The 72,089-nt window shown below is 40.8% G+C and overlaps 1 long non-coding RNA gene across 3 annotated transcripts; it reads left to right on the plus strand.

Moving 5' to 3' along the window:
• The first annotated feature begins 9,511 nt into the window (after window positions 1-9,511).
• On the plus strand, window positions 9,512-47,562 carry LOC136104182 (uncharacterized). 3 transcript variants are annotated; one of them, XR_010651733.2, is made up of 4 exons: window positions 9,512-9,563; window positions 41,956-42,046; window positions 46,958-47,006; window positions 47,097-47,562. It is a non-coding gene; the product is annotated as an uncharacterized lncRNA (long non-coding RNA). The 3 variants fall into 3 exon arrangements; XR_011740188.1 differs by lacking the exon at window positions 9,512-9,563 and adding an exon at window positions 38,718-38,882; XR_011740189.1 differs by lacking the exon at window positions 9,512-9,563 and adding an exon at window positions 41,754-41,879.
• The last annotated feature ends 24,527 nt before the right edge of the window (window positions 47,563-72,089 follow it).

The following is a 72,089-nucleotide window of genomic DNA, read 5'->3' on the forward strand; positions in this document are numbered from 1 at the left end:
CATTTTGAGCTGAAAACCCTCTAAAAGAAACAAAACCAAGCACTGGAAAATTTGTGATAGAACATCCTCAGAGTGGGTGGACTTGGACACAAAACATGATACAGTGATGAGGGAGAGTTTAAAAACTGTTTATCGCAGAACAACAGTGGATATCTATGGTGTATTTAATACAGAACCTTAATCCTCATGTGTGCCATCTATCTCTATTACACATTATTCCAGGCATTTCTGGCCCAAGAGTTCTACATTGTTTTTTGAAGAGGGAATTCCAAGAATTATGGTGGATTATTTTCAATTTCAGCAATTTGAAATAGCCTCTCAGTTCTCCCTCCTGAGCCAACGGTGCATCTGATTAAACATCAGGCTTGATATTCTGGCTGCCCTTGCAAAAGAAAATGCAAGAGAATCTCTTTGCCTATGCTGCTGATACAGTTCCATCTTCTGCTTCTCATTTCCAGTTGCGTACTTGCTAAAGAGGATCAGAGCAGTTGTGCTTACAGTGGGAAACCGTGGTAGATAATCTGGTGAATTAATTTCTCCCTGCTTTCTGTTTATGATGTAGGAAGCGTTTTGTTATTTTTTTATGAAAATGCTATCGCTTCTTTGAAATTACTTGCTGAATAATTCTTTGTTGGCAGATCTCGGGCACTGCGTTTGTTTAGAACATTATGCAGTTGTGAGGCACAGGCTGGTTTTGTACTAAAATGTAACAAATTCCTCCTTTCTGCCCAGCTGACTCTTAACTTCCAGTAGCTTTTGCAACTGTCCTGATTGCACATTTTCTGGAGACACTGTGCAAATTTTGAGACTGAACATCGTTGTCTGTTAACTTTATCTTGGCTGTAGTTATTTTTTCAATTAGTGACTTCTCCAGGAATTCACTAGGATTAAATTGATTGCAGAAATCAAATAGCTGGGCTCAAACCCACCACTGTGCGTTGGAAAGTTTTTCTCAAGCTACTGTTTTTGTCTGCTCTCTTGGCTTGAGAAGAATCCATTAACGGGAAGTATTTTGACGTAAATATTAAAAGCTAGATGAATATTCATCATGTTTCTGTCCTGAACCCAAATTTTGCATCCCCAGGCATTCATGGTTTTCTGAGGCTGGGTGAATTAGACACTGTCCTGCTCTGTGTGCTCTCTTTTACCTTTCACATTTAATCCTACAGAACATCTCAGAAGTGGGATCTCATCCTCCAGCTCTTGGGTACAGCCACCATCATCACTTCTGTGCCCATGTTCTCTCCAGCCAGATATGGGTTTATCCTTCCCTCTGCTTAGGATGCAGTTTGTGTCTCCCCTGCCTCACTCTTTGCTGGCTTTTTTACATTACAGCAATAAACAGGATCATACAACACATAACAAAGGAAATGTATCTTTAAAGAGGGGAGCGGGGGCTTGAAATCAGGCAGATGCCCATGGAATTGTCTATAGTTTTGACAGAAATTTGGTACTTTTCAACCAGAAACCCAGAGCCACTGATACACTAGAATTTTGTGCAATGTCAGACTTCAAATAAACACCAGGTACCACTAGGAGTGTTGGAAGCGTCATCTCTTTGGTTCGTTTTTAGCTGAACTTGTTTCACAGCCTTTCAACACTGTCATCCATTGTGAAGTTCAAAGAGGCCTAAATGCTGTAAAACAGTCATCAAATGCTATAATTAAACTTGCCAGTCATCCAGATTTGACCCAAACTGCCTGTGTCTCAAGATGTGAGTCAGGTGCCTGGGTTAGATTTCAGTTCAGTCTTTTAAAGACATGAAGACACCCAGCTCTCAGCAGCTTTTGCACAAATGGGAAGGCGGCAAAAAATGTTGCTCTTCTGTCAAAGCGTCCCCATCACACAAACTCCTTGAGCACTTCTAACATGAAATAGCTACGGGATACCTACAAGCACCCTGAAAGGCCGTAGACCTGACCGGATTCAGACTGTCCTCAGCAATACATAGGACAGGACCAGTCACGTGCAACTCTTCTAAAACTAAATGCTAAAGGCTAAAATCAAATTTGCCTTTAGCTCTCCTAAAACTGACTCTTAGAGAGGTACCCATTCAAAAATCATACAAACACAAACAGCAGGTCAAAACCGAAGAGTTACATTAGAAATTGAAATTGGCTACGTGACATCTGTTTTCAGACTTAAATATTCACATTCTTTTCTTGTTTTCAATATGTGTCCCATGCTTGAAGGTCACAAACAACTTTTATTATTAATGTCCATTTCCAATGCATAAAAGGAGAGTCAAGGATAACCTTGCCACCTCTGCAGAGAATGGTCTTTTTCATGCTTGACAGAACCTAAGAAACATTAGCAAAAGAAACAAACAAGTTGAAAATTATGACCTTTTTTCTGGTCTCCTAATGAACTAACTAGAAAAAACAAAGAGTTTTTTATCATTGTCTGAGTATGAGATTTCTTCAGAGGTATTTTTCCTGGGTTTAAATAACTCATGCATTTGCTCTCTTTTTATAGGTCTCTGAGGATCTCCGAGACCATTACCTCAGAAACTGTCCAAAGTTATCGGCTCTCTTAAGGAGAATCTCAGCAAATACCAAAAAATTATACCCTAAAAAAAGAAGTTCTAATAATGGAAGTTCTGAAATTTCCTGCTTCTTTTTCCTCCCTAGGACTTCAAAATGCATTATAGGACCTACACATTCAACACCAGCAGGCTGCCATATGAGGGCAGACAAAAGGGAATTATTTGTGAGAAGATTAAATTGTTATACTTCCATCATTGCTTTGTGTACTAAACTAGCAGCTGCAATAAGCTGGTAAAATATCTACCCACCTTAAAGCGTAGTGTGCTCCTTGAAAAGAGTCAAAAGTTCTCCTTGAAGTTTGGTCTTCTTAACTAAAACAACACATTTAAACTTCCTGCTCATTCTCAAGACTTTTTCCCAGGCTTAGCTGCCCCCAAAATTTCTTCCCAGGGCTTTTTCTCCTACCAGAGGACTACCCCATGTCTTTTCTCTTGTTGAAGGGTCTAATGGAATCCACCTGCAGCACTGAGTCAGCCGTGATTAATCTGCAGTTAACTGCAGGGTCTCAACACCTCCCGCATGTTGGTAACTGGAGAACCCTTCTTCCCTGATGATACAAAAGAGTAAAATAAACTAATATAGCATAAAATATTTTAGGAAGGAAGGAGCGTAGATGTATTTGTTAGACTCAGACTTAACATGTCTCCTTACAAGTGCTGCTAAACCATGACATGGCTTTTCTAAATCTTCACCCCACATTGCAGAGCTGGTATAAAGCCCAGAACAATATTTGGTTTTTTGGGAGAATTTTTTTCTCTTGCTGAGTTGATGAATAATTCAGATTTTATATCATCCTTGCCTCCTAGCAATATAAATTTCAATTTGGCTTCAGCGAGGTCTTAATATAAATATGTGATTAGAGAAGGAATCTAAATTAAATTGCTGTAGTTAAGTTTCATGTGCATTAAACGTATGTACTCCAAGCACTCTTCTCCAGTGTTGCTTACAACCCTCCTTCCTTTGAAGCTTGGTTTATTCTTAGAAAACTCAAGCTGCTCCTAAAATTCTGCTCCCAGTAAGAGACAAATTAGATAAGAACAACTTATTGAGAGGAGAGAGTTTGCGGAGCTCATGCAAGTAGACATGGAGTGCTGTTTGCAGCCTCCTATGTCTCTTCTGTAAGAATTATCCAATACCCAGCCATACAACAGATACAATTTCACTTTTCCAAAATATCTGTAGTGCATCTTCTTCCCAACACCAAAAGCTGGAAGTATTGTAAGGGCTATGGGAATACTGCAAATTTATTTTGGCATTGCTTAGTGCTTCAGGCGTCCTGGAAATCAGCACTGGATATGTTCTCATAGTCTCAATGTAAATTAGCCATATGTGCATTAGTGGCATTATTTACAGATTGAATTGTGCAACTACACTTAAGGCCTTAGATAAATTATTTCTATATTGGGTCCAATTTTTGCTGTCATCTACAGTAATATAAATCTAGGATCACTCCACTGAAGTCAGTGGGGTAATTACTTTGAATTTTCTCCAGTGCGACAGAGAGCAGAATTTAGCCTCTGATTATTATTTGCAGCTCTGCAGCCCTTTCCCCTGCACTGGAAATCTGCTGAGTCTCTTCTGTCAGCTTGTCCACTATCGCTTTAGAATTGTGCTCGGAAAACGCTCCTGCGCATGGAAGCAAAGCCATGCAGTCAGATTGAGGTCTTTTTGGAGTCTGAGTAAATAAAAATGAAAACAGTTACCTGGTGTTACAACCTTTTGTTGGATATATATAGCTTTGTGCTTCACGATCCTTTGTCTTTGCTCCTGACAGAGGAATTGCTATGGAAGTTTGACACTGCAGCTTTTTCTGGTTGAGCCTTATTAAAAAAGTCTAACAGTGTCACCCTTTGAGCTGCTTCAGCCACCACTTTGAGCGGACTTACTCTTGGCAAAAATGACTTGTTTTCTTACTTTGGTCATTACCTTGGGGTTTTCACTGCATCTTCATGGCTTAAGCCAATGGCGTTCCCTCTTTTTCCATTGATGTTTGGGAGCATTGGCTATCTAACAGTGAAAGAGCAGTGAATAACAGTAAAACCTCTCTATAACAGCTCTTTTGAAACTCCCATCTGCTAGAAAAATATGAAATCAAAGATGAAGCGTACCAGTCTCAACAGAAAAATAGAAACCATGCAAACACATCACCAATTGTTCTCTAGAAACACTCTCACTGATGTTGGAGTAAATATGACTGTCCATGTAAGAACACAGATGTCTCATCATCCAGCAACATATGATGTTAAGGCATACCGATGTTGGATGCAACTTCGTAGCTGTGGTTCAAAAGCTCATGTAAAAGGAACACACTGGGATACTGGTTATATCTTTTTCAACTCAGTATTTCTAATGAGAAGAAGATGTCTGAATGTATTTTATGTAAGTCATAATCATTTGAAAAAATGCATTAGCAGGCACAGGTCTCATAAGTGATTTTAAATCATCTCCATATTTTGTTTTCCTTCAGCTTCGCCTTTGTTTCTTTGCTGCTGCTCAATCTCATTTTTTCTCTCCCCCATACTAGTGCAGCAGCATGTCCACCTTCATTCCCAGTGACAGAAGAGGCTCTGCAATTAAATGCGCCACCTTGGCAATCAGATGTTCTGGCTGGTTATTTTATCTCAGGATCTTTTGTAGAGTGTCCTGCCACTGCCTGGGTCCTTCTGTCCCTAGAGACAATATCAAGATCACAGAAACAGATTCACTTTAGCATTTAAGTATCCAGCATATGTTCCCAAGTAAGACAGTTTCCCAGACTTTTCCCTCCAGTGGCAAACCTGAGATTCAGGAGTCAGTGAGAGAAAAGAGGGAGAGAGGTAGAAGGAAGATTAGAGCAGCTGGGTTGTGCTTGGCACCGGTGGGATTGGACAAAGCAGATTACCTGGCTCCGTTTTAGTATTTTCTGCAGAAAAGTCCAGGCACGGAGGGTATCGGGAGGTAAAGAGGGAGCTGCATACCAAGCCAAGCACAGCTGACAGGGCTTCCCAGAGCATCAGCAATCCTGTGAACAGGGGATCATTCAGGATGTAAGTTTTACCGTGGTTCATATACCAACACTGATTTTTGCCAACTAGTTCAACTGAATAAGACTGACCTGCCCCAGCATGTCCTTGGTCATAGGAATCATCACGAGTAACAAATTTGCCCTGGCCAGAATTCCTCTCCCAGGAACCCCAGTCTCCTGATGTCAGACCCATCCAGTCTTGACTGAAAAGCTTCTGGGTTGAAGAACACACAATCCTTTTGTAGAAATTTTCCTGATAACTAATGAACCTGACTGTTAATCCAATCTGCTTTACTCAAAATCAGAATTTGACCATTTTCATCTTCTCGGTCTTGATTCATTTTTATATGCTAAATTACACAGTCTTTACAAATCTTCTCCACATGCTGGTATTAATATATCACGATCGAGTCTCTTAACCTTTCTTTTGATAAAGTAAACAGATTAGGCTGCACACATCTATCCCTACAAGGCAGATATTCCAGATCTTGAGATCATTCTTTTCTGATCTATTTTCAATTTTCCATGGCTTCTTTGAAGTGTGAACACCAGGACTAGTCATGATATTCCAGTAGTTTTCCCACCAGCTCACACACAGCTGTACTTCTTGTGCCAGAATCCCTGGCCTAGTAATTCTGCTGCTAGCTTAGGTTTAGGAAATTCGATCTAGGGTATTAAAACACTTGCTATATATTTTCCCTGAATGATTGGAAAGCAGTGAGAGATCAAGCAAAGGATCAAATCTGGGGCGGGGGGGCAGAAACTTTCCAATTCTCAAGTTAATTGTCCTGAAAAGTTTGGAGAATTTTACTACAGAGATACTCTCCCATAGAGCAACCGAGTGCTGACTGTAAGTCTGTTTATGCTTTGGACACATCTGTATGGCAGCAGCATAAAGAGTGTGGCATGCTGTTTAATATCTGTCAGGCTTCTTTTTTAAACCACTTAATAAGCATGTATGTAAATTCTACGCAATAAAAAAGTTCTAACAACTAGAACAAGAATAAGCTTTTATGTGGTGGCTCCCACCCTTAATCCCAGCTTCTACATGCCAGTTCCTCCCCCCACTTTCACAGCCCCGTTTCTTGACAGGTGCCAGAAGGTTTCAGAATTTTCTTGTGGTTTCACCATGGGAACTGCCATTTCACCAGGAATGAATTTGACCCGCTGAGCAATAAAGCTGAGGCAGAACACTTACGCTCTAGCCTGAAGAGGGGAATTGCAGTTGCTTGTCTTTCTGTTGGCATGGTCTCCTCTGGCTTGTGTTTTTTTACCCAAGGAGAGCTCCATATTCATTCAACCTCCCTCAAACTTCACCTTGAGAAAGAAACGGGGCTTTGAAAGTGTCGTTTTCCCAGCAACAGCTGCTGCTTTTAGCATCCAACAGTCTTTAAATCCATAGAAAGCTAGTTTATATGGACAGGGAAGCATTAAATGCTAGGAAATGAGGGTCTTTAGGTAACTATTCCAGATCTGCTATATCTGCAGTTACAGCAATTGGTGGTGTAGGTGGTGTTCTTTTACTGGCTTTTAATGAGACACATTTATTACTGCCTTGCGATAAACCAAAGCAAAGCCATAAAAGTGACTTTCATTGAACATTTGTTTGAGTCCTGCCTGGGTCTTATAAAGCTTCATTTGTTCAAGACTTTAGTTTTTGTTTTACGTGCCTGCCACCTTTTTGGTAACAGCTGTTATCTCCTTCGATAGTTACACAAAAGCGGCTTACCTTCCACAATACCGCAGAAACGTGTTCCGTGACACATGTGAGATCGAGTTCTGTGTCACGGGAGCTGGTCCTTCGTAGTCTGCTAAATCACTTGAGTAACCCAACTGTCCTGTATGAGCGGGCAGAACTTGGGCTTGAAACTGCTTATGTTTATTTGTTAAAATTTCACAATAACTGAATAGAGTAACTGCGCACGTTGATAACAGAACTGAAATTTTAAGAACAGCATCTAATCCAGCAATATTTGTTCAGAAGAGTGAAGTCCTGGTGACCTCAGAGATTCCCTGATAGAGCTGAACCTTCAGCCATAGCATGGTGATAAATATATATATATATTTACATCCAGCAGCGAATCCACTGTTTAAGGCTTATGCATTTTCTTCATCTACCGGAGTAGTTTGCATTTCACTAAATGCGAGCTCCAATATTGCAGCTAAACTCTCTGGAAATATTCTTCAAGAAATGCTCTTAACGATTCACCTCCGTAAGTTAACACCTATTAAAACGTAAAAACGAATTAGATTTGGAATTTCCTGGATTCTTGTGTTTGTCATGCAAATTTCCAGTGCTGTTCTTTTTATGATAATATGAAATAAAGTAGTTTCTTATAGTAACATTGTAAATCATTTGCTTTCTATTACACGCAGCTGGTTTTGTTACAGTAATGATTTTGTATGGGTGCACACTGCAGTGCATATTAAAGGCAATGAGACATTCTTTTTCAGGCCTCACATGCAATTGATGTTTGAGCAAATATAACCAGATAATGACAAAACAGTAATTTATTATAATATATTAGCGAGGTTGGTTTTTCTCTCTTCTCCCAAAATGCACCTTCTCATAAGCTGCCTTACCCCCCCGAAAACCCTTATTTTTCCTGTGTACAGAAATGACTCCCACCCTTGCAGATGCCGATTACAGCTTTTCAGATCACTAGAGATCCAGAACCAAAATCTAAACCAGCTGCTGTTTTCAGGCGGGTGTCTTACTTTAGCTTACTCAAAAGAACACAAGATGAACGGTAAGAATTAAATAAACCACAAATTATTTTGGGGACCGTCTGGTTTGTATTAGATGTAAACTTTTCACTGCTGGCTGTTGTTTCAAAACTATTGCCTCTATTTTTGATATTCATCCTTGGGATCTAACACAAACTATGTCTTACTAGTTTAATCCATTGTTAGGCCATGTTTAAATATCTTTTATTATACTCATGTGCTATAAAATAGTTCTCGCTAGAGTTTGCTGGCTCAAAGCCAAAGGGTAATGCTGCTTCAAGTGGCACATCACAGTATTAAAATCACTTTTTTCCCTTTGGTGTTGGTTCTTACCAATTTCACACCTTGAAAAGAGCCCAACCACATCAAAATGTGATGGATCTACTTTGAGTGCAGGGACTGGAAATATATTATAGTGCAAAACGAGAGCAAAGAAAAGATTTCAACTGTATCAACGGTTTGTTCAGTTTCGTGCGTGATGATTAACAATTTGTGTCATTCCGTGCTGTAAAGCCTGCGAATTACATACAAATATTTTTCAAGCTTGTGCTTTCAAAATTAATTTTGTTTTTAACTTGCTGCAGCAGGACTACTTACAGGACTACAATGACCATGATTTAGCTCATAATTAACATTAAATTAAGTCATTTGTATTTAGAAAGATTATTTTCTGCACTGAGATTACAGTTGAGTGAACGATGTAACATCTCCATCACCGTGTTCATTTTTGTCACGCGTAGCCACAATCACACAAATGCTACCAATAAAATGAATAAAGAATGCTAATAATGCTTCATAATGTGGAGTTTCAATTCTGCAAGCATTTTGGCAAGTGTAGATTCCTTCCCTGGCGCATTTCAAAATGTTTCCAGGTATGGGCCAAGTTCCATTGGGATGATCAGAGATTAAGACCAAAAAAAACCACTACTATTACTTCATCACTGTCATTTGTACCAGCACCTTCATTCTAGGGTATTATGGTATTCAGTTCTGTTGTTTCTACTATTAATGGTGAAAACATGCCCAGAAAGGAAGGAAAGAGACTGTTTAGAGCAGTTAACCTCTGCAGCTTCCACAGAGAGCGCTAACATTCAATATATGCCAAACGCAGGCCCATTAGGTTGAATAATGAGTAAGTATATCTGAGACTTTGTACGAGACAAGATGAAAACAGATTGGGCAGGCGGTTGTACCACACTTTATTACCTAGTGAAATGTAATTTGATCCATTCGCCGGAGGAAGAACCAGAGATGCTTGTTTCAGAATTCAATTGTTCCAGAAAGATGTAAGTACCCTGGTGTTGTTATTTTTATATCGATTTTTATGAAACACGTGTAGTTACATTTTTACAAGGCAGTAGGTTCTCTTAACGATGGCAGCAAGACAGGCGGTGCAAATGTTAGGGCTCTGCGTACGTTCTTCTGTGAAATGACAGTTTATATAGTTTAAGTTCAGCCTTGTAGAAATAAAACCAGAACCAGACATCCAGCTCTGGACAGGTTGCATTCGGTTCAGTTCCTGGGGAGGTGATTCTGCTTTCTCTTCATTCTCCCAGTCCCAGCATCGGGGTGTTTGATAAAGTGCACCTACAGACAAAATCCTGGGCTAGATTCACCACACGGCGTCTTTAGTGGTGGAATTTCAGGTTTATATTTGAACTTGACTTGATTTCAAGGTGTGGTGCTCTCTGCCGTGATTTAAACTGGTGTTCTAGAGATTTTTATGTATTTGTTTCAGTTTTGAGAGTGAGAATAATTTGGAATTGAGATCCCGCATGCTTAAATTTGCAATAAGCATGTTGCTGAAAGATTATGCCAGTATCTTTAAGCGAGAAACACAGAATTTCATTAGCATAACTTCCACTTTTGTCCCCAAGTCCGTCTTGAGTTGAAATAAACAAGAAGAAAAAAAATAGAAAAGGGGACAAGGAGATATTGACAGAGAAAGCAAAAAAAGTCCCTGAACTTGGCTGTTATATAAATCACAGCAGAAATGCTGTTGAGGCTGGGAATTACTGTATTTGGGAAAGTAGCCATTAAGCCAATATCAAATGAGATGTGTATTTGGATACAAAACTCAGCTTGCTGCATACCTTAGGAGAGGAGAGGAAAACAATTATCCATTTTCACCAACTTGGAAATATTTAACATGAAAAATAGACTATAAATATATTAACCCAGGCAGTCAGACAGTAATCCAGACCTTTCAGACCATTGCTTCCTAGGGAAGCTGCATGTGCAGGTTTATCTTTCTGCAGATACAGTTGTAGTTAATGGTGCTTTTCTTACCTGTTTCTCTTTTGGAATCAGAAGACACTTTATTTTTTAGGCAGCAGTGACTGAGTGAGTGGGAACTATCATCACCATCACAGATCTTGAGGCTGACTCATTCATTTCTCTGTCCTGCTTTATTTTTCATTTTTTTCAATATCATTGGCTTTTTTTTCTGTGCTGTCTCCAAGTCCCGAAGTGTCTAAAATCATAAGAATTGACATTCCTCTTTTTTCTTTTGTTTCTTTTCCATCAGTGTGGTCCATGTACAGCAACTCTTTCAAACACTGCTGTATCTCAGCATCTTCCTCCTCATCGTGCAAACAGCAGCTCCTTCCGTCTTCTCACTATTTATACAATTACATAATTGGCAATCCTGGATGTAACAGGGAGGGACCTCAGCTGCAGAATTTGGGTTATGATGCACAGCCATAGACTGGAACAGAAGAGTCTAGAGTAGGGCTTTAGTTCACACCATTCCAAACACACAGCATCTATACAAAGAAAGAATCTTTAAAGCTCTTTAAGACATGTCTGAATGCAAGAAGAGATTCCAATGGTTTAACCATGTTTGCAAATCCCAAATGAAAAACAATTGTAGTTCATTATACCTCATCAGTTCCTCACTTCTTTATTTTTCCGTCTGCTTTTAAACTTAGAAGCATTTGAAATCCATAGATTGTATTTCTTTATACTCATTTAAACAGTACTGTAGATACCATTAAAATATCCATACATTGGAAATCTCAGGAAACATAGCTATATAATATGTGTAAAGATATATCATGGTGGAATACAAGATAGAGGCAGAATAGCCTGAAAAACATATTTCAGAACCTGTAGTTATAATGAAGAACCTTAGCTGTGGTGTAGCAGTAGCACATAAGTATGCAAGTTAAATATGTTAATTAAATAAATGTTGGCTTGAACCAGCAAACCTGTCCTATTTTTTTTTCCAACTTTTTATTTAGAAGAAGATACCAACTGTCTTTACACAAGAATTGGTTTTCTTTCCCTGTCCCCAGAAGCTGAGTGTTCTTGTGAACCAACCTTGCCGGAGTATTTGTGTATGTGGACTCTTCCTCACAGCTACTGAAGTCAGTCATAAAAACACTATCGACCTAAGAGGGCTCACGATTAGATCTAAGTCTGCCAGCTTCTGTTGTCTAAGGAGAAAAAATATCTGAGGGTGTCTTTTCCCCTATATTTTCTGAGTTATTATATTTCAGAGACAACAGAAAGGTAATATTACACCCCAAAGCCAGGTATGGGGACACTTGCTCAAGCTAAACTAATCAGTCCTTAGCTCACACAATCATCTCAGTTTTTTCTGTCCTGAGAGAGAAAGATTCAAAGAAATAATAATGGGATCTTTATTCTATAATCTTCTACAGTGATACCAACACAATTTGTAGGGTAAGTGATGAATAACAAGGAAACACAGCAATTATTTAGAGCTTCCGTAGTGAGCTGGTGAGGCTCCCTTGGAGCAGAGGCTGCTGGCCCCCTGGGCTGGAGCACAGCAGAAGCCTCTTGGGAACAGCGGTCGTACCCGTAGCACAGTGTCTGAGATTTATCTGAAGAGCACATGGCTTTAAAACTCACCTGCCAAAGGCATTGCTGAGGGTCAGATAAGCTCATAGTTCACAGGGGAAAAAAAAAGCAGCCTGCCCAAGCCAGCGCAAGATGAACACATCTGATAGACATATGGATGGGAAGGTGATCTGGAAGTTAGCGGTTCACAGCATGAACATAAAAACAGCTTCCACATGAAAACACAGGTGTTCCTCACATTCTTTTGAAAAACATCCTGACTTCTTAAAAACAACAGCAACAACAATACCAACAAAACACCCCAAAAAACCAAACCGAAACACACACAAAAATCCCACAACACCAAACAAACACGCACACACAAAAACACAACACAAAACAAAACCCCCCCAAACAAACAAATAAAAAAGGTAGGTTCTTAGCCCTGTCAAAATAAGGAAAAATATCTAGTGGTGTCACGACAGTGGAGCAGAGAAAGAAAAGGAACTGTGAAGTGAGCAAGACTAAGGGGTTAATTAACGATTATCCCAGCTATCTGGAGTGGAGAGCATCTCTTTACTGAAGCTGTGCTGGAGATAAATTGAATGACAACAGAGCTTAAACTGATACATCTTCAGAGACAGTGTTGGAGGCTGCCGAAAACACTGCCCTCCAGCCTCTGCTGAGACATTGTTGTACGACTGCTCTGGTTACAGACAGATTTTCCCCGACCACAAACTCTGCCTGGTTATACCAGTAGCAGCCCCTCTGCAGATTTAGTGTTACTGGTAGAGGATGTCAAGGTGCTTCAGACCAGGTTTCCCCAGCTGGGGCGAATGAAATGGATATAACGATTTGCTGGAGCAGACCTGCGTGAATGCATGAGACAGACGAGTCAGCTTTGCTGCTTTAGCTGTTATGGCACAGTTAACGTGGTCGAGCTTGCGGTTTAGATGACCCATTTTACCCATTCACATGTGGGCCTGTAAATGTTTTGAGCATATCTCCAGTTTTCCAGCCTAGCAGTAGGTTTTCCCTGCCGTCTCTGAATTAGGCAGCCTGAGGGCAATGATGCATTTCCCTGTGCCTTCTTCCAGCTTCCCGTTCAGTCCAACAAGTTGCCCCGTGCAATTGCCTCACCTAAATTTTATTTCTGAGGAGATGCTGGTAGTTTTTGTGGTGATTTACCAGTGGCAGCTCAATGATATGAGAACAGATGGTGATGTGTTCAGGTAATCGTTACCGTACAATCCCTTTCCCAACCACTATTAATTGATAACTGTGTGTAATGACTGTATCTGTTTTGCAATTCACCGTCCCATCAGCGTGCTCGTCCCTCTACAAATGGCAGAGATCCTGCTCGCTGACCCTTGCCACAGATCTTTGCAGTAGATCAAAAAGATTAATGGTGCGAGTTGGTAGTTTCAAGACCCAGTTCTCCAAATAAAGGATATTTTTTAATTACTGTCCAACCCCATTAGGAGCAGGGCTGGATAACATGTGTTTCCTTTTAGAGATGAACTGCCCCGACGGCAGTCGCGGAGCACTTTGGCGTTACTCTTTCCCCCTCCCACTTGCCCTATCTTTGTGCTGATGTGTTAATGTGCAGACATCGTGCTAATGGCCTGGATACGCCTAATCTTAAAAAGTAATTTTGGCCATTTTCTGGAGTCTGTGTTACATCCATAGGAAGCTGCTTCCCATGAGTGGGCAGGTGGTGCCAAGTGGATTTGGAATCTTAACTCCTTACTGCCAGGTATTATTTGCATTCAAAGACAAATCTCTCTTGTTTTACCCCACCAAATACCACCCCTGTTTTGACCCAAAGGTTTGGTTTCTCTTCTGGTCAGATTCTCATCAGCTTTATCCATATTTTTCTGTTTTGGTGGGGTTTAACCACACAAGAATGTTAGCAAAAGGGTTCACAGGCATCTGTGGTATGTGTGTTGTCTCATTTCAGCATTTGTCCAAAACGTTTTAGGGCAATTTCCAGCATTACCCGAGGTTATGATGTTAGGACAGTGAAATCCACTTCTTTCCCACAGTGTGTTATTTCTTGGACTCAAGCAAATGTGGATAGAAACATTTGAAAAGTTCTCAGCCGTGTGCTTCCATGCACCATCTTCAGCCATCAGTTAAACTGGGACGAATCCTGCAGCCTTCACCTGTTTGGGTAATTCAGAGCCCTACAAGTAGGCTTAGATTACCTGGATAATCACAGATTTTTCAAATGTGATTTGGTTAAGGAGCAGACCTGTCATTTTCAGTCCGACTGGAGCAGAGGTGACACACTGGTTAAGGTTTGCAGCATAAAATTTGCATTCGTACTTCTGAAATGATCCAGTTTTCTGTTCCTTTTTTGCTGTCTACCCTGCTGCTGGTTAAGCCAAAATGTTCCACTGTTCAAATACCTGGCAACAACTATTTAATTTGACAATTTGTAGATGGTATTCCTGTATTACCCTTTAGGACCCTAATAATAGGTTTTTCTTTACCGAAGCATTAAAACATTAAAGGCCATAAATTCCACAGTCACCTGTATCCATTTATTGCTAATTTATTATGGAACATATCATAAAACTTTGCCTGACATATAGGCCTCTTCATAACTATAAATCTTTTTTCAACTGTTTAGATAACTTATGCTTAAGTTCAAGGAAAGACCTCTGCGAACAAATATTTAAAACATCTATTTATTATGCAATAGTAATTTGTACAAACTATATGGTAAATACTGAGAAATATTACTCTATATTCGGATTACTTAGCGCTTCAAACTTTTGGAAGGTACATCTATTGTAAAAACAAAATAAAAACTATGTGTCAAGTATCCGCTTAATTAAAAGCTTTAAGAGGTCTAACTGAATAAAGCTGCTATTACAGTTAACATGAAAGATAAAAATGTTGCTATTCAGATTAGGTTTATTGTTTGTAACCTGGAGTTACTGAGAGGTTTGCAAGTTTGCTTTGCACTGGAGAGCTCACCAGAGCGAAAACAAAGGTTTTCAGACTTTTTATTTCTAGATCAAAACACAGTCTGTAGCACCATTGTTGCTACAGAGCCTGATCTTGCCCTCATGTAATCCATTTTAAAATCCTGGTGATGCTGGATCAGAAACAGTTACAGAAACAATGTGGGCGTTTCATTTACTTTATCTCAAAAGAGTTGTTTGGGGTTGGTGCTGTTTATATTCGTTGCTTTTAAATTACTTGCCATTGTTTCATATGAGAAAAAGTGTTTTCTTTGTCTCAGTGTATAAATTCAAACGTTTCTTGGATATATCAAACCAGCCTTCTACAGAATACGATTTTCCCCCTTTAATATTTTTGTCCTGACTGAAATTATTAGCATATGTAGTAGCTAATAATATGCATATATTATTAGCATATGTAGTAAACCAATTTTTTTTAGCAGTAATGCATGTGCATATGCCCAACCAGCTTCTTTAGCAAGAAGTTGGCTTTTTTTCTTTTAAAGAAATAAAAGGTTTGGATGGCTCACTTGAAAATTGTGTTTTATCAGTTCTTTTTGTGCAAATCAGTTTGTTTGCACATGGAAGGTAATTTTCATTTTTGAAACAAATTTCCCTCTTGGGGCTGTCTCTAGTTCAGCTTGATATGTGCTTGCATATGGTCTGTGGCCTCAGGATTTTCTTATAAATCGTTAATCTATATGACTAAAGCCATGGTGAAAGGCCAGAATAATACAGTATGCACAACTCACATATTAAAGTCAGAAAAAAGGGATGGAAATCTACAAATCTACACAAAATGCTACTTTTTAAAGTGAGCTTATTGTTTCCCTTCCCCAGTAAAATAATTCTGACTGTCCAGAACTTTGCATAGTGGAGAAAACCAAAACCCAACTTACCTCAACTCCATCACACCGTTATTAGCATCCAAACGAAAACAAAGCAACTGATTCTTCCTCAACATACACAAGTTATTCATCAGTTTTCTATTGATTTCATCATAGGTTCTTGGGACAGACAAGGGAGGATTCATACAATAAACCGGCATACCCACTCAACAGCCATGCAGGGATGAGGGTTGTTGTCCACTGATTCTTTGGCCCTGCCTCTACAATCTCACTTGCTGATTTCTGCTTTTCAAAACATCTCAGTCTTTCCCCCTTCTTAATTTTCTCCTTGCTTTCTGATTTGTCTCTTTTCCTTATCCTTTTTGCCAGTCCTTTCCCCCAACGTCCTTCCACTCTCCCCGTGCCCCTGCTCCATATACAACACACAGAGAGAGCTCTGAAAGCCACATTTGTGCTGGATATTTATGGAAGTATCACGTGGAAAGTGGCAGCAACCAATTTTGATGTGACTTTTTTGTGCCCCAGGCTCTTTTTCTGGGCTTTCTGTGTTCATAAGAGCATTCATGGTTTGGGACTGTCCTGGTTTCATCTGGGACACAGTTAATTTTCTTCCTTGTAGCTGGTATAGTGTTGTGTTTTGGACTTTCGGAGGGATGGCATTTGCTTTCCTAAGTAACCGTTACGCATGGTGGAGCCCGGCTTTCCTGGAGACGGCTGAACACCCACCTGACAATGGGAATTAGTGAATGAATCCCTTGTTTTGCTTTGCTTGTGTGCATAGTTTTTACTTTACCTATTAAACTGTGTTTATCTCAACCTACAAGTTTCCTCACTTTTACCCTTCTGATTCTCTTCCCCCGTCTCGCTGAGAGGGGGATGAGCGAGCGGCTGCGTGGGGCTCAGTTGCCACCTGGGGTTAAAGCACAACAGGGACTCAGTGGATCAACATATACCTGACCAAGAGAAGAATGCCAGCAATTTGTAAGCTTTAAAAAGCCAATTACGTTTTGATTAAACTATCTGTACCAGACATCATTTTAATATTACTTATTGAGTCTGTGTGTCTTTGCAACAGGCTCCCTGCAGATCTCTAAAGTGTGCAGTGCTACAATAAATAACTTTTTAAATTGCTTCCCAAAATTTGACCCTGATGAATTGTTTAATTAATTATATTGCTGATATCTGACAGAATAAAGCAACTTTCCCAGTTATTTATGGTCTTAGATTTCACTAAACTACATAATACAATGTCTCTTTAAATGTTGTCAGGTGCCGTGAAAATTATCAGCCTCAAGCAGCATAGCCTGGGGAATGAGACAAGGTTTAAAGCTAATACTGTGAGTTTCAGATACTGATACAATCTTACCAAAATAAAAGAATTACCTTTAATAAATATATTCCAGGACAGTCTGTGATGGGACTCAACAAGGCAATTAAGTGTTGTATTCAAATGTTTTGTTTTTCTCTGCAGAGGAACTCCTGGGCCAGGCTCCCTTCTGGCACAGGCTGCTTAAGTCAACAAATGGAGTTACACCCGAGATGAATTTGCCATGCTATGTTTTTCTAAATAGATTAGGGGTCATTTGAAAAGCTGTAAATAAACCTTTCAAATTCTTTAAGGCAAAAAGAAACAAATCTCCAAGAGGAAGAGAAAGAGGAGGGGGGGAAGAAAGATTTATTCTGCTTTCCCAGAACTGCAAGTTTCCAGGTGTTCACCTTTTGATCTGGCTACAGGCAATGATTTTCTGAAGTGGTTTCTGATGGTGCCTGACATCATTTATGGCACTCTTGAACAATCTTGTAATGTGCTAAACTACACAAAATTAAGTGAGTTAGTGGCTAGCTAAGAGCAGCAAAAGGGCCGTGGGTATCACAAGCACTTTGCTACTTGCAGCAGCACGTGTAGCTTCGAAGCAGCGTTATTTCTTTGATTTGATAATGAGGATAAAATAATGACTCTTCTTAATTATTAATAGTACAGTATGGTGAGAGGCCCTTGGAGTCTCACTGTGCTTGGTGCTGTACAAACACAGAGGGGAAAAAAAAGCTTTGCCTAATAACTTATGGCCTAACTGAAGGCAAAAGAGCAATGGAGGCAGCAAACCATAGGAAGGAAAAGGACAAGCAGTGAGAACGTACATTGAGCCAGCACAGCTGTGTGCATGGTTGGACAGCCCATGTTACTTGTGTTTGATTAAGTTTTTTTTTAATATCTTATTCATGGCTTGTAAATAAAAGATAGAATGGTCTTTCCCATGAGCTAAAGGCCCAGCAAAGCTGGACTTGGCTGGTCAGTGCTGCACTGCTGAGCCAGGCGGAACTTCGTCACTTAATTGCATGGGTGAAAGCACTAATGATGTTGTCTCTGCAGTACTTCTGAACAAAATCAAACTCAAAGAGTCAAAACTGGCAACTCAACAGCATTAACCAAGTTTCACTTCTTATATGAGCTGCACTTCATTAGTTTTTTCTGCAACAAACCACTGTCAGAGAATAACTTTTCCCTTGTGCCCAAGGAAGGAAACTGTTGGTGACCATCTGCATCTCAATATTTCATTAATGGTTTTAGCCGTGCCAGGTTCCACTTAGGGAGCTCTTCAGAGAAGGGAACTGAACACCTGAATGGTGGTTTGTGGTGGAAGCAAAGGGAAGATCTGATATGGAAAACCTGAGGATATGACCTAGAACTTCTATTACCTAGAATTTCCTTAAACTTAAAGGCTTCTTGTGCAGATTTGTTGTTGTTTAGGCACACTGGGATAAAGAAATGTGATTATCTCGTTGTCTTCCAGTGTGGTCGCCAACACATGGAAGTTGTTCCTTGCGAATGCTTCTGTGAGATGCAGAAATCTGTGCAATGCTTCAATACCCAGCATAGAAATGAGAGCGAAATGCTGCAGTTTTGTCCTTTGCAAAATATTTAATCTATAAATAACTAACTAGGAGCCTTGCAGAATTTGTCAATACCAACGTTGATTCTAAAGGTTGAATTTGTTAATGACATTTTAAATTCTTATTTTATACCAACAAAGACTGTGAGTGCTTAGCCAAATTAATAGAATTTGCATTGTCAATGAAATCTCTTCTGCCACTAAAAAAAATTCTTAGAAGAGAAATATATCTTTGAGATCCTAATGTGATTTTGGTAAGTCTTTTCCAAGTGCTTATTCTGCAAATCACTAGATTAATACCATTTAGAAAGATCAGGCAAATGAAGCTGCAATTAAGAGAATTAGTTAAATCCATTATAGGCTGCTGGCCTTACTCTCCATCTCAGGAAGGATTAAGCACCACACCCAAAGTCAGTTTGATCCTATCTTCAGGGCACTATTTATTAATTGCACTTAATTATTCATGGCAAACCCCAAAATGAAGCACTTGAACATTAATCCAGCTGTTACCTTTCCCTCAATTTAGGGGCTTCTTTGGGATGCTTTTCTTGTCTTCTTGTCTTTTCCACCCTTAGTTTTATGGAACATTTGCCTCAGAGTCCCTTGTTGCAGGAGCAGGCTCATTTCTATAAGGTGACAGGTCACTCTTTGTCTCTTGTCAGTGCTAAATCCAGAAAGCAACTTACAGACGAAGTCAAGCATTATAGAAAGAGAATATTGGTGCTGACTAATGGGCTCAGTGCCCTGTGCCGCTCCTGGGCTTTGTGAAGAGGCAGCGTCTTGACAAGAGGATTCACAGCAGCCAAACCAGCTAAAACAGACATTCAGAAACACAACTGGTAGGAAAGCCAGTTCCACATGATTAATTTCTAACCCAAATCTGTGTTTCAAAGAGCGACTCTTCCCCTAGTCCCTCTCTTCTGCAGTCTAATGGCTGGAACATGGGTAGACCATGACTGAAATCTCATTTGCAGCAGGACTATTAAACCACTGACACTTCCAAGAAGTAAATCCAGGGTGCCCTGAAGGTGATCTCTCACCTTTTCCTCCGCAAGGTTTGTACTGCTCCATGTCAAAGCAAAGCACAGGGTAGGTGACCAAAGGCAGCCTGGCCCTTCAGGAGACACAACATCCCATTGCAACCCTTAACTAGTTACCAATAATTGATTTACTGGAGTTATAGAGTAACTGTAGTTAGACTCCATAACTAGAGTTATAGATTATATGTTATTACTGATGTAAAGTTACACCTCAGATCCTATTCATGGCTTTAAGGGCAAGGAGGTCATTTAATAATATGAACCACCCAGGTTTTTGTAGCTTGTCAAAAACAACAGCAGTTTTCTGGCTGTTTTTTGCACTGAGGGTCCTTCTGTATGAAGAAGTGAACCAAGATGGTCAAAACATTTTATGTAGAAAGTGTAAACAAAAAAAATCACCAGACAATGACTTTGAATTTCAGTCTTCCTGGTCTGAGGCAAAAACAATAAAGGCAAACACAACATACTTGTCTGCTTCCTATTTCCACTACATGATCAAAGCTTTTAACTTTAGTTTGTTTGATTCTTCATGCTTTTCAAGCTCTTTTTTTACTGTGGAATACCAATAGAGAAGTGGTAGAAAGTATCTGAAATGCAGGTCCTTCCCATGTTGTTGAAAACCAAATCTCTCTTTTGAAATCAAGCTCTTCTGCAATCACATTTAGAGCTGATTTAGAAACAAGATTCATAATGTTCCTCCACCTAAAACCATAATAATCTCTATTCCTGCCTCTGGATTTGCTGATGTACCATGGCTTTTAAGTATTTACCTTCTAGATGTGAAGCTCATTAGGACTGCGTAATACTTTATTATCATTATTACCAGTGCCTGAAGTCATAATGAACTCTGGATTATAGCATATTCTGTATTTTAAGGTTCCAGGACCAACAATTATCATATGTTGCTTGTTCTGAAATTAAAAAAAAAAAAAAGAAAGAAAAGAAAAAAGAAGTCACATAATTAGTTCTTTTCTGCTTACTAGACAACCAGAGTTGATTAGCAAGCTCATTAGTGCAAATGCTTGGGAAAGCCCCCCCCCCCCCCCCCCCCCTTTTTTAATTTATTTTCTTGGTGGTGGGAAGATATTTCACAATTTTGGTATTTTGATTTGCTAATCCAGAGAGCTGGCACAAGCTCCAGCTCTTCAATGATGCAATCATGACTTTTAGAATGAGGATGTGTTACTACTTAGGAAAAATAATGAAAAAAAAAAGGACTAATACCCACCTAGGTTTCCTACAACACAATATGTTGGAAATGTTATCTGAATAGAAAGACATTGGTCATTTGTCTGGGATTCTGGGTCAGTGGTGTGTGGTTGGACAAAATACGCCAGCCCGATTCAGAATTGCCTAAACAGGAGCTTGATGGCTTTGGTTTTACCCCAAGATCTCAAGAAAGGAACCTCTGAGGCTGGCTGCTGTAAGAATAAAGCTGATTTATGACAGAGGGTGATTTGTTCTTTCCTTCGTGCACACAGACTCCTGCTCTGAGTGCCTCTGTTTTGCCTAAGAAGTCACGCTGACTCAACTAGGCCAAGACTGGAAAGAGACCTATCTTATATACTTAAGTTGGCATTACTGCATTAGGCCAGAGATGCTGAAATTACCTTTCACACAGAGTTTTGATTCATTCTTGATAGGAATTTGCTCGCAGACATTTTCTTTATGGTCTCATAGAGCCTGTGTATCAAGCCTGGTCAGCTCCCAAAGCTTTAACGATGTGAATGGCTTATGCTCGTTTTGCTGTTATGGGCACCTAGAAAAATATGTATGATAATAACTAAAACAGGGTATTTTTTACTTATGAGCTGTTTCATAAGAAACAAATTCACATTATATCTTTGTATGCACCTGTGCAGTCCCAGTGATATGAAAAAGTTCTGAGCTGATGAATCAGATTTTGGAATCAGATGATGTGATATTTGGTAACAATTTTTAATTAGCTTTCAAACTAGAAGGTTTTCCTTTAGATAAATAACATCTATGGGCTGTATTGTCCTATGTCTCACTGACATTGCTTTTGCTAATCTCCCTTTTTCTATTTCCTGACTTCTTAAGCTGCATTCTTCTAGAGACTGAATCTTCCCTAGTACACCTTTTCTTAATAATACAGTAGATTTATGTAAGAATACGAGGCTTTTGGCCAAGTTGTTCAATTAATATTTGGGTGGGTGGAGGTTGTTGGTATTTTCTTTTAAATATTCAACAAGTTTCCCGTTAAGTTTCTGCAGCACAACTTATTTTACTGGCAGGCAGTAACACTTGTTCACCAGTCCTTTGTCTTTCAGGAGCTCTGCATTTAGCACATCATGTGAAGGCTGGCAATTATAAATGGCCATAAGAAGACATTTAGCTTGAAAGTTGTAGTTCTAGCATAAATAAATGCTATGGAGGGAGGAAGGAACTAAGCATGCGCGATATATGCAAGTATAAGACGTGATTTTTCTCTCGAAAACAAGAAATGAGAATATGCTTGTGTGTATATATTTAAGAGCAGCTATCTTGCCATGATAACTTCTAGTAGGGTTTAAATCTACCCAACAGGAGCTAGAGTAAATGAAGACCTCGTCTGTCAAATGCAGTGGAATATCTGAGGAATGTGCAAGGAATTGAAATCCGTATCTCCCGTCCTCCTATTTTCTTGCTCATTTTCACAAAGACCCATGGGTTTGCGCAATACAAAGCACAGTACATCATATTTTCCCCTCTCACCTGTGGAGCTGGGATCCTGCCACTCTGCTGATGTCAAACCCAAGAACCTTCTTCCACTTGCTAAACCAAATTCAGATCAGGGAGTGGAGCACAGACACCAGTCTGGTCCGTGGAAAGTGATTCCCTGGCACTAGGGTGTACAAAAGATGGGGGGAAGGGGTGTTCGGAGTAAGGATGCTGGAGCTTGGCTGCTGTGCAGCACCGTTCTGTCTGCAAGCACCGTGTGGGTGTTCACATAATAGCGTTCAGTCATCAGATCTGAACTACACACCTACACCAAGGGCTGTGTGATAGAACAGATTATGTGGGGGTGGATTAGAGGATTGAGTATATAAAGAATTCAGAGCCAGGTTTTTTAGACTTGCTTTGTGTTACAGCTAATCATTGTCCAAAACCCCATAATGGAACCACAAAGAAACTCAGCCTGAAATCACCTCATCAAGGTTTGCTGGATTTTAGATGTTGAAAGCCAGGATCTGGGATGTAATTGTGTAACATTACATGACATGTCAGGTGTCCTAAATCCCCCTGAATTATAGGCACATAATTCAGGAGGTGCCTCAGGTGTCCTGGAAAAAAACAGATAGGTAGGTCTAGAGCGCAGATCAGATCTCATTGAGGAGGCTGTGGGAAAAGGCATTGCAGCCAAGTGCCTGAAAATGGGAGGAAACTGGCCCTGAGGTGTTCCAAACCAACAGAAGGTGTGAACCAAGTAATTGATCCGCATCAGAAACAAACACTTTTTACAGGGCTCACACTTAGAACTTGTGTCCATGAGAGCTTGTCCATTTTTTTCCAGTGATATCAGTTTTCCTCATAAATCACATTACCTTTCCCTACAAACCTTGCCTCCCTTGCTCATTTGAGCTCTCAAATAGGTGAGTAATCCTATTGACTTCCAAGCCCTTGACTTGGAAATACTCACGAGCTTTGTCTGGTCAGGGTCCAAATGTCCTTCTAACCTGCAAGCAATTATGGAAAAAAAAAACCAACAGTGCTGTCTGAATAGGAAAAATTATGGTGCTAAAATAGATGTAAACCCTCCCCTCTCCAAACCTCAACTGGCAAATGCAGTGAGGCAAATGGTCTATTCTGAATCACAGCTGTTTAGTCTCCCTGGTTTATAGCCCTCATTATATGCCAGTTCTGAAGAAGGTAGGCGATCACTCGTTTGCCACAGAGCAAAGCTGTACTCCTGTGCTAACAATGCTCTGGAAATCAGGCGGCTCTGAAGAAGAAAACAGTACCTTTTTATATGCGGCTGTGGTTTAGTTGGATTATGGCAGGTCATACTTGTCATCTCTGTCTGATATTCTCTTGTTCTAATAAGCTCTGCCTTCAAAGAAATGGATTCTCTGACCCCTATTCAGGTAATTACTTTTTAATTTTGGTTTTCAACGATTTGTATTCAGAGTTCTTGGGCATAGGCAGAGTCTGGCCTGTCTGTATTCCCTGGAGTACATGTGCTTTGTCCCTGCCAGGTATATTCAGGGCCACTAATTCTACCTCTGGGAAGTCTTCATTTCACTGTGGCAGGTTAAATCACTTTAGGTGCTTCTCAATAAACAAGTACATACAATATCTCTGTTTCATAGACAGCAAAGCACTTTTTTTAGCAAATAAACAGCCTTTGGGAATCCAAAGACCTTGACCTATTATAGTACATGCTCATTTCTTTTTCCTTCCCTGCTTTCATTGTATGTTCTAGACCGCACCTAAGTAACGTTCCCTATTTCAAAGTTTCCCTTCACAAAGGTAGGAGAGATATTGCTTTATTTTTCAGCTACAGTACTTTGTACCTCCATCAGAAGAAAGGTTCTTGTTTTCACGTGGTCCCCTGGAGTTACCACTTAGTGTTATTATGGTCTTTGCTCAGGGTAACACCAGTTTGACAGCTTCCCGTTTATTAATGTTATTAAATATGTTAATAAACATGACATTTATTATTAACATAACATTCTTCAATTACATTGGTACAGTCTTATCCAGCAAAAGCAAACCTGGGCCAAATATATCTTTAAAACATCTGCACACATGCCGATGCCAGCTAAGGGTGTGACATTTTTCTGGTTTTGTATTTTTACAGTTTTTAAGAACACTTCACACTGGCAAAGGCTTTCAGGGAGACACGGCTTATACTGGCATTGAATGATTTTTGCTCATACAGCTTGCCGTGTTTGCAGAACTGTTTCAGGCTAGACCAGAAAAGTGCTCTTTGGCCTGCAGAAGCTGAGCGTGTGCCAGGGCACAGGCAGCCCAGCCCCGCTGGGCAGCTGCAGCTGCATCGCATCAACCCACAAACAAGGACTTGGTCAGGCAGTGCTAATGAGGAGCTATAGCTCCTTTACATGACCCTTATTTAACTCTAGTAAACCCCTTCTTGCTCCTCATTAGCAAGGTTCACCATCGTAGCTAGGTGTTGGCACACCTTTCCTGCCTTCGCTTTTTAAAACTTTTCTTAAAGTTCAGGTTCTTAGCGCTCAGGTCCTCAAAATATGGGGCTAGTATATGTTCTCTCCTTATAGAGGGCATGCTGCATAAAACTAAATAATTGCTTCTATGCCTGTTTGGCTTGCATGATCTGATTCTAACTGCAAAAATAAGGAATCACAGAATCACAGAGAATCACAGAATCGACTGGGTTAGAAAAGACCTCAGAGATCATCCAGTCCAACCCTTGGTCCAACTCCATTCCACTGACCAGATCATGGCACTAAGTGCCATGTCCAATCTCAGTTTCAAAACCTCCAGGGCCGGTGAGTCCAGCACCTCCCTGGGCAGCCATTCCAGTGCTGACCACTCTCTCTGCACAGAATTGCTTTCTAATCTCCAGCCTCAATTTCCCCTGGCAGAGTTGAAGCCCATGGCCCCTTGTCCTATTGCTAACTGCAATTCCCAGCTGGTTTTTCTTGGTATCCCCTTGGTACCATCTGAGAAGCAAAGGAAACAGAGAGGACCAAAGGCTTTAGATCAAAAGAAATGTCTGGTCTAGGAGGAGAGCAAAACGTCAGAAAGAAGAGTTTCCATTTCACATGGAACATTGCATAAATCCTTTGCTCTGGAGGTGTAGGGAGACTTTGTGTAATAGCAATACCTGTTGTGCTCGAGAAGGATAACTGTATTCTCTGTCTTTTGTGTAGCTGCAAATACTATTTCCCATTTTCTGCGCTGTTCTGGGGTGAGAGTGGACTGTCCCTCCTCTGAGGTCAGATGCGAAGAACAGAAGAATCCTTCTCCTGAAAGGCTTTTGAAATGGGTTAGTCTTCTAAGTGCACAAATACCTTGCACTGAAGTATGCCTGGGACTTTTTTATCTCTGAGAATATTGGTTTAAGTCCCCAAGCAGCTACTGGACTATGAGGTTGTGAGATCTTGCCAAGGGTAAGAACTGCATCTCTCAAAAATTACACAAATCTGTAACTCTGTGCTGGGGAAGGCTTCTACAATACTCACCACACATTTCTATGGGAACGTACAAACCTCATGTAACAGACCCCACAGATTTTTCAACTTTGAGAACAGCAAGAATTCGCATAAACTTCCTTACACTGTGAGATGCTCAATCGTGACATCAAAGAGTTAATGTGGACAGAAGTGTTTGATCTCATTCTACTTGAACTGATTACATTTTGAATTCTGATACTGTTACAGTGAAGCTGTAAATTTATCTTGAGGTAAGCCAAAAGAAAGGCACTGTTTTCCAGTTACTAGCAGCCATTCTGTTCCTTAAAAGAAATTTGGGACAGATGTGTCTGTCTTTTTATTTCAATGAATGCAGGGAGAAAATGTATTTTATTTCTTATTAAATAAATTTGCCTGTTCATCTCAGTATGTGGGACTGTCAAAGTTTATAAATTTGGCAGTATTTTAACATGATCATTCTGTTTTTCTTTAAACCAAGTTATTAAATTGATATATTTTTATAAAAAACAGAGGCTGATGGATTTCTTTTTTTCATCTTTTGACATTTAGTTGACTGTTAGGGGGTTTTAAGTAACACTATATCTTAAATCAGAGTGGCAAAGACTTCTGAAGTTTTCCATAGACTGCAGAAAACCAACCGAAGGACAGAAATGCACTGGGTAGTTTGATGCAATATTGGTAAAGCAGTGTTTGTTTGCGGTTTGCTATTGGTTTTTAGATCCTAATGCATCTTTAACTGGCTCTTGCTTTTCTCTGAGCTTCTCTCACCTGGCCGCAGGGCAACCAGAGATGAGCTGTTCTGCTTAGAGACTCACAAAACCCACTCTTGCTTCTGCTAAGGTGGCTTTAAATTTACAGTCACCATAGAGACCCTTTACACCTGATGTAAATGCAAATCTAGTGTAGTCCTGACTTGGGAAAGTTCCCCTTTCTACAAAACAAACCCCAGTTCCTCTCTGAGCTGCTGAGTCAGAGCTCACGTGCTGGAGCGGACGTGCTCAGGCACAAAGTTGCACAATTTCAACCTGAAGCTTGAAGAAAACAATGGGTTTGAGCTATATAGCGACAAGCTGCTATGACTGGTTGAGGAGTATTAAACAAATCTGCAAAGCAAAGGGCTTAAGAAGAGGTAGACTTTTTTTTTCCCCTAGACTTTGCAATTACTATGAGAACCATTTAATTTTCTAACAAAAAACCTGTGTGGAGGTGGGGGAAATGACAGCAAAAAAGTTACTGATTTGTGGAAAGGAAGATGCAGACATGGAAATGATGAAATCAGTTTGCAGTGAGTAGCAGGCCAACCCTTCTGCAAGGAAAAGTGATAGCTGCTTACTGCCCAGTGCAGGACTCCTCAGATCTTTTGAAGAGGAAGGAACAACACTAAACCAATGCCTCTAGATTTCCATCTGTTCCATTGCTTCTGACAGACAAATCTGTCTAGTTATATCTTTAACTGCTTGGTGTGCTCAATTCTCTTCTGGGCTATCATGGTTCTACCCATAGGAAAGACCATTCCTATGGAGGGAATTACTTAATGCCTCCATCTGCATGACTGGGAGCAGAGTCAGACCCATAATCTGAACATTTTTTTTAATCACATGTTGCTAAGAGTTTGCCCAAAAGAGGTCTCTCTTCCCATTTCTCAGGGCTAAATAAATTTGAGCTTAGATAAAATTTTAAAAGGTATTTCAATCTGGTGGGCAAAATAAATATTTCGGCATTTGCTGTAATCCCAAAACAGGACAATGGTTGCAAATGCTGACATTTTCCACAGCCAAAACATGTTAAATATCATTGATCCAGGGATTTGGAGATGTTTCTTTGGACATTTCAATAAGTTGTTTCACATGGAGAGAAAGAAGATCTTCAGTGCATCATAGGAAATGTAGTCTGGGCAAAGAACAGGTGCCTTAACTACAGGTGGGCATATGGGGGCTGAAAGCATTGCTTCCCACTCTGAATCCACCACTGGTTTGTTGTGTGGCTGGATGCAGCTTTGGACCAAGCACAAATTGCAGTAGTTGGGAAGAATGGCAAGATAATAGTAGGGATGAATTCTGTGGCCATGGTAAATCACTGCTGCCTGCAAAACTCAGTGTGTGTGTTCAGGGGCAAACCTCTGATCATGTTTTATCCTGACTGGTTGTCTGTACGCTGCCATTAAATGCCCTCTCCTCTGCTTCCTTGTGATAGAGCAACATCTTCCAGTGGCCACTGGACAAAGTTTATCCCAGCACAAGCACTGCTTAAAAACTTTTTAATGTTTATCTCATATCAGTCCTCTGTAAAATGGGACTAATGTCGTTTGCCCACCTTTGTGATGTTTATTGACATCCTAAGGCAAAAGATGTTGGGGAAAGTGCTCCTTTTTTTTCTTTTTCCTAGTAAATGAGATTTCTTATCTGTTTTCTCCCTCTCACGTGAGGACCTGCTGCAGGATAGGAAGCAAACTACCCAAAGGAGATACATACATCTTCAGCTGGTGGCCTGTGACTTCCCATGCCAGTGAAGGTGAACCTAGAGTATCAGGCCTATAAAACATGAAAAGGAGCCATTACAAACTTCATGCCACATTCAGTAATGAAGGCTAACTGCTCTTCTGAGTGGGAAAACGGTGAAAAAGCATAGTCTAGGCAGGGTTGGATGTGTCATAGCACTCTGTGGAGTAGAAGGGTCATGCAGGGAGGTGGGACAGTGTGGCTGGGGCTCCCTGTCCGTGATAACTTCATGCCACACATATCTACAACCAGAATTTGTTTAGTCAACAAAAGCAAATAGCATTTCTGTGAAGAAGACACCCAACTGCTATAGATGCACTTCATTTTTAAGTGGCTGGCCATGCCATGCTGGCAAATTAAATAGAGAAAGTATGATAATAGTTTAGTGGTGAGAGCAACAGTTTTTTCTCCTCTTATCTGAAGATAATGGTGGAATATTGCCGGGCTTTTCTACACCCTCTTCCCAGCACCTGTCCTTATTTGTTGAACAATTTATAGCTCCATCTGAAGTATTATCCTGCTAACAGTAGGAGGTATTTGCAGTGCAGCACAACATAATCCTCCCCTTGGAGATTAAGACTATTACCTCATTGATGCTCCTAGTCTCTGCCAGCCTTGGCATACCAATGTACAGCGTGAATGCAGGTTTGCAGCATAATAGCTCACTATGCTACCAGCTAAGCCACTGAATGCTTCTACAGTCATTCCTTTTATTAGGAGAATGACATGACAGTAATAATGGATAATGAATTCTGTTAATGAGATGACTTATTTCAAAAGTAAATAAAGCTCAGGTGTCACGTGAATGAAAAATTTGAAATATCTGCAAATGTGATTTAGTCAAATGTTCCAGGGAAGGAAAAAAAACCCCAAACAACACACTAACCCTCCTTTGAGGCAGCGGTGATTGTGCGGGTAAGACTCCAGAAGCAAGAAAGGAGAACAGTAAAGTTGTACATGCAGCTTAACTTCGTCCCCGGTGTGGGTGATTGATTGCACCATCACTCACACTGCAGTACAGATGAATATGGCCACGTTAAGGGTATGTATTAATAAAACCTTGCACAGCCAGGCTGTGTCCCAGTCCCATGGGCAGCAGGGAGGGAGCAACTCCCAGAGCGGGGGCTCATCCAGCAATGGCTTTCGCTACATTTATCACAAGATGCTCTTAGCTTGGTTGAACCAATGCCAAGGGGAAAAAAATATCCACTGACATTTCTACTAAATAGTTACTTCTCTATCAAGTTACAATGTTCTTCCCTCAATCACTTCCTATGAAGAAAAAATTTCTGCATCTCTTCATTTAACATAGAAATGTTGGTGTCATCTTCCTCTCCTCACGTTCTAAGATGACTGAACTGTGTTTTGCTTCATTTTTTCAAACCATTTCACTGTCAGGCACAAACCAGGTTTGTAGTCTGGGTTATCGTATGTGAAGATGTTATCAACAACATCAGCACCACACAGAGATGTAAACAGACATTGCCAATGAGAAATAGCTGGTGTGAGGATGCTAATATTAGAACTGCTAGACAGCCTTTGTAAAGCTCAAGGTTTCTTTATTGACCATAAAAGCATTAAAGCATCAAAGAAAGAGACTACTTGGTGTCTACAGGCGTATTTATCTTCCCTTTTTTTACCCTGATGTGGACTCTTGACTACCGCACATCTTTAATACATTTATCCTCACAGTATGCCTGTGAGACACAGAAGAGCTACTATTTGCATTTTACAAACAGAAAACTGAAACACCAAGGGAGAAAGCAGGCAGGCCGATCTTCTCTGCAAGCCCAGCTGCCCAGGGAGCTGCGACCTGGTCCTGCCTTGGCCTTCTCCTGCAGCTTGTGCCAGCACCACGGCGTAAAGCACAAGCCTCTGTGAGATGTGGTTTCATGTACCACACACCAACAGTGCCAGTGGGCTTCTTTGCCAACCTGGCATGTTTTGTGGATGGAGGAAATGTTTTAAAAACAAAGGGATGGATGAAGAGTCCAATGACAGGTCCCGTGGCTTTGGGACTTCTTCAGTTGTCTTAGGGAATGATGTGGATTTTCACCACCTGACAGCTCATTGATGGTCTGATGGTTGAAGCAAAACCATTTTTGAGGATCCTGGAGAAAACAACAGTCTGTGACAGACCCTGTGGCCAGTAGAGACAAGACAACCATGACATCCTGAAGGATATCGTCCACCACACCGGGTAAGTGTCCGTGCAGCAGCTGGCCCGCAGCAGCTGGCCCACACCAGCCTTCCACCCAGCACAGCTGCTCTGCCTTCGGTACCCAAGGCAGATGCTTTGATCAGGTTTGGGATGGATCTGTGGGGACTGAGGGGCACTGTGGGCTCTCACCCCACGAGAAACAGAAGCAGGGTAAAGGCCGATGCTGATATGGGAGAGAGGGAAGGTGCAAGAGAGATCCGGAGATGGAGGAATATAATAGAATCATAGGATAGTTTGGGATGGAAGGGACTTTCAGAGCTCCCCCAGTGCCACCCCTGCCATGAGCAGGGACATCTTCACCAGCTCAGGTTGCTCAGAGCCCCGTCCAGCCTGGCCTGGGATGTCTCCAGGGATGGTTCATCCACCACCTCTCTGGGCAACCTGGGTCAGGCTCTCACCACCCTCATTGCAAAAAATTTCTTCCTCATGTCTACTCTGAATTTCCCCTCTTTTAGTTTAAAGCCATCACACCTTGTCCTATTGCAACAGGCCCTTCTAAAAAGTCTGTCCTCATCTTTCTTATAGGTCTGTTTTAAGTATGGAAAGGCCACAATAAGGTGTCCCTGGAGCCCTCTCTTTTCCAGAAGATTTGAGTGCACCACCTAATACATTTCTCAACCAAGCTCTATGGAGCTGCTAAACTGGAGTAAGAGTTTGACCCAAAACAACCACAAAATCTGGGCTAACTTCAACATTTAGCACCGCTCCTTTTTAAACCAAGGAAGGAAAGGTCCCAAGAAAATAGTAACAGGGAATTTGCCTCCTGGGGAGGCCTTGTGGGCCCCCTAACCTGGAGGGGGTGATGTGAGACAGCTCCATCAGGGCAAATCTCTGGGTCCCTCCTGGTAGCGCCGGCACACACTGCCCGGCACCAGCCTTCCCAGAGCTCTCGGCTTGGATTCGGGCTGCTGAGATGCTGCCCCGCTGTTTGGTTGTTTAAGCTGTGGCTGCAGAAGAAAAGAAAAGCAAAACCATGGGGTTGATTTATATCTCTTGGTTATTGTAAGTCGTTCCCAAAAGAAACAAACAAACAACCCCAGACGTTTTTAAACTTAACCGTTTTAAAAATGGCAAAGGGCTTCTATCGTTTTCGGTAATTAAAGCATGAACAAAAATTAAAAACTCTGCTGGCTCTTTTCATTTCATGATTTTCAAGCCTATTTCCACCCCCCCTCGCATACTCCTTGCATATTTCATTCCTCGCAATCCTGTCCCCATTAGTGGTGATGACAAAGCTCCCATTGCTCCCCATGTGTGGGAGAATCACACTGTAAGTATGGATTTAATCACCAACCTTCAAAGTGACTAAAAAGGCAGATAGATGGGATTCCTGGGGAGATTTTCAAAAGTGAAGTTTTGACATCCTGCCTCTTTTGATAACGTTGCTGCTCTTTTCTAAAACGTTTTGGAATGCCCTTATGGGGCTGATTTCAGGTAACCCGAGGTACAGCTACATAACTGGTTCCAGTGCCGAGCTGGCAGAGCTCCATGCTGGTGTACTGGGGAGCCTGGGCACGACGATGCTGCTGCCAAGCTCTGGCACTGGTTTCCAGGCTGCTGCCTTCCCAGGCATTGCACAGGGCAGGCGGGAAAATTTTACCCTTCTGCTATTTCCCACGTACGCAGAAATTGCGTGAACAGCCCTCTGGAAATGCTGACTTGTGATTTCTACGGGGGAGAAAAAAGTAAGACCCCTTTGGATGCTGCTGGGTTTTAGAAAGAGCAGATCAAAACTCAGACATAATTCTCTTAAGCATCTCTAATTAAAACCAGTAATGGGGTTAATTAAAACACATGAAAGCAGGACGTTCAGCACTGAGCCATCTCAGGCTGTGCTTGGTATGTGCAGGTGAGTCCCTTCATTAGCCCGTGGCTGAGACCTTCCAGACAACCCACCATGTACACTTCTCAAGGCGAATTGCTCTGTCCTCATAGCAACAAAATTAGCACCACAGCTATTACCTTTCTTGATATTGGGCTGTTTCTTTAAAACAATGGCAGGTATTTTCAATCTTTTATTTCTATGCATAGGAAGGGTAAGTTGTGAATACTATCAGCACAAAAGAAGAGAATACAGCTCCCTTACACTCATAAAAAATTTACTTTTACTTTAATTTACACATTTAAGAAGTTTATCTCTGAATACCAAATGAACCCACCTACTTTATTTTGCTCATTAACTATAATTTTATATGCATGAAGTAGTACTTTTGAGGCAATATTAGTACTGGCAGTCAGGTTCTGGATCCATATCTTTTCCTACGGAAGACAATGGGGAAATGCTCATTTATTTCAGCAAAGTTGGACCTTAGTGAATAGCTATGTATCTGTACGTGAAAATAGAGCAACTCCTATAAGGAGATGTACAGATAGAGGTCTGCTCACACTTCCAGGCGATCTGAAGCAGCACAGTATACTTCCAACCAAAACATAGGAACAGCTTACACTACACCGAATAACTTTCCAGAACAAATACGATAAAAATATTAAGGCATGAATGTATCTACTTATTGAGCAAAATAGTGTTGCATTAAAACAATCATTGCACGTTGAGAGGTAAATTTTGTTGCACAGACCATATGCAGCCTTAGGGTCTGAAAAGTAAGGACTTGTGCTGGTTTCTGTGTTGCTGAGGCTGGAAGAAGGAGAGATTCTTGTTACAGCTCAGCGGTGCTGGCAGAAGGCCTGACCACTGATGCAAGTTTAGTGGTCAGGCTGTGCTTTTATCAGCATACCTTTTATTCCACTTGGTGGTAGCTTTACCCTGTTGGTCAAAAGTAAACTAGGGCCTTTGTGTATATTAGCAGGGCTAATTATCAGGGCTAGACTGAAGGAAGTACCAGAAAGTTAATATCCAAATACAGAAGGGATTATGTATTTCTTGTACAGATTCCAAGGCACCAGCTCAGCCTGTACCAGCGGAAGATGGGAGCTGCACACAGACTCCCAGTACATCAGGCAGTGGCTCCCAGTACAAATTCAGCCGGAGTTCACTTTGCAGCATTCACACTCCTAATAAACCCATGAATTACAGATAACTGCAAATTCCTTTGTTATTATGCATTACCTTAATTTATTAGCTGCTTACACGTGTCATGGTAGTAACTGTATATGCAAAGGAACTGAGGCTGCATTTGTGAAGACAAGTGCACATCCCTTTCGTTGACAGGGTAGTGTTTTTCATAAACAGTTTGGAAGTTGCTTTTTTTTTTTTGTAATGGCTCAACGTTGATTGTATCAGCAAAGCTATTATGCTGAGCCCCTGCAGTAATTTGTCAAATAATCATCTCTTGGCACATATTTTTTTTTCTACAAAGGCGCTAATGATTACAAGTATGATTAATAACTGAACTAAACTGTTATTGCTGGGAAGTTCTTAGTACATTCAAGGAATCGTGACCTGTGTAAAAAGCAATGTTAAGAACAACAGAAGTTGGTCATACTTCACGGAAGGAATGTACGACCTGTAGTCATGTTTCCTTTTACCCTGCCATGCTTTTTTATTAGATCTCTTGATAGTAACCTTACATGGGTCATTTATCGGTCAACTGCTCATCTCTCCTGTTGTTCCAAGCAAGCTTCCTGAGCCACTACAGGAAGGACCGGATGATTTCTTTAAGGAATAGCGCTCTTTATAAAATAAATATAAAATCGGATCTCTACTTTGCACAAGCGACAAGTCATGAGAACTCCAGCAGCTGTATATTTGTTGAACACCCGCCTCCTGCGAGTATAAATTGCACCTTACTGCGTAGAAATAAAATACAGTCCACCAGAGACTTTGCTGCAAGGTGTAGCTGCTTGTCTATAGGCAAGTAATGACTTGCGTTTTCAGCTGCTCCTTAGTAAGAGCCTTAATAATTGGAATCAGTTATTCAAAACATCTCTAAATGTGATTTAAATGGCAAGGATTTAATAACGTAGAAAGAAGTCATTACAGAGGTTCAAGCAGGGGAGAAGGGAATTCCGTTTTTCAGAGCAGAGGGAGAAAAATAAAGCAATTACTTGATGTAAAGGCCAGAAACAGGACTCCTGCTGTCACAGAGAAATCAAATCTGTCAGCAATTAGTGGGATCTTAGGAGGCAAAGAACCCTTCAGTGTTGAACAGTGAATAAGGGGTTAGCAATTATATGAACTGATAAAAGTGTTCTGGTTTCCAAACAGCAGGTTAACAAGGCTTACTTTTTTCATAACTTCATGCAGATGTGATGAGTCACACTTTGTGACATTTTTCAGGAGGACTGTACAGAAAGGTAAGAAAATAATAAAGTGCATTGCAGTGCTGTTGCATCTAAGATGCTGCTGACTTATTGCAAAAAGACCCACAGCACAATGATGGGACCAGCCCACTGAGACCAGGCAATATCTTCCTTAACTCTGTAAAGGCTCTGTCTTTTCAAAGTACTGTTTGTCTTCCATATGTGAGCACTTGTGTGACCAAAAGAAAACAATTATAATCAGTTCTCATTCTGTTTGACATCAGAAATACTCAGAAATCCCAGCAGAAGGTACTTATACCCTACAAGATTGATTCTTGAATAGAGGAGTTCATACAGGGAAACGGAAACGGGCGTGATTATGCCTTTTTAGTCTTGACTCTGGATAATGCTTTATGCACTGTATAGACATTACATGAATAATTTGCACAATAAAAAGAATATTTGTAGGAAACTGAAAGATGAGGGGGCTTTCTCAGCATGTCAGAGCAGCTGAGGTGGAACTAGAACTCTGGATTGCAGGCTTTTATTGACTTTAATAAGGAACTTAAAGAAACAAGAAGCAGAAAGAGACTAGGAACTCCATATTTACAGCCTGTACCTTGAAAACCATAGAGGGAAACAGTGAGCTTTGAAGACTTCACCTTCATCCTAGCCTATCCTATTTTGTTCGCAGGCACCAAAGCCCTTCAGAGCAGGAAAACAAAGGAGCTGTGGCAGTTTCAAAAGGCTTTCTCTCTCAAAACAGAGGGGTGAAGTGTGTCTAGACTGAGACACAAAATCCTTCTGGAATGTCTGAAGAAATTAGGGCTATTGAGATTAGCAGAGAATGCTTTTCAGTGGGATCAACATACACAGAGAGCGTTGCTTTACAATCATTTTTCTCTAAGTGCTGAGTCCATCCGCTGAAGGAAAAACCTCATTGGCTTTACGTTGGCTGCTTGGTATATGGTATGCCAGACTCCTGCAGGCAAAGACAGTGGGTTTTTGAGCCTGGAGAAGACACAAGAGTAGTCTGTGCTTGGTCAGTGAGTCATACTGGGGCTTTTCCCAGTCTAAACCAGAAAGTGAGCTGAGTGCTGGCCAAAGAAAAGCCACGGTCTGAAGCTCCGAGGTGGAAAGGTGCAGCAGGGTCTGTGACTGTCTCAAGTATCACCTCATTCCTTACACCGCAGAGTAAGGCAACGTGCCCACTTCCTCATGGTTTTTAAAAAACTGAGGTAGAGCTATGCTAGCGTTGCATTGGGTATTAGCGTATTGTTGGGTGTTGTTGTGAAGGTAAATCAGAAGTAGTTAAAGAAAACAAACAAACCCAAAGCTCCAGTCCAGACCAAGGTTTCTCTCACCTAAAAATATTACAAAGGCATCCTCTGCAGAATGAGTAATGGGGGTGATAACAGAAAATACAGCATTTCAATTGAGATTATAATAGCTGCCAAACGCCATGCAAATCATGTATCAAATCTACATGGGAGGAATGTCTGAAGGAAGCATTAGATCACTCTTGCAGCCTAGGCACCTTGGAAAAGCGACATTTTAATGTAAATTCAGATATATACCCTGAGAATGACTAAAAATTCCTTGAACTTCATTCATTTCCCAAGTGATTTTAAATGTAGATTTTTTTCATTAATATGTATTTTAGGTCCTAGGAAGATTTGAAAACCACCTAATACTAAAAAAAAAGTCAAAATAAAACCACAAAAATGTGTGTATTGGAGGTTGAACCTGCGTCATCTTGTGAATACATATTTATTTTGAAAAATCGTTCCAAATCTTTTAAAGAAAATACAATTTTCAGGAGTTTGTGTCCTGTGCATTGTTCTAAAAAACCCCTCTTCCTCAAATTGCATTGTGGATGAATTTATATGAGAATGTTTGTGTGTGTGGACACATGGTGGATGCACAGGGGATATTATTTCCTAACCCTTAGTCCATCAACCTATTCTTTCTCTCCTGTACCATTAAAACATTGCTTGAGCTGAGTATCATACTACTTGTGGAGAACGCCTTTTCTGATCCCTCCTGCTTTCCCTAGGATGAAGGAAAGCTTCCAAGGAGATTCCCTTTCAAGTGAATTCATCAGGTTGTTCTGATCTGGGTAAATCCTTTGGATGTCATATCGAAACACTTGAGATAGCTTTCCATTCTATCACCTTTTGAACCCCATCCTGAATTGCTTTCTGGTCCACGCGTTCCTGGTTCGTAATGCATGTGTTAACACACAATCACCGCTGATCTCAATAGCCATTCACGCTATCCTGCCAGATCAGGGCTTGATTTACATAACTCACAATCTCACATTAAGGAAGCACTAAATAGTGAGTACCTAATGAAAATCAGAAGCATAAAAACCATGGACGTGATTTTTACACAGTTTTTTTTACTGCAAAAACATTGAGATGTGAGGAAAGAGTGAATATCAAAAAGAGAGAGAGAAAAGAAAGGCCTTTGTGATGAACCCAGATGGGTATAGTGATGAAGGTTACAAGTTTGACACCTCCTGTATTGCTTCCAGGAGCTGGCAGTGAAATGTCTTTTCAAAATCCAAGTGTGTAGCAATTGCCCACTCTCAAAAGTAGTTCACGTGGTGCTGAGAGCTGCTCTCCGGTCTGTGGGTGGAAGGAGGGTTGTCCACAGGCCATTGCCATAGGGCAGGAGCTGATGGCCAAAGATTTGGCAGAATTCCCTCAGTTGCTGGTCCACATTTTAGAATTTCTAGGAGGCCTCCTGTCTTATTTTGGGAGTGATGTACCCAAATCCAAATGCCAAAATAACAAGTTTCCAGTTTTAGTTTGAAGTTTTGCTTCTCTCAGAGTGGAGATCCACAGGATTTATTCAAGAAGAAGGTGCCAGAAGCAAGTGATCTTCCTGGCAATCCAGCTGTCTCTGCTTTCTTGTCTGGGGAAAACTAGTAGATTTTAGGAAACCAGCATGACTTCACATTTCTTTGAACTTCTTTAGTTTGGCTTCAGGACTGAACGTGGCACAAAGACCACACTTGTTACATTGCTTGCTGGTTGTGGGCATGATTTTTATGGTGAAATAACAGTAACTTCTCTATAGGGGATGTAATGCCCCTTCCATGGTTCAGAGAGTGCCCATGGAACAGCTGAGACATTCCTAGAGCACTTCACCCAAATTCCTTTCCAAAAACAGCTCCCTGAAAATGCAGCTCACTGATTTTTACAGCACAAGGCAGTGCCCGTCTGTTGTTTCCAATGAAAATTCATGTAGGTCGAGGGAGAAGAGTATCTATTTGGGAAGATATTCTCTTCCTCTGCTTCTTGAAAGAGCAGTGAAATGAATGTACTTACACCACAAGGTTTTATGCCAGGTTCCACAGCTGCAATTTAGGATGAATAAACTAAAGTCAGTGTGTTGGGACTTGAAAGGAGAAGACTTGGGGGCTGCCATCGAAGCAGGGCTGTGCTGGCAATGGGCTGTTGGATAAATAGTTTCCTGGGGGTCGTGGTGGTGCTGAACATCTGCAGGAGATGCCTGGGCTTCCTCCAGGAAACCTGCCCCAACATCCTCGTGGGGCCATTTTCCCAATCGCTCTCCAGATTTCAGTGATTAAGATTTTTATCTTTGGCAACTTTCATCCTAGAATATCCGCAAACACTTTGCAAAGCAGCGCAGGAGATATCCATAGCTATTTACCACTTGGTAAACTGATTGCATCAGACCAGAGGAGGAAATTTATTTCCTCGTGAAATATGATCTCATAAAAAATCCCTTGGACAGCAGGCATTGCAATGAACTGTGCGTGGCATTGCTACCTCCAACAGAGGCTGGAGATTTAGCTCAATTATACTGCAGTTTGCCTTTAATAAAAAGGATTTTTCACAGATGAAAGCTGAAGTGTAGGAAACTGGGGGAGCGCCACGTTGTCCTCCCTGGCTCGCTGTGCTGCGTGGGGAATTTGAAGGGGTGAGTTCCTTATCAGGAACCGGGGGAGAGGAATTCTTTTCAGGTAAGTCAGAAGCAAAGTTGCAAAATAACCTGTGCCGTACAGATAGAGGCCTCTACGTCTCCAGAATTCCTGTTTGCTTTGTTGCAAACCTTAACCAGATTGCAGATTTGCGCGATGATTTTTATAAAAAAATAACCTTCCCCTGCACTTTCCGAAAATACAGTTTGTTAAATTTTACTGTCCTTGCCAGCGCCCACCCCTTGACTGTACTGAAGTTGCCAACAAAGAGCATTGCGGTCCTACTGACCCCAACATATTTGGCCGGTTTGCATCCCAAAGGGCCGGCAGAAGCAGCGGCTTTTGTGCCTTTCTCAGCGTTATTGTTGGGTGAAAGAGTCACCGGGAGGCTGGAGCTGGGAGCAGCGGTGTTCAGCATCCAGCCGGTTCGGGCTCTTGAGACGTGAAAGGCGGCCACTTGGCGTTCATTACCCGGCGCAGCGCGGCACTGGCGCCCGGCATTGTGCGGCGCGGGAATCCCGGCCGGCTCCTGGCTCTGCTACAAGGACGGGTTTTCTGCCTGGATGCTCAGGGCTCGCTTTCTTTCCATTGTGTCGCCCGGTGTCCAGAAATAAAGGATAATCGGCTCGTAGGGAGAGGAATGGGAGGAAGAAAAGGGTGTAGTTTGTAAAGGAAATATTTTCACCAGCTAATGTTTAACTTGACTGAATTGGTATTGAGTCAGCTGCTTCACTTTAGGAATTGTATTTATTATCTTATAAAATATTTTAAATAATGCTAGTTCCTTCCTTCCTCAGCTTTTTACGTATTTTGATCATTTATTGTTGAAATGACTGCCTTATTAAAAAAAGAGGTTACAATTTTCTACATAAATATGATCAAAACTAGAAACATATTGCTTTTCAAAAATGAAAGGAAAGGTGTTGTCATAATAATTTTTAGCTTGCTAGGTTTAAAAGGGTCAACTGTTTTTGTGTTTAAATGAGTGATGAACAATGGTTTTAATCTAAAAAGTGATACTGAGAAAGCCCTCGTTCATACGAAAAACAAGACCAAAATAGTTTCTAAAAGTATTGCAGAAATATGTTGTTGTTTTTTTTTAGTGCAGAGGAATAACAAGGGTATTTTTAATTAATATTAACTTGTTGAAGAGTATGGATACCTACTAAAATTTCAGCAGCCATGCTCGAGTCACAATGATCTTTGCTTCCAGAAGAGATTCCAGCCGAGGCAGCGAGTGCATCGATCCTGGTGCAGCCGCGGGGGGAAGGACCCACATACCGGACAGGGACAGACACACAAACACCTGCAAAGCAAAGGCAGGAAGTCCTTACAGAAGGAACTTTTATAATGTATACTGCTCATTAACAAGTCAAGTATTTTTAATTAATACTTTGCCAGCTCATTTGTTTTCATTCGGGAAGAAAACCTTCTATGGCTGTATCCACGTAAATCACCTTTTGTTGATGGGCTTCTGATGCCATAGGGCTTGTTCCAGTGCAAAAGAATCCCCCTTGGCTCCAGTGATCTCTGGTCAGGTGTCTGTTTTTTGGTGGGTTTTTTTCTTTAGTTAAAAAACCAGAGCCTATCCATCATAATAAGACTTTGTTCTGAGGCTGAGGGTACATGCTGTGGACACATCAGCAGCCACAACTGAGATAATAGCTAAGCAGGCAGTAATTATTGTGATTAACTGCTCTTGCTTACCTTCCAATTTCAGGTAGTTTCTGTATTTTAGCACACCTCTTTATTACTGCAGTGCCTTCCCTGGGCATGCAGTGCGAACCCATCCATTTGTTAGGGGGGTCTTTGCAGTTTGTAAACTCTCTCTATGCATCGGATGCTATTACTTGTGTATTTATACAGCACCTGGTATAACCTGGTTGAAGCCCTGTCATATATCTGCTAAATAACACCAGCCACAACAGTTATAATTTGGTGTTCAGTTATAATTTGGTGTTTTTCTAAGCTGTATCCGCAGTTACATTTTTTAGCAGTTCAGTCACTTGTTGCACAGATAGAAGGAAAATTAACCACAACCGCTGATCTTTCTCTCTATTAACCTCAGGGCTTCCAGCTTCACTCCTCCCTCCTTCTAAATCACTGTTTATTGCTATTTTTACAACAGAAGATTAATGGACTTAAATGGGCACAGGTAATTCTGCATTGTTCGAAGTCTCTTCAAATAGCACCTGCTGTAAATTCTTTAGTGGTCGTTATCTCAGCGGCACATCTGGGTCTTTACACAGTTTGTTCAGGGGAGGAGGGGTGTGAAGGGTCACAGCGCCCCGGGAGTGTTGCAAAAGCATCTCCTTGGCTTTATGGATGCTGTGCGCTTGGTTGGGAGGGTTTTGCTTTGGCAGGTTCTCAGCCAGACTGGACTATGAACATCTCTCTGAGCCAGTGTGCCTCTCAGAGTGAACTTAGGTTACCGCTCCAGGGTTCACGAAGGCTGTGGGAGAAGTGCCCACACTAATGGTTTTAGACATTAACTTTTCCTTTGTAATTTCCTCTCGTTTGGTACGTTCAGCTCTCAGCTGAGCTTTGTTCCAATAGCCTGGGGGGGATGTGACTTCACCCAGATATAAAACACACACGCACAAAAAGAAAATGCTTGAAAAATCACAATGACATGGTTGTGTTGGTAGCTTGTGATTTTGTGAAATGAAATGTTCCTACACAATGAAAATTGAGCCAAGATACTATATTTTCCAAGCAACCTTTTTAGCCTTCAAAGAGGCTCCTTGGAAAAGCCGCATACCAGTAAGCTACTTCCCTGATGCAATCAGGCTTTGCAGTCCTAAGAGGAAAATTGCACAATATAACGGGTAACGTTGCATGAAGTCGATGGGCTCACACTACAAGAACATGCAGTAAGTCGAGACAGAGGGATGGCAAGAAACAGCAGGTGGAAAAGTCAAGTGGCAGAAGGTACAGCCGTCCAGGGCAGAGGGGGTGCTGCCTCTCCAGCATCCTCCAGCACAGCACACATTGGGGGTCTGGCGGGGAACCCTGACCCACGCCGGCACTAACGCCTCTGTGAGTCAGCCGGCTATTTGGGGATGCAAATTAGCTGTGCCAGTGCAGAAAATACATGACTTCTGTGTCTAACTAGTTGCAGGTGGGAAACCATGGGCAACGTTTCAACAAGTGGCTTTGAAAGTTGGCCCATTGCGACCATAAACAAGAAACTAAAGAGCTTTACGGTATGTACTTACAGCTTTTAATTTTCTCTCCCTGTTCACAGATATCCGAGTATCTCGCACACTTGCAGACAAGCATTTTGATTGTTCAGCCCTGGTTTTACATTTAATAGCCTTGCTACCTTCTCCCCACAGTGGTCGCGTTCTGCTCCCACATGTGGAACAGCTTACGTTTCTCTTTTGCATCGAGGTGGAAGGCGGCTGGGCTTGGTTTTCATGGGGAGCAAAACGGGCTCACCAGCTTTGAAGCCCATCAGGAGCCCAGTCTCACCACCACCAGTATTGCACAAATGGGGAGGCAGCGCAGGGAAAGGGCTGGGATCCAGTTGTCCTGCCCAAAACCAAGATATTTTCCTCTTCCACAGCCATTCTCCAGCTGGTGCAATTTTAGAGCGACTTGTATTTACACATAAGGACAAGGACTCATTATCGTCGTCATCTACATATTGTTGTTTTACATAACAGCTGCAGTAGAGCAAGTGCACTTTGGTCAATAGTTTCATTTATAGTAAAGTAATAAATTAGGAATATTTTTCCCTTGACAATAAGTTTTATGCCAAGATTTTATGTAGCTTAAAGCAAGTTGTCAATTAGGCTACTTAAATTAATTTTTGGCAGCAGTTAATTGGAGCCTAGAGTCTTTTGTCTTTAAACAGCTAATCCTAAACAAGAAAATACAATGATTAAATGTTTCTTAAACAATATTATTCACAGAATTTAAAACACAGCATTTAATTAAGATTTGGACTTGTTAATCTTGTATAATTTTTTTTTATTTTAATTTTTTTTTTTTTTAGAGAGAGATTAATTTAAATTTCTTCAAATAAAATTGCTACCATGACTCTGATTCAACTGGCTCACTGCAGGGCTGAGACCTTCCAACAATCCTACAGCTCTTATACCCAAAGGCAAACTATTTTGGATTCCTTTCCAAAGAGACATATTTTGTCCTTTCAGAGATGAAGGACATTCCCTGTTGGAGCTCCAGAAGTTTAAGAGTTGTGTTCACAGGGTAAAAATGCTGTATTATTACATTCAGGTACTGGTAAATATGCTAAATAAACAAAAGCCTTCAGTGAACCCTCCCAGCATGGCCGGCTTCTGGGCAGGAAACCAAGACTTCAGCAAACCAGAAAACACAGAGCTTGACTTCAAAAAGGTCAGTCACCAAAAATTCAGTCCAAGGTCATATTAGACTAATGTGCTTCATGACAATGGGAGCAGAGCAGCTAGAAAGAGATCTACCAGTCTTGATCTAATATTTTTCCAATTCTGGAAATCTGCTGTATTCCTGGTTAAGTGTACCATACGGTATAATGATTTGCAGAGAAACAAGCTCTCATAGAGTGAGATTCCTGAGTGAATCTCTTCTTTGTATCCACCATCAGTCACGGAAAGGAGAGTGAATTAAGGCATAGTTCTTTGGTACGTTACACAGGAGTTGAGATTAGATCATTATAAAGCTTCCTATTATGAAACCCTTGAAGCTAATTTGTAATTAATGAATTAATTAAAGAGAAAAAAAAATGCATTTTAAATGCTAAGTCTATCTAGTCACCTCCTTTCTAATACTTCTGGTCTTCAGTACCTCCTTCTTTACCTCCTTCTATACTTCTAATATTTAAGAACCAGAGTGAGAACCTGTTAGTTTATGTAGCCTGTGCATATATAATCACAGAAAATCAGCTGTTTACAACGAAGAAGGCATGGACACGTAGAGGAAGCGGCCCCAGCTTGGGGGTGACAGGACACTTCACACCATATCACTTTGTCTTCGCTAGAGAAGGAGCAATTTGGGCTCCAGACACAAAACGCACTGTTTGAACTGACTTTCCACCCATCTCTCATTACCACTGGCACCAACCATGTGAAGGGAAAGCCCATTGCTACTGGTTTGTGGTGGGACAGCCCATTGCTACAGAACTCATGGACAACAGCAACAGGTGACAGCAGCTAGGAGTCATCCCAGATGAACTACTTTAGTTTGAAACCAAGGAACTGCTATTAGGGAACGATCTGAGTGACTCCTTTCACAAGAGGTCTGCAGTACTGCCAGTCCCACGTGCTCAGAAAGTTCCTCCACATTTACGGAGTTTTCAGACAAAGAAATGTTGGGTCCCTTAATTAATGTCTTCGTGGGTATGAGCCTTTGAGCTTTGCATTCTTGACCACTTCTTTGCAGCCAAGTAGCTAGAAAACTCTTCACTTTAAAATAAAATGAAATTCAAATGCGTTTGTAGGACTGTAGCAACTGGGTCTTCAAGAAAACCATCAAAATTCATGAGTCATCCTAAAACCACAAAGGAAGCTAAGAATGCTGCTCAAGGCCATGTGTCTCACAAAGGAAGAGCATTGCTTTTTAACTGGAAGCACTGAGCCTGGTTGTTATTTGAAAATTAAGAGGAGGGCTTCTCTGTTACAGTGGTGTTTTCTTATGTCTCAATATCATCCAGCACAGCAGCACTGAATCAGTCTACAAAAAAATACAAAGGTGAGAATGACCAAAATCAAACGTGAAATGTACAGCACTGTATTATTTGTCCAAGATGATTGAAATGCAAAACAGTCTTTTCAGTTATTTAAAAACAATTTCACTTCACTTACGAAAAGCTGATTTTTGGTTTGAGACAAAATGATTTAACTTTTAATGAAAACCCATACATTGGAAAGATGGTCATCAAATATAGACTCAAAATATAGTATTAAGATCAAATGCTTACTCATGGGCAACTGCTGAAAATACCTTGAACTACATAAATTTAAAACAGATGCTTTAAATTAAAACACATAAATTACCGATGCTGATATTACTATAAATTTCAGTGATGAAAATACATCACTCAAGACTTTAAGGGAGATTCTAAAGGTTACACATAGGAGTATTTTGCATTATTAAACAGTGTCACCTGAAGAAGTTCCCTGGAAGAATATAGGAGGTAAAGTATCTCAGATTATTGTGACATGATTCAACCACATTACTGCTGCTATTCTGAGCCAATGTCGTATATCTTAGGCATTTCTTTGTTTAGATTCTGGTGTGTATTTAAGGTCTGAACATAGAGCCCAGTGTTGTGCATTCTATTTCCAGCTGGACATACACTTTCTCCCTATCCCCTATGCAGAGGACACAGCTGGAATCAGTAACGTCTCTGCAAATGAAATGAACTTTCAAGTTCAACCATTATATCATGCTTCAGGCTGCTTAGTGTCTTTCAAATCCTAGTGTAATTTGGTATTATTTCCACTAAATAATGGTCACATCTTGTATATATATATATGGAAGGCTTCCATGTCCTCAGGACAGCACACTAGTTAAAAATATCATTTATCTGGAGTAAACAGTGAAAACAAAAGCTATATTTACAGCTCATTATTTTAGAACGCTGACATTAACATCCAGCTGGAGTATCAGAATTTTGCATTAAGCAGTTTTGGTTTTGAACAGTTTGAAACAACACAACAGTGTTGAAAACCATATATCAGTATAATAAACAGATGTTATAAATATATAAAATATGTGTATACTTGTATAGCTGAACAAATATATATATTCTCACACATGCATGCGAATATAGATATTTTCTTAACTACACACATATGAAGTACATTTTATTGAGAGAATCCAAATTTTCATACATTTATTCTAACTGTTTATATCAAAGCTTCCTTGGTTTCCTTTAAAACCATTTTCAGACTTTTCTATTATGACCACCCAATATTTATATTTAATATTCCATATCTAGTAAACTGGTTCTCATCTGTGACTTCGCTAGACACAGATGAAGCATTGCTTAAAGAGAAGAAAAATCAACTCATAAAAAATGCACCTTGTAAATACCATAAAGTATTTGTTCATGAGTTTCTTTGAATTCTCTGTTTGTATTATTATTTTAAATGATGATTCAAACAGTGGGAATGGAGTATCAACAACTGGTGTAACCAGAGGTGGAAGAAGGAAAAATGTCTGACAGAGATCCCCTGATATCTTTCGGTGCTGTAATATTTGAAGAACATTGGAGGTGCTCACAGTCCTTGATTTATAAACTGACTGTACAATATTTTTCTGACTCCCCCCTCCCACACACACACCCCAATTTCTATTTCTGTATGAAGGAAGATATTTTTTAATGTAAATTGACATTATCTTCTTGATGACTGAACTGCCTGAAGAAAATTTGTTGGTTTTGGACATCCAGCTACCATCAATTTATCACAGGACTGGGTGTCAAACCCTTCAGGTATCTTTGGAAGTACTGAAAAATGGTGTTACAGAAACCAGAATTCCTACTTTGTTGTTGTTGTTGTTCGTTTAAAACACTGCTTGTAAACAGGAAGATTAGTTTATTTGACAGTGAAAATAATTCATTCACTATCTGCCTCAGTTCTCTGTCAATAAAGGCAGGACTAAAGTGAGCTAGCACGGTTTGCAAAGCTCAGATGACTGCCTATGATGCTTTTCTTTATATATAAAGGGAAGCTTAAAAATAGCTTCCTCTGTCAGGAAGCTCTACCAGACTATTTCCAATAACTCAATGATAGGATTTTAGCCACCTGCCATATATTATGCCCAATGACTTCTTCTGTAATTAAATCATAGCTTCCTGAAAACAATCAGGCTAGAGAGCACCCAATTTTCCGGAAAGATTTTGCCCGTGGACAACCACAAGTGGTGTTAAAAACATGTACTTCACTTGTAACTGAAGTTCACCCAGCTGTAAAATCTTTCTTGTCATTACAACCTTTTTCAAAACATGTAGAAAAATGTTCAAGCTACAAAATTTCAAGCATTGCTCCCACCCTGCCTGCACTTCGCCCTCCTGGTGACCACCATCACCCGCCATTTCAATAGAACAACCTTTTAAAAATAAGACCATGTATTTTGCTAATCCATGTTTTGTCATTCTTCCTTTCAAGCTTATGCAGCAATTTGAAGCTGTGCTAACCTTCCTATGACCTTGAAAAGGTAAGGGAAAACCCTATGTTAACAATTCTTCTCTCTCCTTATTTGGGTAAACTAGAAGCCATGAGAGCCTTTTATTGACTTTCACTATAGTTTTCACCCTTGGCAGTACAACTGAACCTGCCCTGACCTCTTTTGACCAAGCGCCTTTGTCCAACAAACTGTTCGAAGCATCTTGCAGCCAGATGTGAGCCCCCACACCCTGCGTGTAGACGCTCAACTGTACAGATCTCCTGCTACCTCCCCTGACTCCTCGTACCGCCAGCGATCGCCTTCAGCTTGCTGCCAGCTGGCCTGATCCTCAGATAAGAACCCCTGGCCGGGTTAAGAAAATGACACCTGATCATGGGGCTGGTCTTGTTCCCATGAGCTTCACCCTCTCTAAAGGCTCGGTTGTGTCTTGAAAAAGCACTCTGTGCTGAAGGAAATAAAAGCAGCACCTTCCACCGGCCATGGGAGGAATGCACGAGGTCCCTCTTTCCTCCCCTCTTGGCAGGGCTTGCTCTGCATGTTCCTCAAAGGAGAAGAAGGCTGTATTTGTGACCACCCCAGTGACAAAGGCGAGCACTGAGGATGGGAAGAGTCTCCTGAAAGCACGGACCTGTGTAATGCAATCTGTCCATCCACTTCACACTGAATAAAATTATTTTGTCATTCTACATGGACCGTCATCTCTCAGCCTGCCTGGCAACACGTTGTGAAAATCATACCCATCATCCCATATTTCCCTATCTCAAAGCCTGTCCATACAAACTCCTAGTATCTCGTGATTTATGCAGCACCAATGTGCCTAGAGCTTGGCTGCCTGGTTGGGCAGCTAATTTTTATCTCATGGCTGTCAGGACACAGACAAACCCAGAAGAATAGAGTCAAACAGAAAGAAACAACAGTCCCCCAGACTTGTCACTGGAACACAGTTTACACTGACTTCTATAGGCTTTGGATTAGATATTATATTCTTCAGGATTGCTACCAGCTCTTATCATACCTAAGGTTATTTGGATCACACTCTTCTTGTGTTCCTTGTATTAATTTGCCCTAGATTTCTATGAGCAGGTACAGTTGGTTTTCTTTCCTGTTCACCAGCCATTTTGACCAGTTTCCAGTCTTTTGCACACTATGGACATATTCACATTCTGAGCTCTAACAAAGTACTGATTTCGGTCCTATTTTGACCCTATTTCAATCTTGTTTTGACTAATTTCTGAGTACACTTAGACATCCCTGTGTCTGTCAGTAACAAATATTTGTTTATAATCTTTTTCCATGACACACACAGTGCTGAAAACGTCAACAGTACCCACTGCAAACAGCACTTCTGACTTCTTATTTACTCCAAGCTTCTCCTTTTACTTAGCTGCCACCTCCGTCTCCCTGCTCCACTTGACTATATCCAACATCTGGAAAGCAGATCTACCCCTGAAGTCAATCTGACTCACATTATCTGGAAATAGCCTGGTTCCATTATAACAAGACCTTCACTGCCCCATTGCCTTCATGGCTGAAAGACATCTCAGCCAATGGGGGCATGGATTAATGTCCTGAAGGGAAAATGTGCAAACCTTCTAACGAGCTTTTTCTTCTCTGTATGAAAGAACCAGCAGCAACATAAACTTCCTTGTATTTCTTCAGTTGGGCATTCAAAATTAATTTCTATTCCTCCCCCAAAAAATGAGACTCAAGCAATAATGAACCCACTCTAAAAATACTTGTTCAGTAACAAATCCACTAAAAGAGAAATGGTTGTGACCAGGTTTGATCTACAAGCCAACCAAACTCCCACCAGTAAATACTGACATATTCTTACCTGGCAAAAATAAAAGTGGATATTTTTAAGTTTAAATATTCATATACCTATGAGATTTTCAGCCAGCTCTACAGGATGTAATATTGCTGATAGTCCTTGAAAAAAAAACCCAACCAAAATATGAAACCTTCTTTCTCACCCCTTCGACCCCCGTCAACACTGTTCATTTGGATCAGGTGTTTTTGAAGTTTGCACATGGCAGACTCATTTGCATTTAATGTCCTTCAGATTACTTCCTTTTTGTTGTGCTAAACACCTCTCTCAGTTGAGTCTAATTTGATGAGGTCATGCTGTGACTCCTGACCCTTTGGGTTCTAAATGAAACCATCTGACAAAAAAAACTAAGTAGAGTGAGTCTTTTCATGGACATTCGATATTTGCAGATGTGCAGCAAGTTTTACAGATAACTCTTTTGCCAGGCAAACATTTGATTGGAGAGGTGGAAATAAGTGAATTCCTAGAGAGAATAAAATATTAAAACAATAAATAGGTCATGGTAATCCAGTCTCCACAACTCCATTGGCTAAAATAAAAATAAATCAGGAGTAAATACAGTCTATTGTCTAAGTCAAGGGAATCCTAAATTCCAGCAAAATGCCCTCAAAATGACTTGATATCTTGGTGTTTTCTTCACATGTTTGGGAATGGAAGCACGTGCATGGCCTGGCACAGCAGCCCTGGGCTTTGGTGGCTCCGAGGTGCCCATCGTGCACACGGGAACCCTCCACCTGCTCTGGGCTGATGTGCAGCATTTATTGAAAGGCTGAAGCGCTGCAAGTTTATTTCCAGTTGTCTACAGCCCATGTAATGGAGGGGGTCAGCCCAGATGACACCACAGTTCTCATCTGGCCTTAAAAGTCTGGATCTCTTACTCTGGCTTTGAAATGCTCTCAAGCACTGATCACCTCATTTCACGCTGATCTTACACTGAGGGAGTCACTGGAACATTAACACATATGGTCAAATAAAGAGCCAAAATGCTACTCCAGCCTCTTCTGGCCCCAAAATAGATCTGAGTTTTACTAGAATATTATAATATAAAACTGAAAAGGAAATAAGTAAGCTCAGGAATTTCTTCAGAATATTATTTCAGTGTTTCTCTGCTCATCACCTGCTACTTTGAGAGGCTGGAAGTGGGACCGTGCTTAAATAATATTTGGGTTTTAGCCAAAATAAACTGACACGGTCAGAAAGACCTCATCAGTGAACACTGGATGAGGCCGTATATTCCTTTGTTATTTGTAAGTCTTCCTGTGCCAACCCTCCCCACTTCCACAACACACATAATTTCCTCTATGAACTCTATGGCTAATTGTACAGCTGCCTGTGGTATGCATGCCCTCCATAGCAAGACTATTTCAGAATTATCTGACTGTAGTAAATCATCTTGAGATATACTGTAATTAAGTAGGAATATGCAAAGCATCAGACAGATTATCTTTGAAATGCATCAAAGTACATTATATTGTAAAAAAAATTAGGAAAATCTGTAGGTCATATATTCACTAAACTCCTCTACCTTATATGAAAATGAGTCATTTTCCATCATACCCTGGGGGCAAGGAGGCTGTCAGAAGAAGAAATAAAAGACACTGCTAGTTAAGAAGAGCAGACCATGCCAAATCACTAATTAAAATTTAGATGTTTTTTGTGTAGAGAGCAGGTGCATATGTTAACAGCTATTCCAGAACTGGACTAACTTTTACCTCACTTGTTGGTTTTTTTGCTATTTTACAGACCTGAGTAAGGGCCTCAAAAACTGACTATTATTGAGGAAAAGTCTTGGGTGTATGCATAGAGAAATGGAGCACTCAGCATTGCATCTTAATTTTCAAATAACCTAATTTCAATTAATATGGCAGCTTCTGAAAGAAAACGTTATGAAATCAATTCAAAAATCATTTTTTTAATGGTATCATTGATCGAATTACGTTTGCAATATTCAGGATTGAGATGCATATATATATATTTAGTTACATTTTAACACAACCTTGATTTTTTGCACTTTCAAGACCCCTTGTCTTTACAGTTGTCCACTACATTAACTTTGCACCTAAAAAGGGATCAGAATGAATTTATTATAATTTCTCTGTTCACTATTATAGTTCTATGAAATGTCACCTACCTGAACCTGAGCTATGTTTTTACTTTACATATTAATTGTACAGCCCAATAGTCAAAATGGTACTTTAGAAATAAAGCTGTTGTGATTGGAAAGGAGCAGTGTTAGGAATTACAGGCAAGCAGCTGTAGCAGTTCTAGGAATTACAAACCTCATCAGCATTTACAGAAATGTAGACTGTTTTGACACATCCATTTCTATCCAAGTATCCCCAAACTCTCAAAATTATTTGGAAGAGCTTTAGCCCTGCTGCCTTCAATAGGAATCATGGGACAAATCACAAGAGCCGTACCAGGTTCTGTGTGAGAGATGCTGAAAACTCCAAACTCCACAGGAATACAAAGAGAATCTGTAGGACTCACCAGCTACAACATCCATCCCTAGGATGTCCACAACTGCACGGCCAAAACTGAGGAGCTGAGATTGGAGTAGCAGCTCAGTCCTGGGGATGGCTTGGAAAGGGGGTGTTCAAATAGTGAGGAGATCACATACATACAAACAGGAGATGACAGTTTAATGTCAATGTTTCAACTTAGAAATATAGGAATCTAAACTCGCATCTGAGCGCATTCTGGAATTACATGTAAAATGCATATTCATCAGGATTACAGCACATTTAGGCCTAAAGAAACAGTGGGATTTTCCTTGTGTTTTGTGCACTGCAAGAGAGGTGGGCCAGGAACACATGCATGCCTGCTAGCAAGAGAAAGCCTGCTGATACCTAAACCATTGGGGGCTTTTTCCAAAAATGATTTATCCTTATATTACTTGAAGATTACTCATGTAATCCTGTTTGTAAAGCTGAAAAAAACTGTATATTCATCTGAATCCTTAAAAGAATTTTTTTTTTTACTATATTCACTTGCCTTTGGTGTTTACTTTTCCAAGGGATTCCAGCAAATGCATTGATAGGCTCTGAAAGAACACTTTTTAAGCAAACATGCTGGAATACTATTGTCTGAGTTTTTATAATTATTATTCCTATTACAGAAGTCTTCAGAGATGTCAATCAGTTTATGAGCCCTATCATGGCAGATCAAATTCTAATTACAAGAACTGTACCAGAAACCTGATCCCGTGTATAACACTCTCAATTACATGCACGGCTCTTCCCCATGGAGGCAGAAATCAGCTGTTTCTGTAACACTCCAATTTCTGGGTTGAGAGAGACATAAGAGAACAAAATTATAAGTGAAAGAACAATATGAACTTTAATATTCCTTTAGCTTTTAAAGCTTAAATAATGAATTTAACTATGAAATAATATCAGCCAGAATGGTCTCAATAGGTCTACTGTGAATATCCCCTTGATTTGAAATATTCAGGAATTCATGGTGACAGTGGATATGAGAAACTCTGCTGCCAGTGTGTTAATGCCACCTTGAAATAAAAAATAAGAACAAAAAACCACCAACCACATAAAAACCCCAACCAACCAATCAACCATAACAACAACAAAACCCCACAGGGAATGGAAAGCTGAGGCATTTAATAAAACCTGTACAAATCTAGGCTTGCACTAGGTGGACAAGACCTGGCATCATTTTGTTAAAGTCAGGCTCTACTCAGTTAATAAACTGGGGGGAACTGTAACACAGAACCCCACAAAGCCACTCCTTACTGTACCTCCTGTCCTGGAACGGGGTTGCCTGGCAAAGCAAATAAAATTGTGTCACATGACATGTATTTTCCTCATTAAAAAATTCAAATAAAGATAAAATTTCAAACAGCAAAGCTAAAGTCCTAAGGAGAATAAATTTGGAAGCCATATCCATTTCAAAAATCCACCTCAAAATTCAATATAGTAGGCAGCTAGGAACAATAAAATAAGACCATATGGGCCTGGATCAACCTATTAAAAGTATGCTGTGCTCAAGGGCTGAGGTCAGTTATTCAGCTATTATCTGCCTTTAGTGACCTTGAGATGTGATCATTTGATTGCACCAAAGTCAAATTTTCCAGGCTCACTTCTTCACGTCTGTGAAGTTGTAATCTTTGAGTATCCCAACACATATCAGTTTCCTCCAGGATATCAACTCACAAACCCTGTTGGTGCACAGTCCCACAATTGCAGAGACTGTGGCAAATTCCGACATGAAATCTCCAGCACAAGCGAGGCAGAGGCTGCACTGAGGAAGGCTGAAGCTTTACTGGTTCATATTGCAAGTCTGGTTTAAGCTACTCATTTTTATCAGCATAGCTGAACTCTTTATTGACTTCTGACAGCATTTTAGAAGTGATTTCACTTCTCTGGGGATTATTGGAAATATGTTCTTTGTCTGAAGTGCTCTTAGAAAGCCACCCTTCGCTCCAAGAAATTACTACACTTGGAATCACCTCTTGTTTAGCTCACAACTGAAAAACACCAACAGTCCAGCATACATCCCTATGGGCCGTGCGTCAGGATTACCAACAATCTGGAAAACAACTCATTTGAAAAAAACGAGCCTAAAGGCCCCGTTCAACTTGTGTAGAGCGACTGTCTCACCTGGCAGAGCAGGAGCCCCTTCCCTTGGGGTAGCTCTACCAGAGAGTGACAACAGGGACAGCTGCCTCTGACCCACTGTTGGTCCACATTTCCTCACCCTGTCCCCAAGGATGTGCCAGAGGATGGGGACAAGCTCTGCCCTACCTGTGGGCACCAGGCCTGGGCTGTGATGCTGCGGAGAGCTCTGGGGGCTCATGGGGATGGGTGAAGAAGGCTCCACTGCATCCCCACTCCTATATCTCTGTTGGCCCAGCGGTGTGGTGGGTGGGCAGAGAGGGTGTTATGGAATCACAGAATAGTTTGGGTTAGAAGAGACCTTCAAAGGTAATCTTGTCCAACCCCCCTGCCATGAGCAGGGACATCTTCACCAGCTCAGGTTGCTCAGAACCCCGTCCAGCCTGGCCTGGGATGTCTCCAGGGACGGGGCATCCATCACTTCTCTGGGCAACCTGTTCCAGTATTTTATCATCCTCATCGTGAAAAATTCCTTCCTCCTGCCCCACGGCTCTCCATGGAGGCCCCACAGCTCCACCTCAGGGCCACAGCAGGACCTCATGCTCAGAATTCATCTTCCTTGTTGGTATGAAACAGCCCTATTCTGTCAACCCTCGGGACATGCTGCAATGCACATTTGTTTTCCCAAACTGAGAGAAAAACTGGGAGAACTCTGGCAGGAGATCACAAAGACTGGAAATTTCTTTTCATCTGCTAGGTTATGATTTATGTTAATGATTGGGCAAAGGAGGGAGGGGGACTCCAGAGCAGGCTGTCTGTATGGCAAGGAAATCTCTCCAGACAGAGGGAAGGAGCACTCAGCACACGGCGCAGGCACCGCTGCCTGCCTTGAAAATAAATAAGCCATAAGAAAAGGCAGGTGGGTGCATGGCAGATTCATTGGACAAAATCTTCTCTCTGCAGAGAGCACAGGAGAAGCAGTCATTGCTATTCCCTGTAAATTGTATCTGGAGACGTGCCGGAGTCTGCAGAGGGAAATCCAGTCCCTGCAGAGATCCCCTGTGCAAAATGTGTTTGAGTTTTGCTCAGGAGACCAGGAATTGGCTGCAAGACACAGGCAAAAGTGAAAGTTCAAATGCAGTAACAGTTAAGTATGATAGGAAAGCTCTTCTTTTCCTCTGACTCAGGCTGAATTTATTTCTGAAAATGCTACTTATTTCATTGTACACTGAGCTCTAATGCTTTAGCGCTGTAAATTTCAAGACTGAGACACAAAAAGAATCCCACAGGATCACGCACACATACTTTCCATGCCCACAGTGCTTATCCATGAAACTTTAGCTGCAGCTTCTTTTCTAATTCATTGACATCTAGGAGATGGTGGAGGAAGAGGGGATGGGAAGGAGAAGAAGGGTGGGAGAAAGACCTAAACATTGAAACACTTAAATCTAGATCTTCCAGGCATCAGTAAAATTGTTCCCAGTTCAGCAGCTGATGATTAGCATTTCAGCTAATGAACTGTAACTAGGGCTTATTTTTGGAGTAAGGCTTATATTTCGAGCATCCTCAAAAATCCTGAAAAATCATGCTATGGATTATTTGTGAGGCAGGTCTTATTTTTGGGGAAACAGGGTATGCATGGATTCAGCAGTGAGGTAAAAGGGAACTTTACTCTAATATCATTAAATGTCCATCAGGATTCACCACTCTGCCTGCGTAGGTTGAGCCTGAGTCTGTGCTCAAGCCCCAACTTGGTGGCTCTGTGCTGCACAGAGGTGCAAATACACACTTGGGCCGAAGTTCAGCTGATCTGCTTCCGTGTCAAAGACTGTGCTGTGGGGCACAACTGGGTTTTATTGGTGTGACTGGGAAGGGCACGGGAGGAGGAAAGCCAAGAAAACAGTCAGTATCCACAGCTGGGGTCTTTCTAAGCACTTGTAGAAACTTGGAGTGAGATTCCATGGACAATGTTACACAAATCCCAGCAACAAGACTATTATTGAGGAACTGCCTTTGGACATATTGAGCCAACCAAGGAACGAAGCTGGTTACCAGGCACGTTAGTGCACTGTGTGCAAGTTAGACCTGGGCTGCTCTACCTTCAGCTTCATCTTGTCTGCTCAGAAGGCGCTCCAGTTTGGTACTTTGCCATGCAAACCAAGCTTCTGCATCACATGTACAGAGGATTTGTCCCTTAGCTTGGGCTAACAGTGACATTCAGTTCAGGTTTCCTGTTCATGATCCTCAAACCTTGCATGAAGACCTGCTTCACTGGGATTTATCAAGCACAACAGAACACCAAGGACATTATCACCACTCCTACCCCACCTTTTCCCCATGAGATGCATGAGGGACATCTCAGTTTCTACATGCCTGTGCACATTGTGTGCCTGCCAGCCCATTTCTTCACCAGCTCCAGCTTTGTACCAAGGTGGGATGTCACTGAGGACGACATGCAACTGAAGAAAAGCATGTAGAACCTCTGTAGGGACTGAATGGTTGCTCCAAATCCACCTGCTAATGGCCAATGCTACCCACCAGAGCCCCATCTCAGCAAGACATTATAGCAGAGGTGACCTTCCACTTAGAAAACCCAAAGGCTTTACTTTAGTATGAAGGTCCCCTTCTAAAGCTACTGTGAAAACCCCAGAAACAAAACTTACATCCAAGAATCTTAAGGACTTTCTGCACATTAATTAACCCCATAGCACCCAGAGTGAGATGGGGAAGTGTTGTTAAACCAATTAAGTTGCCGACAAAGGGGAGGAATGAGGGGTTAAGTGCCTTGCAGATGGAGAGACTGGAACCCAGGCTTTCTGGCTCGCAGTCTCGGTTCAGCTTCCCGGGGGTACTGGAAGTGAAACTTTCCCTGTAGAGCTGTCGCTCTATGAAATCAGCTTGGCAGTGTGTGACAGACATAATCCTTTTCCCATATGTTTTATTTTCTATAAATAGAAAGGCATCTCATTAGCATTCTGTAACTTCAGGAGATAAGGAGAATGCACAAACAGACAAACAAATATCTGAACTATTTCCAGAGAATTGCCTGAAATTCCAGGCAGCCCAGGAGGACAGCACTGGATTCAAGATTCTTCTTTCCAATTTGACATCACCTCCAGTGCCAGTGACTGGGAAAGTATTTCTCCAAGTGGCAAGGGCTGGTTGAGCCCCTTACACCACACAGCACTGCTGGGGTGAAACAGGCCGCGTACCACAAAGCAATATGTTGGTTGGGTCATATCACAGAAACTGTGTAATCCCAATCCTAACCTTTGGCAAACCACACCCAAAAGACAGACAGATTAAATATTTATCATGTTTGGGATGTTCACACCCCACATCACAAAAGCTGCAACCCTCCCGCTATTTCTGTGAAACCATGATGGCTATTTTACCATTGTTATGGTTGCGTTACAGTAGATTTCTATGACGGTTGTTTCTGACGATACAATAATGTTGGGACTGTTCTGAACAGTTTATCGTGGTATAGCCTTGCAAAACAGAAAATTGTATGGTCTGCCCTTGACATTAAACATGTAATATGCAAACTGTCAATTATTTTAGTCCCAATTAAAATAATCTTTCATACAACTAGACTAGGAAAAAAATCAAAAGGACTCTATTTTGTATTTGATAATTGGCTGCAAGTTTCTTAAACAGAATAAAACATAGAGGAACTGCCACACTCAGCTGGATTTGGAATCCTATTCTCCAGCACTTTGTTCAACAGTTCCTGGTAACAAACACTGTAAAGGAATATGAGCAGAAACTTGCATCATAAACAGGAAAGACCAGAAAGCAGCAGTTTTGTTTCATCCAGGAATTTGAATTTTCAAAAACAGATTTTTTTTTTTTTTTCCAGTGCAGAATAAAAATAAAACTTACGAAAAATTTCAAGAAAAAACAAAAGGAGACAAAATTTTCCTTGTGAAACAGGCACCTTAGGTGGGTGGTGCTACCTGGTGTGCATGAATAAGGCAAATCACCATTGTGGATGGAGATTAGTCAGTATCTTCCCTTCTTCAGCAGAAAAATTTTCCCTAAAATGTTTGCAAAAATACTTCAGATGTGACAAAATTACTTTTATCTCCTACCCGCCCCCCAATTTTTTTAATAAGTTTTGAATGAGTATGGAACAGCTTAAGTCTGATTCCTTCCTCATCTGATTATCATCTCAATTTGTTGCCTTTCAGTATCATTGAATGATTTTTTAGTATTATATAAGTTGGTAAGAGGACAACTGAATCTTCCTTCCTTACAAAAGTCCTGATTTTAGATCACCTGCTTTTCACATCTTCTCTCACGAAATTAAACCATCTCCTTCTGCATCACACCACAAACTTGCCACGACTGAGGACTGAGGTTTCCAGCCCCTGACCCACTCCCACACCTGCCAAAGGGATGGGTTAGTTCTTCAGTCAGCAAGGACCATGGGTTTGAAAGACATTCCAGGTTGCACACACACACAGTGACACTGTTCCTTCCCATAAGCATTTTGAGGCATTTAAGGGATTCTCAAGAGTACAAGGTCTCACAAAAAAAACCCCAAACTTATTTCCATTCTAATGCATCAATGACTCATTCCATTAGTGATTAAAAATAACAGGCTGGGGACAGGGGATAAATATATCTCAGCTCTTTTTAAAATAAGAACGCTACCAAAATCACAGGAAAAGAAAAAATTTCTAGCATGCTGTCATACCAAAATTATATGAATGCCTAACTCCAGGAGGATAATTACAGTATAACACAACTTGAAATGTTTTTCACATGTCTGTCAGGATCTTTTTCCCATAGTGATTCTTCGTTTTTTTTCTTTTTTTGCCACAGGCCAACGAAGAGCTTTAAAAGAAAGCACTTTTTCTTGATAGAGGATATCCACGATTACTGTATGATCTCAGGAACAACTGCAGAAGCTCTGGATAAGATTTGTCTTTGTCACTTGCCATGAGCCCACAGCACTGGGGTTTGAAGCCACCTCAGTCCTCTCCTGGAACCCCAGCACCCACCACCTGTCCCAAACCCATTTTACTTTCCCCTATCTAAAGGTGTGGTTAATTTGAACAGTAAATCACAGCACCTTAAAAGATAGAAAAGGTAGAAATGCACGTAGGTGAGTAGGAAGGTATGAACCAAAGCACATACAAACATCTTCGAATATCACAATATTCTCCATAGGAGACAACACACAAACTGCACTTAGAACACAAACAGAGTGTTTTCCAGAAAGGGTAAAACAAAGAAGTATAAAGAATGTCTCTTGGAAACAGCTAGGTCTTGAAATTAAGTCATTGAATATCTCTATAGAGATGTACAATTACAATTTTTATTAATTGTTTCCACAGTGGAAGATTCCACAATCAACAAAACTCTCAAAAATTAAGGTCTTGCACAGAAATATTTCCCTACTTGAAATGCGTTATCTGAGGGACAACCTTTTCTATGGTTAGTAAAGAAATCAGTTAATCAGTTTGAAAACATGTATTTTTGAAAATAAACTGTGAAGCTTTCACAGTTTATTCTTAAGCAACTGTACAGCTGATGGAACACCTTCAATCACATTTCAAATTTTTTCTTGCAACATTTTTGGAGAAAATCAGTTTTTCACCCTTCATTTAATGTTCTCCTTCCCTCTCTTTTGTTTTATCGAGCTCAATCCATCAGCAGCCTTTGAGAGTAGATCATAACTGAGAGGGGGTTGTTTGTATGAAATTATGAACTCCAGTTCATATTATATGTTTGACTCATGTCTCAGCTTGCCCAAGATAAGCCTATTAAACAGCATTGCAGACAGCCACTCTGCCCAAGGGAGACACTTGTCACTCCCTTGGAGGACTACCCCCGGGAGACCATCAGGTCCGTAACCCTGTGCCACCCAGAACTGCTGAGCTGACGCTGAAGGAAAATGGTTCCCGAGTACAAGGTACCCAAAATGCTGAGCAGCTGAACAAGATTAGATGTTGGTCCTGGAGTATGTGACAAGGAGATGGGATGAGTTATGATCAAGGGACTTTATTCCATTTGCCATTTCCAGAGTGTGAGTGGGGTGTACTCAGACTAAATTTGGACACTCAGATTAGGGTAGGGTCTGCTCAGAATAGGAGACAGTGTCTACCAGGACATTTTGATACTAATACTGCCAATACCATCTCTAATCCTTGAACAACTTCAAGGAACCTCATAGTTAAAAGTCATGTGCAAAGCCCATTGTATAAAAAAAAAAAATCACATCCTAAATTCGTTGTTTTCCTGTAATGTCATCCTGGAATAAAGCAGAAGACCAGATCATGCTCAGCCTTGCAAAAACACATGTAAACAACTGGTGGGAGTTTGGGTGATCTTAGAGGTCACAGCTTGGGAGGACACAAGTGTGCTTCTCAGCCCTGAACCCAGAAATGGCACCTAAATTCTAGCCAGATGGAGGAGTCGGTAGGACCATCCATTGGATCCAATCGTATATTTAAACGGTGATTAAACACTCTTAGGACAAGAGCAGCCCAGCATGGCCGGGCCCCATGCACACCCACCACAGCGGTCCCTGCCCTGGAGAACAGGCGCTGGAAGGGGCATCGCCTCGGCAGCACGCAGGGCTCCAGCAAAATGCAGGAGGACTTCAAAGGGAGATTTGACTTTGATAGAGAGTGAGTAGGGGCTGCCGAAGAGGGACCGGTGCTACAGAACAACCAAGCATGTGCTTCGCATTTCAGAAATTATATGCAGAAAAAGACTTTGCAGATGAAAAAGAAAGGAAGAAAAAAAAAAGCAGCATACAAAAGTCCTGGGCATCAAGGCTCTTCTTAGAGTAGTGTTTCTGAGCCACATCCACGCTATGACATTGTAGTCTGAAAACTGCAGTGTTTGCATTAAAACAAAAAATATCCTTTTTATCCTATTTGGACTTATTTAGCAACACCTCTGCTGAGATGTGAAAGAACACAAATAAAACATCCAATATGATCCATACCAAATACAAATTACATTAATTTGTCCTTTGGAGAATAACCTTTAACCATTACAAAATACACTCTACTGGCTTTCTCACTTTTTTTTCCCCCCACCTCTTTCACTCTTTCCTTGGACGTTTAAAACAGATTTTTGTTGAATAGATCATACAGGATTATGCTGTTATAGCTTGCTTTCATATATTTCAAAAAGAAAATCATAAATATGATCTCATATGTTAATAAATCAATTATGGAATGCTGTTTTACACATATGCTCAAAACATGACCTCTTGCAAGTTCCATTAGAGCAGAAAGTTGGAGTTTAGATTTAAGGTACTTTAGCTTTAAAGATATTGGAAGTAACATTATCTGGTAAATATTAAGTAAAGCAGTTTTTCTGTGAAGTTTTATCTTGCCTTCAGTGGTTATTAAAGATTGCTCAACAACACTACTTTAGTAACACTTGAATAAGCCTTAACCTTACTTTTCTTCAATAACAAAAACCGGTGTTTAGTAGCTATAATTTACTTAACCCCTTTTGAGTTGTGAAGGGGTAAAGCAGAAGCAGCCCGAGTTTTATATACACTCTTTTGCACTCTCAGAGGTGATTCAGTGCTAAAGCATTTTCATTTTATAAAACAAAACAATGCTGGTGACTCACTTGTAATGAGGACTTACATAATTGCTTTTTTGGGAGTTTGACAAGAAAAAAAACGTGCAGCAGCCAATCCACACAACTTTTCAAACTGTGAAACAAAAGATGCAGAGAACACATTTTATTCTACTGTAGGTTTAATTCTCTACTAACTTTCATCCTGGGCTTAATGTAAAAATGCTTGTTTTATTGTTACATGCCTGCAGGAGATGAGATAATGTTAAAAATCATTTAATATAAAATCAAACCACCAACAAAATACCTTTCATTGTTTTCTATAGTCCTGTTATGGCTTCCATGGCCATGTTATCTGAGTAAAACAGCATTTTTCCACAGCACATCCACCTCTGAGGCTGTGCCCATCTCCCATTTTGGGGAAGGGGTGCTCAGAGATTAGAAGCCAAATTTGGGAAAGGGACACCGACCGCTGCCAGGCTGGGGCAGAGCAGAGGCTCTGGACTCCAGTTTGTTGAAACTGAACGCAAAGAGTTTAGAAACCAGAGTTGCTCTTCCTAACATCTGTAGATATTTTCCTTTTCAGCCTCAAAATTCCCACGTGCCTACAGCTGGGTACACGCTCATGCCGCGACCTGCATCAGTTATACAACCTATAGGTTGCACCTTTAACACCTGGTGCTTGCACTTGCCAGGCTGAAGACTGCTTCTGCAGGGGAGCAACAGGATGGAGCTATTTCTACATACCCTCTACCACATATAATAACGTGGAAAATAAATATTTGAAACCGCAAAGAAGCATGTAGAGCTGTGCCTGAGCCGAGGGAGAGCAGGACACCCCGCTGCGGGGTGGACAGGACAGAACCCTCACTGGGAAGACATTCAACAAAACAACTGATCAAACTTAACCCCCCCCAGCAATCAACACAACTCTATTATCATGTTTGTATTCAGCAGACCAGAATTATTCCTTCTGATAGGAGCTACGCTAGTTTACATCAGCCAAGAGTCCTGCTTCTGTGTCTCATCACACCTCATATCAACACACCATCCAACCGTATATAGTGACAAAACACCTTATTCGAGCTGAATTGCTCAGTACCTGGCAGGATATATGTCTAGGCACTTAAAAACACTTCTGCCTTCAGAGCTGGATGACGAGGAAATTAAAATGAGCACGAGCATATTGCTGTCAGGACACTTGTGAGAGGTAGAGAGCCTGTTACTGCATATTTCAGAGAAAACAGCGCTATTAAAGGACACAAATGTGCTGCTCGATTTGGATGTTTTCCCGTGTGGATGAAAGGAATGACTCCTCATGCAATTCTGAAAGAAACTGATTAGATTTATGCAGGCAAGTATCAGCTTGTGATTAGCATTTAGGTGAGGATGCAGCTACATGCTACAGGAAATATTGGTGTGTGCGTTTTCTGTTTACTTTCATCATCTAATGTGTGCCGCATTAGGCTGGGAAAGACAGAAGTGGTTATTTGGGATATTTTTGAGCACTTGCAAATTTATTAGTCTTTCCTGTCAGAAGAATCAGACATACTATTTCTTCATAACACAGTTTTTCTGGATGGACTGGTGTAAAATGCCTTCTGAGCAGCTTAAAGCAGTGAATCAGTCTTTCGTTGTCTGGCTTGGAACAGACAGGAAAAGATATGAAGAACCAGTTTTCCCAAGGAAAATTCCATCTCACAAAAAATATTTATTTTAAGAAGTAATCTTGGCTTTGATGAAAAGTTCAATCACAGAAGTGCATGGGGGATTGTATATATACATAAATATATGCACACACACGCGTGTATTTTTTTCGCTTGAATTGGGATAAAACAAATCTGAGCTTTTACATTTTTCATTTATCAAAAAAATCTGTTACAAAAAAAGCTTCATTTCTGGCAACATTTGTGTTGAATACTACAGGGACATTTACCTTCAGGTAACCTCTCCATGTAATTCATGTCTTCATTACAGCTAATGGGGAGATAGACTAGTTAGTCACTATCTCAAAAAAAAAAAAAGGAAAAAAAAAGCCGCCAAGATTGTTGTATAAAAGCTCAGAAATCCTTTCATGCACTGTCTAGGCTTGGAATATAGAAGGAAATCTCTGCCAAGAAACAGAGGATGTCGAAACAGAATCATGCAATGTGTTAATGCCGCGGGGCATTGGAAGTAAGATGCCAGGGACTTCAATCAGAAACTGAATGATCTTTGTGATATAGCAAAGAGGATGGAATAACATCAGAGAACTGCACACACAATGGAAAGAAACAGCATAATCATTTGTCATCACTCCAAGCCAACGAGTGCTGGCAATGACGTTTTCTGCACCAACCTATTCATGTCATAGTTTGAGGTTCAAATACCTTTCAGTAGCAGATCCCACCAGCAACATCCTCCTGTGGCATGGAAATTTGCAGCGATATCCACCTCCTCTGACACTTCAAAGGACTTGTGCTCTGGTCTTCAGACAGTTAAGTGTGGATACGCTGAGGTGGCTATGAAATCAGATTAACTTAAAGAGCTTGTATAATTCACAGCCTATTAAGTTAACCCAATTTCAAAACTTTGCATGAGAATGGACATCTGTGGCCTTCAAAATCCTCTACTATTTTTCATTCTTTATGAAGTATTCATCCTTCCTTCGTACCGCTGCTGATCTCTAGCTGTGTCTTACAAAGACTCCACTGAGACTGGTCAGATTCTAAAACCGGTCTTGCCCCTTTGTATGCAAAATATATAATTACACTGAAATCTTATTGAAAGAGAGGTGTCAAAATGTCCTGAATGTAGACAAAACTTGAGCCACAAACACTTTAGCACAGATAAATCATTCGGTTGCCAGTGTTTGTCATCCTGTGTATTTTGGTGACAAAGTTGACTAGTTCCCAGTGTTGAGTAGCTCTTGGGTGTACGTAAAGGCATCATATGGTGTCCAGCTCTTCTGTAGAGGGCCTTACACAAATATTTTTGGAAAACAAACTTTATGCTCCTCTTTCTTAAAATATTGTGTTTAATTTAACATTCAGCCTTCATTTGCCTAAAAATACAGAGAGAAAAAAATCAAATACTACATACTAGAAACTTTACCTATACATATGTGGAGTTTTAAGATACAGGGATTTGCTCAGGGATATACGTTAAGCTGAGCACAGAACTTTGAGGCTGAGGAGCAGTCAACACTTCCACTTAGATGGTGAAACCAAACTCTAATTATAAGATATCATCTAGCCAATATAGCTTCATATTTCGACTTCCAATACAATATAATACTGTCTAATTTATAAGGTGCCTTATCATGCAAACTGTCATAGGCACAGTAATTTAAAAGGGATTATATATAAGCCCTTCTAAAAGCAAATAGCAAAAAAGAAAAGATTCTTAGTCTTGGAATATTTCAAAAACATTTATTGAAGAAGCTTCCCTGCTTTTGGGATGGTATGGAAGTCCAGATTGAAGAAGGTGCATGCCAAAACCATTAAAGTTGGATTCCTTCACTCTGGTTCTCAAATCTATATTTAACATTCAAGGAAAGGGCCTGAATTCACCTTCTCAAAGGACTATATCTTAGATCTGTGTAAATCAGTGTCATTCCACCAACTTACAGCAGCTGAAGACAAAAGCCCTGATTTTAGGAATGTTGTGGGAATACTTGCTTTGATTTTTCACATTCACACATATTCCTGAAATAGAGAGGATTCTTCCCTTCCCTACATTTTTTCATCTCAGTTTCCAGATGTCATGAACTTGTCATTTCTCATGGATTTTCAGAATACAAAGTGCCCCTCTTTTCCATCGCTACAAGACATGTGTTGTGTGATGTGAAGAGAAGCAGAATTTAGCAAAAGCTCTACAGGCAGTTTTGACAAGAACCAACGGCATGAATATTTTTCATGTATTATAATTTACGTGTAAGAATAGAGCACTTCAATGGCCTACTATCAAGCTATGCCACATAGCCATCTTTTTCCCATTCTTCTAATGAACAGGGATCATGGATAAATTCCAGCTGATTGGTCTGCTCTGAACACAGCAAGTGCAATGGAAACATTGGCCAGCACATTCTCACCAGGATTTGCCTGAGTTTTCAGTCAGGATTACAGGCTCCATCCTACACAGATGAAGACATTTAACATTTTATTTAACTTTATCAGCAACTGGTAAGATGGTTAAAAGAATGCCTTAGGAAGCCAAATATCCACCTTTTTTTTTATTTTAAGGGAAGTTAGCCATTTGTAATGATGTGACCTTATGAACATTGCCTGCTGCTCATACAAGTAGACACATCTTTGGTCAAACTGAGATTCCTGGGTGCTTTACTTTTTGTTCTCAGTTACCAATGTGATGCTGCTACCAAAGATGCATTGCTTGAGGTGCTGCATGTTCAGATAGCCCACAGACAACTCTGGCTTCTAAAGAAGGGCAGAAAGGCAGTTTTCTCATGGAATTGTGCATATGTAATATGAGTAGCTGCTTTTAACACTCAGGTACTAGTAGAAAATGGGACAAATAAAGATCATTCAGTTACTATGTGGATGTCTGCCCACACCTCCTTGGAGAAAGGAGGTGAAAAGCTAACATGAGACTGAAAAAGCAAACCAAGTGTTTTCTTCAGTGCATTAATTGCTGAAAATCCAACTTGGGATCAGTTTCTCCACACCAAACTTCCATTCTTGGAAAGGCATAAAAAGAAACCTTCATGTAATATCACAAGTTAAAAACTAGACACATCCGAACAAATTCGACTACCAGATGTTACCTTTGGGTAGCATTCAATCTTTAACTATAGTTTTTAAAAGTCTTTCTCCAGGCAATTAATAAAACCATCTCAAGCCTACCACAACCTGACTGATGCTCTTTACGTAGAAACAACCAAGCAATTTATATTAAGTAATTTAAATGACCTTTTCTGTGCACTGAGCCATTGTTACTGACAGTATGGAAAAGTACCAACATGTCATGACATCAGCGTCATTGAGCTCAGGAAATCCATCAATTATTTTGAATGGATTCCTTGTAAAATGAATGGCATGTTTGTTATTATGAGAAAATAAGTCAAAAGCACTTAATAGCATTAATCAAACAAAAATGAGGTGGATATTTAGACTTTCAAAAAAGAAAACCGTGAATCATCTGTAAACTTGGCACTGCATCAAGCATATGCTATTCATCTTCACCCTAAAGGCCCTTCATGACCTATCCACACTCCACCTATCATTTTTCTGTGCTATCAACATGTCAGCTCCCTCGCTGATCAGCCAGCGATGCCTCCTGTCACCTGCCGTCATCACCCGTTTGTTATGTTTACCGATGAGCACCTTTGGCCTTTTTCCCATGCCAGCCTTCATGCATGGAGAAGCTCCCATAAATATCAGGAAACCCACCCCATTGTTCTCTCTCAAATGCCTCTAGAAACATCTCTTCTCCTGGGACAGCCACAGGAAAACACTTGGTAGTAAACATAATGCCTTTTTTTGTCTTTTTACTCTGGCTACTCTTACCTAATTATTTCCTTGTGCCTCCCTGTCTGTCTGGTGCAACTACCACTGTTGTGGTACTATATCTGCTACTGCTATTTCTTGTCTTGGACTAGAAGTGACTAAGGGCAGGAACTGAGCCTTTGAGCTGTATTTACACAGTGCAGAATATAGTGTGTTTCTGTCTGTAACTGGGGCTTCCTAACCATTACGGTGGTATTAATGATATAACTTCAACACAGCCACACATTTTTATTTGTTTTATATGAAACCTAGTGGCAACATGTAACCACATGGATGCAGTCCTCTCGCAATTTAAAATGAACCACTCTAAAAATCTTAATTTTTTTCCTTATAAATAGTGTATTTACTAGGCAACACTCTACCAATCAGTCTAAAATGAGTCACAATCCATTCAAACCATTTTTGAAGGCAAAAAAAGAAACATGAACAGAAGATCATGAAGACTCCCAGCCACCCTCCTACCCATGTAAGTTCATTTTCATTGTGACCCAAGGCTGCAGGTTGAAATCACCAGTGTCTGGATGTGTGCTTGGTAAGCTGTATTGTTTCAATGGAGGGAGACATTATTGCCCCGTCATTCTGGGAAAGGTGCTTAAGTATAGTCTTTTGGTTTGCATTGCGTTACTTTCATTACATATGCCCATCACGGAAGGAAACTAATTTGTTACTAGCTCAGGAAAAAGTTTTCTTTGACCAGCATTGGTAATACTTGGTTTGCATTTAAATGCTTTTGGTTCTATCTAAACCATATTTTCAGACTTTTTTTTCCTCTCACAGCCATAATCTCAAGTAATAACTTAAGAAAAGCAGTAGAATTTAATATAAACCATTACTGGTAAGACAGGTAATAAGAATAACAGTAAAAAGTGATTTCCCCACCACAACCATAGTTATTCGTCATTTGCAAATGCCTGGGGGAGAAAAGGTGAACTTTCTACATGTCTGAATGTCGTGAAATTCAGGCAGTTTCAGACCAAGAAAGAATGAACTCCAAAGCTGCAAATCTGTTCTTTCCATTAAGGTTCTAAAAGAAATACAAGACCTTCCACAACACGTAGGGAAATAAAAATGTCTCATGGATATAGTGTTTACAGTGGTTAAATCCCAGACAGTTGTATTGCAAAGGTTATGGTATAGTGTGTGGCATAGTGGTGTCAGGTAAATATTTATTGTTGTGCATAGTAAGAAAGACTCTAAAAGTAACAAGTAGCAATTAGTGGAAAATAAAACCAAAATAAAAAATTATTTCTTAAGTTTGTTTGGTTTTTTTAGGGTTTTGTGTTTTGTTTTTTAAATAATCCTTCATTTTGAAGTTACTTTTCCTCACTTATGAGCTTATAACCGAGACAGTTGTACAATACATAGCTACACATGTACGTGCGTGGTGGAAAAGAATGAATAGTGGTACCTTTCTTATCAAAGTCAACAGCAAACACTCCATCCTGGTAGCTCCAAGATAAATGAAACATCCATGTTGTGTCAACGGAAGGGCAGCAGCAGGTTGACTGTGAGCTGATGTTTCCAATGAGACCTTAAAATGACACAGGTACTCAGCTACATCACAACATCTAGAAAGAAAAAAAATAGATCTTAACCCTCTTAAACAATGAGGAATGAGAGTCTTGGTGCTTGTTTCTGTGTTTCTTATGGCTGGAAGGAAGGAGCACAGGTTTGCTTTGTGCGGTGCACAGCCTTCCCAGATGGAAACATAAGTGGGGATAAAAGTCCCCTGATCCACACTCACAGCTCTTCTTGCTACATCAGGAGCCAAATTCAGATGTGCAGTGGACAAAATAATTTGTCTTCACTGCCTAGAGATAAGAGACACTATTGGAGTAGCCAGCCGGTCTAAGAAATGAAGCAGCAAGGTTTCAAAACTTCTACCAATTTTAACTGCAAGCATAGCGGTTATGAGGGACTCCTCAGGTGAGACTTAGTTTTCACTGTCCCTTTGCATAGATTTAAGGTATGGAGGAACAATTTTGCCTTTGCCAAGGCCCAGGCTATCACAGCAAACCTTAACCTCACTGTTTTACACAGTACTTGTGCTTCACAGCACATAAAAGCCTTCTGTGCCTGGCACACCAAGGAACGGATGCAAATAGAGCTTGGGATACCATGCTAGACTCTACTCATAGACAAGCTTTCAACTTCCCAAAGGGTGATTTTTTAAATTAAAAGCGAGGTGGCACATGCAGATTGCCATCTCATAGATAGAAGTTAGAGACGCTGAGCTTGGAGCAATGGTTTACTGTGTTAAATTTAACTAAGTATTTTTCTTGCTTATAAAAGCATAGCCAAACACGAACAATTTATCAGCATCACATCCTTACGTATAACATGCTAAATGGCTTAGAGATCACAGTAAGATGTAACAGCCTCATGTTGCGCGTCCCACTGCAGCCCAGGCTGGTGATTCCCACAGCCCCAGCCTGCTCTCCCTCGCCTGCCGATCGCCGGGAGCTCCCTCCAGGTGCAGCCCCGCAGACAGCACAGGCACATGCTCAGCAACGTGCTCTCACTGCAGGGTTTCAGCCCCTTTCTCTTCAGTTTTCCAGCTTTATTTCTTCCTAGAGCAAAATACATAAACCAAGTTCACCTCATCAAGCACATTCCCTTTCTGTTGGCCAATGACTTTGCAGACCCTCTGGTGTAACACCTGACAAACTGCATTCTCTCCTACTCAAGCTTCTAATACAGCTCTCCCTGTAATTGTACCCAGACACTCGTGTCCTGCTATTTTTCAAAGCCCTTACAACCAGGTGAAGGGATTTAGAGACTAAACGACCCACCTAGCTTCATTCTAGCATGCTTCAACTAACTGCATCCCAGAGCAGGGTCTCATGCTTTTGCAAATGCCAGCCTTCATCTGACAAGGTATGCAAAAATCTTCCTTTGCCATGGCTGCATGTCACATTGTTGATGAAGGTGCGTTTGCTCTAGGGGAAGTGAGCAGTACCAGGGCCATCAGACTCTAAGCTCCCCAAGAGCTCACGGGGTGCAGGCACATGGTGCAGGCGCATGGTGCTGGCCCTGCAGCAGGGTGGATTTCACCTCCCAGCTGAACGGTAGTTGCAAGGGCAATGATAGGTGAGAGAGTGGGAACACCTGGATTCACTTCTTTCCACTGCCCAGATGTCAGTATATTAGTCCCTCTGTGTGTTTCCTCCTCATCTGTAAAACGATCATTTGAGAACCTTTTCCTCCAACCTCATCTGGAGATAACAGTGCTTTCCCACTTCATTGAAATACTAAATATATAGAAGATAATGAGGTTCTCAGATGATGCTTGACCATGGGGATATGGAAAACACCTAGTACAGATTGATAATGTGCCTATTACAAAATTTATTTTTCACATAATTAGGCATGGAACCACTTGAGTCCCTGACAAACCTCTCCTCTCCAAAGCAACCCAGAGTCACAGCGCTAGCTGATGCTTCATTCCTCCTTCTGAGTAATCACTGACATTTTCAGCCACATTCTAAATCCATTGTATCTGGTTTCAGTAAGATTAGATGCACTTTTCGATGGCATTCTATGAGATTTTGGTATGTTACATTATCAGTCAAACTTTAGGGACATTGAACCAATGGCTGAGCAGCACGTATTAAATCAGCTGGGGGATTATTTTTTTCTACTTTCACCGATTTTACAGGAAACACCACCTTTTTATTACTATTACTCTCACTGAACACAGAAATCAGTGAAAATCTTATCGTTCAAGATTTGCCAATAATTTATAAGGATAATTTTGTAACAAGCTTTCAGGAATTTTCTTGTAAGAAATTAAGTAGAGATAAACAGAGCACTGGAGAGTTTTGGGAGCAATATGACAGCCATGGCTATTTACTCACCTCCAAGAAATCCTGCTGAAGGTTAAGGGACTGCTTTTATCTGTAAATACAAACTAGGATCCTACGGTATAGCTCACAGTTGTTTCCAAAGAACAGGGACCTCCTTTCCCAAAGAGATGAATGAAATAGACACCTCCAAGTATGAGACTCACCAATCCCACACCATTTTTCTTTCTGAAGGTGTCCATTCCTTGCAACATGGGGCCTAATCTCGCTCCATTAAAACTAATGGAAGAAATTTCTTGTCACCCACATCCTAAGAGTAGCGTAGTTGTCATTACAGTGTTGAAATGATATTGCAAAATACCTGGAGTGTTTCAAAAAGATTTTTTTTTTTGTAATTGCCAGCAATTAAACATGTTTATCAGATCTTAGCCTTTCTCCATCATTTAAAGAGGTAATTAAAGGTTTAGTCATTGCATACTGGGGTGTTTTTCTGATTCGTTAACTGCAGTGAGTCTGAGAATCAGGCTGGTTCTGCTCTGGTGGTGTCGCAATCCCACGTAACTTCCCATAAGCTGGCAGGGCACCACTTCTGCGCCTTGTCTTTTAAAAACCCACCTCCTTCAAAACCCATTTCACCAGGAGCAAAAGCATCGGCATTTCTGAATCGCCGTGTGCCAGCCAGAGCTCACATCGGCATTGCATGGAGCAGAGCTTTGCTGTCCCCAGCTACCACCGTGCCATGTCCCTGTCACCCATGCAAGGGCAGATGTCCCTCGCCCAAGGAGGCTTTGGCACGGCTCTTCCAAAGGCCACCACGTCTTCAGCCAGCTACTGGTGTTTTACCCAGTGACCTGGGCTTGAGTGAAAAAGGAAGCAAAAAACACGAAAAAAAGGGTTACCAAAATGAGGTGTTCCAACCTCTCTGAAAATTAGCTCGTTCATCCAAGTGCCAAAAATGGATTTGTGACTAGTACCACAATACTATGCATGAGTTAGGCGCTTAAACATCATGTCCAAGATTTTATTCTTTCAGCCTCAGAAAGGAATAAACTGTTTTTCTTTTAAACTAAACACAAGATTGCCTTTTGTTCTGACTTTAATCTGAAAGTCTGTCAGCTCAGATGGCTGCTGGGTGAATCTGTGTCCTGCTCACCCAGACAAACACCTGCTTCACAAAATCTGACTGTTCATAGGCAAACAGGTAAAACCACCACTTGTGAGGCTGGATCCTCTGTTAAGGCTGAAGTACATCAGCTCTGTGCCATGGGAAAGTGCCTCATGTCATCTCTGGTTTCTGCTTACCCAGGGCTGTCAAACCAAAATTACAGGAACTAGAAAAACCCAAAGCACTTTAGGTTTCACTATTTACTTTTGATTCTGCACTGCAAAGTCTGACTTCAAAAGATAGGCATGCCATTCGGGTATCACAATTGCAATTTCTGAAGCTATTTACCTTGAAGAGTTTGTATTACAGTACTAGTGGTGATATATCAAAATAAAATATTTACTCAGTTGTGGGATTCAACCCTCAGCTTAGGGAGGAGGTTTGCCTAAAAAGAGACTGAGAGCTTTTTACTGGCCTAGAAAAGTACCATTATATCTAGGGGAAATAAATATGAATCCATTGCTTATATGAAATTATCCTACACTGCATGGCAGATTTCCTTCAACACATTGACTCTCTACAAAGGCAATGTTGTCATGATGTAAGTGAACAGACAAATCATAAAATAATTGCATGGGACTGTTGGGAGTCATTATAAATAATTTGATTTTGCCATTGCTGGAATAGCTGTATTAAATTGATAGCTGACGAATCTGGGCCATGGGATAGAAATAAATGAATATGAATG

The sequence above is a fragment of the Patagioenas fasciata genome, chromosome 8, assembly GCF_037038585.1.
Source record: "Patagioenas fasciata isolate bPatFas1 chromosome 8, bPatFas1.hap1, whole genome shotgun sequence".
NCBI classification, from domain to species: Eukaryota; Metazoa; Chordata; class Aves; order Columbiformes; family Columbidae; genus Patagioenas; species Patagioenas fasciata.